We start from the raw sequence: 72,089 nt of genomic DNA on the forward strand, positions 1-72,089 counted from the left end.
GAGATTGTGGCACTGGACGTATACAATGAGAGTCTGGCCTCTGGTTTGCTCCCACTGTCATGCCGCAGAGCGGTCGTTGCCCTTCTCTCGAAGAAGGGCAACTTACAAGATATAAAGAACTGGCGTCCTGTGTCCCTCCTCTGCACAAATTATAAGATCCTCTCCAAAGCCCTGGCAAACAGAATGAGAGGTGTGATGGAGCTGCTCATACATAGGGATCAGACCTATTGCATACGCAGTAGGTCCATGGTAGATAATATCTACCTAATTCGGGATGTTTTGGAAGTCTCCAGTTCATTGGGTATAAAAACAACCTTGGTTGCATTAGATCAAGAAAAGGCATTTAACCACATCGAGCACAACTTCCTTTGGAAACCATGGAGAGATTCGGAATCGGCGCTGGTTTTATTGCCAAGATCCAGGTATTGTACAGTAACATTGAGAGTGTGTTGAAGATCAATGGTAGTCTGTGTGCTCCTTTTAGAGTGTGTAGAGGCATCTGGCAGGGTTTTGCGGTCTCGGGGATGCTCTACGCGCTCTCCCTAGAACCCCTCCTCCAGAAAATTAATTTGTGTGTTCATGGTTTGGTTTTACCTGGTTTTAACAGTAATGTAGTTTTATCTGCATATGCCGATGATGTTGTCATTTTTATAAATGATCAAAAAGATGTAACTACATTGTATGAAGTTGTTGATAAGTTCTCTGTTTTATCGGCAGCCAGAGTGAACTGGAAAAAAAGTGAAGCCCTTGCTGTAGGTGGGGAACCTGAAGGGCTTCCAGTTCTCCCCCAAAACCTCCAATGGAGAATAGATGGTTTCAAGTATCTTGGTATTTATTTAGGGGACAAAGCCACTGTGGATAAAAACTGGGAAAATGTTGAACAGATTGAAGAGCAAGCTAGAAAAGTGGATACGGCTTCACTCCCAGATGTCCTATAGAGGCAGAGTCCTGGTTTCGAATAACTTGGTTGCATCATAGTTGTGGCATAAACTGTCTGTTTTAGATCCACCACCAGACCTGTTGGTAAAAATCCACTCTGCGATGGTGGACTTCTTTTGGAGCGGTCTACATTGGGTGCCACAGTCTGTTTTGTTTTTACCAAGAGAGGAGGGGGGACAGGGTCTTGTCCACCTGGCCAGTAAGACAGCCTCCTTCTGTATTCGTTTTTTACAGAAGTATCCACTAGGGTCTCCAGATACTTTGTGGAGGGACACGGCCAGCTGCATTTTCAGACTTGTTATTGGTCTGGGGCTGGATGCTGCTCTGTTTTTGACCGATTTTAGGTCTTTACAGTTAAAAAAAACATACGATTTAAAAACACTGATGAAAAACGAGGCAGCCCTTTTAAGCTGCGCAGGTCAAAAACGCCTAATTCTCTGCATTTGCTTTTAGCAGAACTGATAATCCATGGAGCAAGACTGGACGTCAGTGGGAGTACGGTCCCTGGCCTGTCAGAGGTGCTGAAGAGGTCCAAGACAGTGACCATGGGAAAGCTGGTGGCGGTGGCGGGACCAGACTTCGCTGACACCGAGCAAGTGAGTTCCCTGCTAAAGATCCGGTCCGCCAGGATGGTTTGGCATTTCCTGGATCTGCTAAAAGACAAGATGACGGCCAGGGAAAGGCGCATTCTGAAGCTGCGCTTCGAGGGCAACGTCTGCCTGACCCGTTCGACCGATTCCCGAAGGTCTTTTTGGACCTGGACTTTGAGGAAGGCAGCGGTCCCCCGCTGCGCAAGATGGATCCAGAGATGGATTTGTGCAAGGCGGGTCAAAATGCGGTGTACAAATGCTGTGTTAAAATCTTGAATAAAAGAACTCTTTGCACGAGAGCAGTCAGCGTGTGGACAGGAAAATTCAAGGGACAAAAACCGCAGTGGGGGACGCTTTATAAACCTCCGATAAGAAAACGAACTGTTGATTTACATTGGCGGATTCTTCACGGCGCCATTGTGACAAATTTGTTTTTATCAGTCATAAATCCTGGAATTTTAAATGAGTGTCCTTTTTGCAGTATGTCTGAGAGCGTGTTTCATGTTTTTATTGAGTGTGCGAGACTGAGAGAGTTTTTAAAATTTTTAGCAAGAGTTTTCAGCCTTTACGGGGTGTGTTTTACCAATTCGGTTTTTATTTATGGTGTTTATTATTTATGGTGTTTATTATAGTAAGGCCACCAGTTTTCAGTCTTGGTTTTTAGAGTTTTTATTGGCAGAAGCGAAAATGGCTATTTATCCCGGAGAGACAATTTGCAGGCAGGACCTCAACTTGGTGTTGTGGCTCTGTGGAAGTGGAAGTTATATAACTCTTGATTATATAATTTTAACTTTGTTTCCTCTCTTATTTTTATCTGTGAAAATACAATAACTTTTGTTTTATCAATTGAGAATTTGAATCCCCATTGAGATGCCCATTCCTCTATCCTACTTATCTCAATGTGTATTTTCTTTCCAATTATCTTTATATTTCTCCCCCTTTTCCATATGGCTTCATCATCAGCAAAAAGTGAACAACCTATTTATTTTCCTATGTCTGCAAACACATCGTTTATCATTGTGGTAAACATTAATGGACTAATAATACTACCTTGAGGTCTTCCATTATCTACGACATATTTTATTGATATTTCTTGACCAATTCTAACTTGTAGAGTTTTATTTGTTAAAAAATCGGAATCCAGTTAAACATTTTTTCACAAATTCTCATTTTATTTTATTTAATCATAATCCTTCAACCCACACCATGTCATAGGCTTTCTCTATATCAAAGAATACAGCTACTACACTTTCTTTATTTACTAGCGCTCTTCTGATTTCATGTTCTAAACATATCATTGGGTCATTAGTATTTCTCCCTTTTCTAAAACCACTTTGCCCCTTAGTAATCTATCTATCGATACTCAAACAATATGTTAATCTATTGTTAATAAATTTTTCCATTATTTTGTATATATTTGATGTTAATTCAATGGGTCTATAATTTTCTGGTTTTGAGTTATCTTTTCCTGGTTTAGCTATTGGTACGATGATTGACTCCTTCCAGCTCTGAGGCAGCTCCGCCTCCTCCCAGACTTTATTATAAAGCTCTAATATGATGTCTTTGGATGTTTCATTAAGTTGTTGTATCATTGTGGACCAGATCTGATCTTCACCAGGCGCTGTATTCTTTATTTTCCTGAGTACAGAGTTCAGTTCTGCTTTTGTAAACAGTTCATTCATTAAGTTATTTATTTCTTCAGTGTTCTGTAGTAAATATTTGTATTTCAGTTTTGTGGCTTCCCTCCCTTTCCTTCCCTCATCACTAATGTTACTTTAACAATGAATTTTACCAAATGTTTAAGCTAGTATTTTAGCTTTTTCTTTATCTTTTATTATAGTTACGTTAGCTACTTTTAATATTGGTTACACATATTCTTTCTTAACAACATGTATTCCTTTAATTATTTTCCATATTTTATCAATATTTGTTTCTCTCCCTATCGTCCAACAAAGGTTCCTCCAATAATCTCTTTTTGCATTCTTAATGGTTTTCCTCACCATTGCTTGTTTTCTTTTATATTTGATTAAATTCTGAAACACTGGTTTTCTTTTAAGTGCTCTAAATGTGTTATTTCTTAATTTGATTACTTTTCTACATTCACTGGTCCACCATGGTATCATTCTCTCATTGCACTGTCTTCCTCCTTTCTTTGTTGAATTTTCTGCAGCTTCTATAATTGTTTTACAAACACATACATTCATATTACTAACATCCGTTGTCATATTTGTTTTTAGATTCTTTTGACTCAAATATTGAAATTTCATTCAGTCTTCTTTATTAAAATTCAATTTATTTATTTTTATAATCTTCCTATTTAGTGTTAATCTTGTTCTGATCTTAATGGGATAATGATCACTACCTATAGTTGTATTTTTATCCACATCCCACTCACATAAACCAGCTAATGAATTTGAAACCAAAGTTAAATCAGTTGTTGACTCTGCTCCTGTTCTGACATTAATTCTTGTACCCCTTCCATCATTAGGACATACAAAATGTTTTGTTTCTATAAATTCTTCTATAATTTGTCTGTTTTTATCATTACATGTTCCCCATATTGTGCTACTAGCAATAAGTCCCCACACCATATTACTTTCTCCAGCAGATATCCCAAAAACTCCTCCATCAACTCCATTGTTAATGTTTTACATGGATTATAAAAATCTATCATCTTATATTTTCCCACTTTTTCCCAAATTTCAACAACTATATACTCCAAATCTTTACCTTTTCCTAATATTTGATATTGAACTCCTTTCTTTATACTCCTTCTTTATACTCCTTCTGGTAGATCTCTTCTTATACTATCATATCCTTTAATAACAAAATCTAATGTTGGCTTTAACCATGTCTCCTGTACACAAATCACCTCTGGTTTCTCTTCAAGTTCATCAATATAACCTTTCAGTTCCTGTCCATTAGCTATCAGACTTCTTCCATTGTAGTATTCTCATATGTTATCAGCTGGGGTTCCTGGTCTCCCCTCCGTTTCCAACCTTTTATTAATGTTCTCCCAAGATCGCTCTTTGAAACCCAGACATTTTTCTGCTCCTCTCACAATTATTTTAATTTTTTCAGTTTTATGTTTGGCATGGTCAGTGCAATTGATAACATTAGTAATGAATAGCATTAGTTTCTCTACCGATTTTGTGACATTCTCCTCTGTTTGCTTTTTGTTTTGTTGAGGTATTTGTCTCTATTTTGTTCCGTCTCTCTTATCTTTTGTCCTTTCACAGTTTTGACTGCTTCTGCATAACTTGTGTTTTTGCTCATCTTTTCATGTGAATTTCCTTTCCTGTTTTTCTCACCTCACATCCTCCATATGTAACCCTATGTTGACCTCCACAGTTACATTTTTCTTGCTCTTCTTTACAGTCTTCTATCTTGTGGTCTTCTCCACACTTTGCACACCTCTGCTTTCCTTTACAAACTGCTGCTTGGTGTCCATATCTCTGGCATTTGTAACATCTAAGTGGTGGAGGGACGTATGGTCTTACTTGAAAGGTCAAGAATCTTATTTTTATGTTTTCTGGGAAGATTGTTTCTGAAAATTAAATCAGAACTGACAGACTTCTTACTCTTTCTCCATTGACAGTTTTTGATAGTCTCTTCAGCGAGTTCACATTTGCACCAGTAATGCTTTTTAAAATTTTGTTTAAATCTTCATCCAGTGGGATACCATAAATCATCCCACGGGCTGATTTATTTTCTCTCAAAGTCTTTCTTTCTACATCCATTTTTTTGCTAATGCTCTCAACGTGTAAAGCCTTCATTTGTTGTTCTTCATTTTTACACGTCACTAACAAGTTTCCGTCTCTTAACACTTTCACCATTTCTACATCTCCGAGTTTATTTTTTATTTCTCCTGAAATCACTATCGGGCTTAGGTTATTGTGATCCTCCTCATTCCTTAATTTTATTATTATTTTAAATTCCTCTCAGTATTTTCCTTCTGACTGTTCTTTCTTCATCCGAACTGCTTTCTTCCAACTCTCGCTTGCTACCCTGAATTTCAAACATCCCTCTTTCATCCATTTTACTTTTTCTTCATCTACCTCTTCCTCTCTCCCTACCGGTGTCCATCCCTCGAAATCCACATCTTCTCCGTCTCCTAGCTGTACTTCCATCCGAACCATTCAGATACCAGTTTATGCCGTACACGTTTACGCCTTTTCCAATATCAAAATAATGTTTCTTCAATAATTAAACAAGAAGCCAGTTGGGTAGATAAACAATGCGTCAATCGACCCAAAACCCAAATTGTTATTTTCGACCGGAGCACTCCAACAACGCAACCTCCAGGCACTGAATTGCAGGCAGCCTGAGCATCCTATGCTCCTCCAGATGCTTCCCGTTGACAAATACGCTTCCTTATAAACACAGTTTGGTGCGTCTGAGTCAGTTCATGACAGTTCCTGTATCGGTCAGGTGACTTTCTTCTGGTGATACACGCATCGATACGGGGTTTTAAAACTACTCAGCAGCATCGTTATTGGTTGAAATGGGAGAAATCCCACTTAAAATTAGAAGAGAGCAATTAACATTTAATTATTGGGCCAATTTAAGAGGTCATAGAGAGGATCATCCAACCCAAAAAGCAATAAATCCTTCCTGGGAAAAAGAGATAAAGGATGTTAGAAGTTTGGGCTGGATTGTGAATAAGAAAATAAGAGAATTCAAAATAGATCAGGTTAATATAAGTCAAACAGTTTTATTATCAGTGATACAGCCTTGAATAATTCCAGATGCCATGGTAGATTTTACTTTGTTGAAAAAGAGAAATGAAGATAAGGAATTTATTTTAAATTCACATATAGTACAGGATTATATCAATAAATATTATGGTTATGTTCCAATTTATACAAATGAGGAAATAAAATCATTAAGATCAGCAATTTGTTCAAATTCTAGTTCATCATTAGTTAGTTTACAGTATAATCATTCAGAAAGCAGACCAGATATCTTAATAGAAATTCAACACACATTATTTAGAATAAATATGAAAGGTTCAATGATACATTTTCTATGGATACCAGCACATTATGGTGTTAAAGGAAATGAATTGGTAGATAGGTCAGCAAAGGAAGCTGTTAGAAATGTATTAGTAGATTTGGTTATTAATGCTAGTAAAACAGAAGTAAAAATGTTAATTGAACAGAAAATGAAGGATAAATAGCAAAAGCAAGAGAGACAACAATTAATTCAAAATTTAAATAGAATGAAAGTTAAATTAGATTTTCTTGATTTATTTAGAATGAATTCAAAAAGTAACATTTATCAGATGATATTTCGTTATCTAAAAATAACAGCTGTACAATAGAATGTAATTCCTGAGAGATATTCTGGTCCACACTCCGTACCAGTAGGTGGCGGTAATGCACCAACTTTGTTGTTTGCCAACCCCCGTTATAAATTAAGAAGAAGAAGACGACGTGGTTTTGCTCTACAAGCTCGAAGCATCGGTGTTGCCGGAGTTTGGATCGAAGCCGAGTTATAACTACTCAGTAACTGTTAAAGGATCTTTTGAAGAGAAGCTAACAAAAAAGATGTGGAGACAGCAGCTCAAACGGTGGCAGAGTGCAGCAGTGGGAGAGATTTCCCAAACAGCTAAAGAGGACAAAGAAGATCAGCAGCGTCTCAACATCCTGGAGGCTGATTTCAACCCTAAAGTTCTGCTGCACAGATTAGGTTTGTATGTTTTCATGTCAGTTACAGTTTAGGAACATTTTAGGTGACTAATGGATTAGCTTCTTAAAGACCAAATGTTCATCATAGACTTAAAACGTAAACGCTACGTCACTCGGTGGGAACGACCCACGTCCGCCATTTTGATTGGTTTGTTGTCCTTCGACACCGATACAAGTTTGTTTAGAAACTAATTAATCTAAATTGTTTTAATGAAGGAGGTTGTCAAAATAAGTTTTCGCTCGTTTTCATAAGAGAATTAAGGTTTTAAACATATTGGGTCTTCTTTGACTGTTCAATAGCAATGTCTTTTAGAAGTAAGGACTGTGCATTGGTGCTGGTTCTGATGTTGATATCCGCCCCGGGTTCTGATCGGGTAAGACCGGGCGAGGAGGAGGAGGAGGAGGTTTCCGCAGGAGTTCATCCAGCCTGTCAGCTGAGTGTTTTGTTTAGAGAGTGGGCAAATTTATTTTTAGGTGGAAATTTCTTTGAAAGCTCTGTGGGCTTCAGTCACTGTGGTACCAACACCAGTCATAGTTTCTTTGTGTACCTTAAGTTCAACACTCATCAAAACTACCAGCCAATCTTTTTATGATTTTCTCCTATAACCATTTTGAACAAAACCTTTAATACAGCATAAAGGCATCTATTGGCAAATTGCCATGCAACACAGGCCTTTGTACCATTCATCCACTCTCTTTATACTCCATCCTTGACACTACTTAGTGTTTCCTAGATCTCTCCCTTTACCTGCTGTACCGTTTACCTCAATTCCTTATTCTTGATAAATTTTTTAAGCTTTGAACAGTCTAAGTCTTTGTGTATGTTTTGTTTAAAAAACATTTACTTGAAGAAATTTGAAATGCCTTTCAATAAAATTCTGTAATGTCCGAGCTACCGCACCCTGCTGGCGGTCAGATGCCTTGGAGCTCCTCCGGTACTTGGTCCCCATGAAGCGATCACACACTATCTAAAGACTCTTAAAGGAACGACTCTCAACCAGTTTCTTACTTTTAGCTCTTTTTAATCTAAGATAAGGCAGAGGAATGATTACTGAGATCAGCGCTGAGGTTCCCGTCTCGGACCGTCGCCGTCTGTTAGAGGATGACGAAGAGCCTCGATAGAAGGTCACATGTAGTTTTATATCTGGCACTCCAATGCAATGGATGTTTCCTCCCTCAGTGATTATCAGTAGACTATGTGTCACCATTGTGGTGTCTATCTGTTAGATTGTGTAGTAGCGGGTGTCCATCCTTAATCTAAGTGTGCTGTGGCTTTCTAATCAACCCAGTTATACCAGCTGCTCCACTATCTACCCCAGTGCGACAAAACGTATAGGTTTTATTACACGAACAATTACAATGTATGTAACCATCACCAATATAAATTTCTATTTATAAAACAATGAACTTCCTGATTTTTCTTTTCTTTTTTTTTTGGCTCCAAACTGTAGTAAACAAAATATATCTGAACTAACCCACTCCTAAATATTAGGATATAAAATATGATTTAATTATACAGTAAATTATTGAAAACCTAATCGTCAAAAATTTGAAATATTACACCCCAAATCTAAAATCAGTAGGAAGTATATTATTACCTTTTGTTGATACTAAATCAGATTAAAACAAGATTTTGAGTTCTGAAGTCAACTTGACATCACAAATAACATTCCTATCAGGAATTTTCCGTATGGGATTTTCATTCTGGACTCTAAGCTACCACAGGTCACCAAAATTGGACATTCAAAGCTATTTTATTCGTATGTCATTATTCTGTTGCATGTGGTTATATGACTTTAAAATAAACACAAATAAATTCTAAAACAGGTTTTTTAATTCTAGTTTCTGATGTTTATGACTTTATGACTAATGTTTAGTCTGATAACAAACAAAAACACATCACTTTATTTTCTAAATGACTGGTAATCACAACCCACGCTAATCCTCGTTCATCCCATTTATAATTCAATTACAAATTTTTGTAAAAAAAGACCTTCATCCCAACAACAAATAATTACGGTAGTAAAATACAGCATTGAGTGTAACTATTAACCCACTTCACACAATGAAGCTTGTTACTTTTCTCTGAAAATTTGACTGCTGGGTAGATGAAAAGTTTCATTGATCTTAGAATTGAAAATGTCTGATCCATGTCTCAAAACTGTCATAAAACTCGAATGCAAATCTCTACTATTGCACTTTAAAAGGACTTGTAATTAGCAGGTAAGTGTTTAGACCAAGAACAAGCAAGCGATGCTAATCAGTATTTCACAATAAAACAAAGCAAAGTAATACTAAAATAGCACATTTATTAAAAGTTCAAATATTCTTAAGGAGGAAATAAATTTAAAATGTAGTGGTACCTGGGATTAATAAAATGACATTTGATGCAATTTAACAATAGACTTACATGAATATATTACAATGTAGTGTATTTTATTTTGACAAACAAAAGCAATAAGCCGTTATCAAGCTAATCTGCTTATTAGCAGAATGAAATGTTATTTTAAGGCCATTTATTCCATTTTCTTTAAGTGTGTGACCGACAACCTTCATCAAGATCTGTAAAATGCAATTTTAGGCGGAAATGGAATTTAGTTGGGTAGAAAATAAGCCACAATCAAATTTTGGCAGAGAAAACCCGATTTTGGGTCAATTTTCTGTGTGGGAAGCGTTGTGTTCAGTAAGATCGGGAAAAATATAATCTCTTAAAGCTGTACAGAGCCATTTTATGCAGAAATCTTATTCCATGGCTCATGAAATAAGCCAAGATAAATTTTTGGCAAGTGAAACACCCCTATATTGTCAATTTGGGGATCTTTTTCAGCGTGGGAAGTTCTGTGCTCAGCAAGATCTATTAAAAATGATCTCCCTGAATGAAATAAAGCAATTCTATGCAGAAATTACATTTCATGGGTCATGGAATAAGCCATGATCAATTTTTGGCAATAGAAATAGCCCTACTTTTTTAATTAGGGAACTTTTTCAGTGTAGAAGGGGTTGTGTTCAGTGAGATCAGTAAAATATAATTCTTCAGACTGAAACAGAGTCATATCAGGTAGAAATTGCATGTCAGTGGTCAGGAAATAGGCCATGATCAATTTTAGCAGAGAATAACATGAATTTATGGCCAGTTGGGAATTAATGGCTTCAGTGAGATCGGTAAAATATTATTTCTCTGAGTACAACACAGTAGGTAATCTCGTAATTTGGCAACGTTTTCATTGTGCACAGTACTACCTGTTCTATTTTTTTTTTTTTCCCAAAATAAATAAATAATAACCCTTTACTGTAACTTCGACCATAGAAATATACCTGTTTTATAGGTGTTAATATTGCTTGACTTTAAGAACTAAACCACCGAGAAAGAACTCTCTAAACAAAACACTCGACAAGCTTGATGCACTCCTGCAGCCAGCTCCTCCTCCTCTCGCTGCTCGCTCCTCTGCAGGATGCGCCCGGTCTTACCCGATCAGTTTTTGGCAGATCATCACTTTATGGCACAACACCGGTAAGGAGCACAGACAGGATGCTTGAATAATGTTAGGGTCCTTTAATCATTGAACAGATGACATACAGCAGCCCTAATATTTACATACATTAGAATATGTATGTGTGGTCTAGAAAAGAAATAAAACAAAATCAGAAATATACTCTATGCAATACTAATAAAACTACCTGGCATAAATAAATGCAACATTTACATTCTACATAGGATGACTACCTTAATATAACCTATGCTTAGAGAATCATGACTCCTATGCTTAACCTAGCCGACACGGCAAACACAGCACTGGAGGTTATTAGCTTTAGCATGTAGCTTCTACTGCTAAACAGTCTCGAATATAACAGAAATAACATCAAATGCTATCAAAACTAAACTATATGTAGTGGAAAATGCATGATAATTTTCCATACAGCTCTTAACATGTTAAACTTAATTTTCGTCAGCTAAGCACACATCTTGAGCTGCTGATACTGATTACATGCCCTGGCTTGACATTATTAAAATGTTGCGCTTTTCAAAACTAAAGAGCACACTTACCAGTGTTCACCATTAGAGGTCTCACTAGACCTTACTGTAAACTAAACATTTCTCAGAGCTACAAACTCACTGCCTTTTCAACATTGACAAATATGTGTTTCCCGTCAGTTTCGACTGTGGTCAAGTGACCCAACAGTCAGAAATTCGCGTTCATCCAAGTTTTCCTGTCTACAAGACATGCTTGTAGTCTATCAACTGCTCATCAGGAGTTATGGATAAGTAAAGCTGAGTATCATCAGCATAACAGTGTAAATTTATCCCATGCTGCCTGATAATTGCAAAAATAATAATTGGTAATTGGTAAAAATTTGTTTTTACCAAGACAGAGATCGATGATTGTCACTCAGAATCAGCTTTATTATAATCTTGCAAGGGAGAAGGATTTTTGAGCATTGGAGATGCACTCAGTAGTACTCACTCCAGGCTGAAGTAAAAAAAAACGTTCTAATATGCATGACGTGTTTCATTGTTTCCTGCAGATTTTAAGCAGATGCTGATGGTTGAAGAAGAAGCTCCTGTAAACCACAGACCTTGTGCTGGCCTACATGATCCAAAGCTCCACCGCATAAAGGAGGAACAGGAGGAGGTCTACACCAGTCTGGGGGGAGAGCAGCTCAATGGGAAGGAGGAGATCGATGCCATCAGGTTTCCAGTCACTGCTACTCCCATAAAGAGTGAGGATGATAAACAGTCCCCTCTGCTCTCACAGCTTTGTCAAGACCAAATTAAAGGCAGAGCGCTTCCAGAAGACATCAATGGAGGAGAAGAATCCACCAGGATACAAGATCATGGAGATGGTTCCATTTCCTCAGAAACTGAAGACACTGAGAAGGATGAAAAGGCCGATGATGTAAAGCACCCCGTCTCTGAGCTCAAACACTTGTCAGACTCTGGACTGAAATCTAAGGACATGGACAATGACTGGAAGGACAGCAGAGCTTCTGAGTCAGATGGAAACATTAACAAACCTTTTAGCTCGCCTGAGTTTGCTGAACAACTTGTTCACCGTGGCTTTCTTCAGAAAGACATGATAAATTCAGAAATAGGATCTTTAAGCTCGCTGGATGCGAATAAATGTTTCACAGAGAAGAAAAATGTGGACTCGCCAAAGAAAGTCCAGACATGCGTGAAGTTTAGCTGTGATGACTGTGGTAAAACCTTTATTGGAAAATGCACTTTAAACATACATAAGAGAATCCACACTGGAGAGAAACCTTTCTGTTGTGATATATGTGGACAACGATTTAACCAAAAATCTAATTTAAACACACACATGAGAATCCACACTGGACAGAAACCTTTCTGTTGTGATCTATGTGGACATAGATTTACTGAAAAAGGAAGTTTAAACAAACACATGATAATCCACACTGGACAGAAACCTTTCTGTTGTGATCTATGTGGACAAAGATTTACTGAAAAAGGAAGTTTAAACACACACATGAGAATCCACACTGGACAGAAACCTTTCTGTTGTGATCTTTGTGGACACAGATTTAACCAAAAAACAAATTTAAACAGACACATGAGAATCCACACTGGACAGAAACCTTTCTGTTGTGATCTATGTGGACAAAGATTTACTGAAAAAGGAAGTTTAAACACACACAGTAGAATCCACGCTGGACAGAAACCTTTCTGTTGTGATCTATGTGGACAAAGATTTACGGAAAAAGGAAGTTTAAACAAACACATCATAATACACACTGGAGAGAAACCTTTCTGTTGTGATCTATGTGGACAAAGATTTACTGAAAAAGGAAGTTTAAACACACACATGAGAATCCACACTGGACAGAAACCTTTCTGTTGTGATCTATGTGGACAAAGATTTACTGAAAAAGGAAATTTAAACACACACATGAGAATCCACACTGGACAGAAACCTTTCTGTTGTGATCTATGTGGACAAAGATTTAGGCAAAAAGGAAGTTTAAACAAACACTTGAGAATCCACACTGGACAGAAGCCTTTCTGTTGTGATCTATGTGGACAAAGATTTAGGCAAAAAGGAAATTTAAACATACACATGAGAATCCACACTGGACAGAAGCCTTTCTGTTGTGATCTATGTGGACAAAGATTTACTGAAAAAGGACATTTAAACAGACACATGGAAATCCACACTAGAGGGTAAAAGGTTTGAATTCTCAAACAGATTATAGTCGCTGTAAAATTTGTGATGTGAAGTGCAAGGCCAGAGACAGGAATACTTCTAATCTGAGGACGCACCTAGTTAAGCATCAGATTTTCATCAGCCTCAGATATATGGCTACAACTCCTGCATTCAGCACCGTTGACACTCCTGCTCATGGATACAATTTGTGCATTAAGTTTGTGCCATATTAAGAAAACAAAACTGCATATTTAAGGGTTTTCATGTTGAAGAAATGTTTGAAACTTCTGAGATGTTAAAATACAAACAGCTGGATGTTGTTTAGATATATTCATTAAAGTTTATATATAGAATAATACATACACTACCGGTCAAATGTTTGAGATACACTTTCTCACTTGATTCGTCTCTTTATTTTCATGACGATTTAAATTGTAGATTCTCACCAAAGTCAACAAAACTTTGAAGGAATACACATGGAGTTATGTAGTAAACAAAAAATGTGAAATAACTAAACTTTTTTATATTTTAGATTACAGCTTTATTGGAGATTTACAGCTTCTATGTAAGCTATAACTTTTATAATTGTTATGCTTTAGATTCTTCCAAATAGCCTCCCTTTGCTGTAATTACTGCTTTGCTCTCGTAACATTCTCTCCATGAGCTTCATGAGGTGGTCACCTGAAATAGTTTTCCAAAGAGTCTTGAAAGAACTTACCAGAGGTTCATTGAGAGACGGCCAAAGGTTAATAATTCATTCATCACAGCAGAGAGCTGTGAGAAAGAGAAAGTGGTTCTAAAATATTTGACCAGTAGTGAATGTTAAATGGAAATTTTTTGAGATTTTATTTTATACCATTTAATACCACATAACACACACAAAAGTACCGAAAACTGGTAACAGCGAGTGCCGGTATCGATTTCCAGGTACCAAGTATTGGTACCGTATTGGTTGTAAATGTACCCATTCCTAGTCAGGAGAGGGTGATCAGACTGCATTTACAGGTCTTGTCATTTTTTTTCAGCTTTTTGTATAATATAGGTGATGCAGAAAATCCTTCAATGGCAACTGTATGTTGTGCTGTCAGGAATGTTACTGTTGCTCTTAAACTTACTGTACAGCAGAGGTGTCCATGGTGTCAATTGCAAACATTCATTGAAGTCAGGTTGTCCTCCTTAGCAGAGTGTTGCGTGTCCCTACCTGCCACACAGGACACCAGAGTTTAATTCTGTGTAATAAGTGTAATTGTGGTTTATGTCATCAGACATACATAGCTTAGGTTTAGTTAAAAGTTTATCTGTGATTCTAGATGGGAGCCTCCACCACTCCCTAACACACAGACACACAGGAATAATGAAAGAAGAATTTCACAAAACTGCAGGAATCAGTGAAAGCAGTAATTTAGTTGGTATCAGATTTGGAGACTTCAAGCATTATCTATTCATATATTTCTGGGTTTCAAGGCATCATTCGCTGCATACATGGCAGTTACATTCACTGCTCCTTCACTGAATGAAGGAGATTGTTTTATTTGTTTTATATGATATTGCACAGTTTATCATCTGCTCACCAAGTGTTAACATTGATTCTGTCACCTGACTATGCTGCACCTCTCATTTCATTCATCTGAGTATGCTTTGTTGATAACCACACAGATTGTTCAAATGTAAATTTATTGTTTCCTGGGTTTTATTCTCCTTTACTATACAGCCTCTTCAAACTTTTTGTGACTCCTGTTTTTACCGATTGGTTCTTATAGCGTCTATTCTGGTAACTTTTTCTATGGTTCTGGTGATGTATGAACCTGGGTGCTTTCATTGTTTCTGACAATAAAATTTCCCCCATTGTGGGATAATAAAGGATTTTCTACCCTATTCTGTATTAAATACTTTTTTAAGGGGGGCGCTGTCGAGTGATGAGCAAGTAGGATGCACTCGCTAGTGGCTTCTACCCTATTCTGTATTAAGTACTTATTTAATATAAATGTTGTTGACATAGCATCTGTCAAGATCATGTATGATGCAGCCCAGCAATGTCTGGGTCTGTAAATGACTCCACACTGAGTTCTAGGCTTGCCCGTAGTGAGTTTATATATAATCATAGTTATAATAATTTTTGATTTACCAATCACTTGTCTTAAGTAAAGACAGTTGTCCTTTTATTTCATCAAGTGTTCTTTATTCCCTGCAAGTGAAAATACATTAGTTTTTGGTCAAATAAATAAAATCATCCAGCTGTAGGGGTACCTCATCCACTTCTAACTGATGCTCCAGCTGTTGTATTTTACGGAGCCCGGCAAGTGTCGGGAGGTACAAAAAAAAACAAAGCTGGTGGAAATCCGTTTTCACACTTTATTAAACTCTGCTGTCGGTTTTGCAATCTCTGCAAGCAGATTACTCAATGACATCTGTCAAGAGTTTGAACGCATGGCCCACAGCTGCGAGGTAAGTTCAGTGGATCTGTTGTCATATGTACTGCCATGTTTTCATCAGAACACTTCACAGCTTCCACTGAACTACACACCTTACATTCACTGAACCCACTGAACTTACCTTGCAGGTGTGGGCCATGCATCCAAACTCTCGACAGATGTCACTGAGCAAAACCGAGAGCTCATATTAAGTCATGAGCCAACCTTTACCTCCTTACACATTAATTGCATATGTTGAATATACCCAGTGAATGCTGTGTAATTCAGTTGGTAAAGGTTAAACGGAACAATTGTCCTGCATCTTTTAGATGCATCCTTTCTCACACTTGGTCTGCACAGCTGCCCTAAGTTGTATGCTGTTATAAAAACTAGATACAAACTTTAATTTTCACACACCTAAAAGTTGCAGGATGAGACTTCTTGAGGACTGGAGCTGTGTATCCGTGCTTAGATACTTTGCCAAAACTGATTCTGTATCATGAGTGCTCACAAATAAAAACATAAGATGCCGCTTAAATGTAAATGCCAAAACATGCTGGAATTATGGATGTATTTATGTGTTAACAATAGGAGAAAATGGTAAATGGATTGGGTCAGAATGGGCCATAAGAGACACTGCAAACAACAGGGTTTTAAACTAGCAGCAAAAGGGTAGGAAAGTGGACCTCCTGAGTAGAACCGAACCTGTGGATGAAGAAGGTAATTTCAACATGTTTAATAGTCTGACTAATAATAATTGAGTTCTAATATAATGTGATGAGATGACAGTGGACCTCTGAAGAACACCATCCACACTCCCTGCTCCCACCATCCTCAACAACACCGTGTCTACTATGGATCACTTCCAGCTCCTAGGAACCACCCTTTCTCTGGACCAGACGTTGTCCTGTGGAAGATGGTGTTAATATGTCATGAAAAGTGGACACAAATAGGAATCCGTACTCTGGAATCTGATTGTGGACACATCAAGGATGCCATTATACAGTGATGAATAGGGATGGGTACCTTTCACATTTGAACCGATACGATACCAATGTGAGGACCATCTCAGGTTTTGAGAAATGGTGGTTCCTAGGAACCAGAGTGGTCCACAGTAGATACTGTTGTTGAGGATGGTGAGGGGGGTTTTGTCCGAATGTCCACCATCATCTCCACAGTGTTGAATGGTTTCAGATCCAGGTGGGTCTGACCACACCAGTGTACCAGCCGATCTACCTCCTGTCTGTATGCAGAGCCATTACTGTTCTGGTTCAGATCAGTAATGGTGACATCTACTAACTTCAGTAGTTTCACAGATCCGCTGAGGTGCACTCATTTGTGTAGAGGGAGAAGAGGAGTGAGGAGAGAACACACCCCTCATCTGCTGCTGTCTGTCCTTCAAGAAGCTGGTGATGACAGGTGGAGGCTGTGTTGTGATTATTAATCTGAGAATATTATTTAATATTAGTATTTAATAACATTTCGGTCTGTTAAGGGTTAACCTTTGAATACTATCCCAGTAAGGCGATGGTATTAGGACAAAATAGAAAGGTGTGAGACGAGCTCTGACATTATTGAACAGCATAAACTCTGCACATATATGGAATGAATTCACACAATTTCTTAAAATGCAAGAATTTATTAACAAAAATAAGTCTACTCAAAGTCAAACATATTTCAATCAACAAACTCTTTACTATGCTAAAACAATCCAACTAAACTACCAAGCAGAATTAAAGAATAGCGAAGACTAATGGACTATGTACAATATAAACAAGTTGACTAAAGATGATTGAAAACCATGACCATGCAATGTTTATGTTTGAGAACCAAGGATTATCTTGAAGAATCTGGAAATGAAGTTAAGTTAGTCTTGGAACTAACTTAGACAATAATTGGCATACCTTTAGACAACCATTCACAATGCAAAATCAGGTAACATATTATTTTAATAAAATAATGTTTTAAATAATGATTTGCTGAATAAAACCAACCTTCTGGATAACCATTTCTCAACAGTGTCTAATTGGCTGCCTTTATTTCTTAAAATAATAATTAAAGAAATATTATTAAGGGAGTATTTTTGGAAAAAAGCCAAATCTTTCTGGAGAAATGCGGCTTAATGGTATTTACTTAGTTATCAAATTTAGTAAAATGATGTTAGGGACTATTATTCACTAGCTTGAAAACTAACAACCTTTCTGTTAAATACTCTTTAGTAGCAACCACGTGTTCTTACCGGTTAGCATTGAGCTAACAAAAGAAGCGGATAGCTTAGCACCAGAAACAAACACATACCTTTAAAATACCTCGGTTAATATAAGGGTTAAAATGTATAAGTGCGGACAGCACGTTATGAGCAATCTTCTGTGTTTAAAATCACCCTTGAAGTAAAGTTTGACTTTACTTTAAAAACACAAACACAGAACACAAACAGGGCACGTTTGCTGCAGATATCCTGCTAGCACTAAGTTAGCCAAGTTTCACACAAACAAAACCAAACTTCATAAAAAATTAAAAAAGTTTAGATCATTTCAATCTAAATCTTTCTATTATTTTTCTGCCCAAACCTATCCTCTGACCATGCTGAGGAAACGTTGTCAAAGGGGCGAAGTTTGAAGAAATGTCCACAGTCAACAAGCGGTTAGCTTTCAGCTAACTTGACCTCCGGAGCTGTGGCTTGAAAGACGGCTCGTTCTGTCGGCTGACCACATGGGTTAACACGGTGATGCGGTCTCTGCTGTCTTTCTTCCAGACTGGGAGACCACATCTTTGCAGGGGCTTCTCTCGAACACCGTTTGCTTCTGCAGGGCTCGGAGAGAAAGTCAAGCAATGCTTGTACCGTAATTACCACCGTTCATGAATGAATACCGGATACACAAACAGCAATTCATTCCTACTTAACTTTTGCATATGATCGCGTGATCTTATGACACTCTTGGATCCAGTTTGAAGAGTTTGTCTTTTTGCCAGCGAAAAGATCTGAGCGCACTTGGCCTGCTCCTGTCCCGATGGTCAACCGGCTTGAACAGAAAGACTTGTGGGAAGGTGGGCAGTTTTATGTGGGCAGTGGCATCATGGGAAGTCCTCTGTTACCCCCCTCCCCCTTCTGAAATTGTGCTGAAAGTCTGTTGAATGCAATTTATTTTGAAAGTTCCAGAAAAGTATGTACCAGAGTTTAATGTTGAAATCCATGGCTGTGGGTCCCAACAGCTGGGACTATGAGCTGGGTGAGCTTCTGATGGAGGATATCTGGGTTGATGGTGTTGAAGACCGAGCTGAAGTCCTGGCATACATCCCTGGGTGGTCGAGATGTTGCAGGATGAAGTGTAGTCCCAAGTTAACTGCATCGTCTGCCGACCTGTTTGCTTGGTAGGCAAACTGCAGGGGGCTCCAGCAGGAGGGCCGTGTTGTCCTTCGGGTGCTTCAGCACCAGTCGCTCAAAGGATTTCATGACCACAGATGTAAGGGCAACTGGCCTGTAGTCATTTAATCCTGTGGTGGTGGGTTTCTTGGGTACCGGGATGATGGTGGAACGTTTAAAGCAGGAGGGAACTTCACACAGCTCCAGTGACTTGTTAAAGATCTGAGTGAAAATGGGTGCTAGTTGGTCAGCGCAGACTGTCAGACATGATGGTGAGACATTATCAGGTCCTGAGGCATTCCTTGTTTTCAGGCATTAAAGAGCCTATTTACATCTTCCTCTGAGATCCACAGAGGGTTAAGGGCAGGCAGGGTGTCTGAAGGTACGGGGGTGGTTGGTGTATGGCAAGAATTTGTGTCTGAATTGGGTGTATTTTGCCCCTTTTCCACTGGCTCGATTTTGCCCGCCCGGAACAGCTCCGCTCAGCTCTGCACGTTGTGTGTTGCATTTCCTTAGACCAGCTTTCGCCCTGCGGAAGGGAAGACCTCCTGGAGGTGCGTCTTTAAAGCATCATGTGTCGTCCTGCATAACCAGGACCGAAACATGTGGCGGTGGTAATGCACCAATATGTTGTTTACCAACCAACATTATAACTACAATCAAGATAAGAAGAAGGCTGAAACATGAGACAAGAAGAAGAAGACAGAGCTCTTCCTTTTTTAATGTGCCTAGTCCTGGTTTTCATTCAGTTTAAATAGTTACATACTATTTATTTGTTGTGGACTGTCAATATAGGCTGCAAGACTGTGGGTGGACACAGAGGCTTTACACAAGGGCAAGAGGGGGCAATGCTCCCTGAAAGAATGCCTTGCCCCCTCAAATCAATTCTCAATCACACAAGCACAAGCCCCCACCTTGCCTCTCCCTCCTACTCCTACACTTAAGGGCAAAACATATGCACACGTATGTACACAGTGTCCCACAATAAACTGCTCGGCAGGGAAAAATCTCAATATCGAACTGTTTTATATGTGACACACTGCTCCAAGCAGCCGGTTACAAGTACACATAGCATCACTGCCACTCTCTGCTGCGCCGCACTGGCAGGTGTATTTCCCTTCTTCATCCCTAGTGTGGTATATTGGCCTTTAACACCACCTTCTATTCTTTTTGGTTTTTCAAAGCTACACGGCAAATTAGCTGTGCCTCACATCTGATGATGACATGGCAGAAACTGTGGGAAATATAAGAGTTTGTCATCACAAATGTAGGAAATTGGTATGTTTGACTATAAATCCTGAAAAAGTCTGCGGATGAATGCCCAACTATGTTCTGCCCTTTAGCCTTCATGTAGTGTTAGACTGGAGGGGAAACTGCAGCCGCCACCACACTATTAGAAGGGTAATGTCAGAAGATATTTGGTGCAAAATGAACCACAATGGTTAACATCATAACAGTAACATTGTAGCGCTATTGAAAACATTACGCGGCTTCTGGCCTGACGTTTCTTTAAAAAGAGAGCTGGAGAGGGGGGCATTTTGGCGGCGCACCTGCTGGAAAACTCTTGCATTTTCTTCCAATCAGAAGTGCCCCCCTTTCCTCTCAAAACAAAACCAAACAAACCAAATGAGTTTCAATACTCATCTATTCAGCAGTTTATTAGTACAGAATTTTAGCACTTTAACAGCATTACTCAAATTCTGTAAACAAAACATCTACTTCAAGTGATTATCCAACAACATTTAGTTAGTAACATGTTTCACAAGGGTCAGCTACTATAAACCCAAGTACAGAACTCAAATAATTATTTCCTGAGAACAAATCTAGCCGTCTATATGTAAAGTTCAACCAGCCAGTATAAAAATACTGTGACTAAAAAAATAAATAAATCAGTAACTAAGCCAGACCAAAAATTCACACATAAACTTGGTGAATTGTCTGTGTCATGGATGGGAAGTTTCACATTTACAAGACAGGTGGTAGCTTCAGGGTACTTAAGCCCTGCCTCGTGAATGAAGTTCAGCGTCGGTTGAGGGGAGCAACCAAGAGGAGGTACTTTGTCGGCTCTGGAGGCAAACACTAAAATTTGCTCAATTGTGATCTCAAACACACCATCTGTGAAACAGCGAGGCAATACAATAGTTAACATCTAATGATCTGCAGGTTCATGTCAGCAAGTCAATCACTCACAAAATTCTCATACGCTTCTTTCTGTAAAGAGAGAATCATATTCACCTTCAACATCGAGAAGGAAGTCTCTCCAGTACATTTCCACTCTCTTTTCTAGTCACCACGGGTTGCTTTCAGGAGGGGACTATGTTGCTTGAAAGAGGGAAATTAAGTCTGTGGCCTTTAGAGGTCTCTCAGAAGAAGAAAACACCTCCTTGAAGATGCTGGTGTGAATTTTCATCAGTTCCAGGAAACCAAATGTGTTCAGTCCTTCAGAAAGTCTAAAAACCCAAAGTGAGCCAATCAATGTCAAGTATAGAGAAACGCCGCACACAGATGATGACGACAGGATGAGGTGTGTCATGTAAAGGTCTTTAGGTCTTCAGGGATCCCAAAGAGGACAGGCTCTCTGCAGCTTCCTCAATGGCATCTCTAGCCTCAGTTATATCACCAGCCTCCCTGATCTTTATATCATATACACAATTCATTAGTAGAATCAGGCGTTTAAGATACTTTTAATGTTTAGAGAAAGAAAATACAGCAAGTAAGAACAAATTTTAAATTCCTTTTTGAGTTTACACTGCAGATCCAGATCCGTTACGTCTTTGAGAGTGGGCGGTGATGTTGGTGTAGAGCAGAGGTTTCTGTAAAGCCTCTCAGAAAAAAAAGAAGGCAACACTCCTCCATGCACCAGTGTCACAGCAATCATAACTCTATAGGTTCTGTAGAGACCTGTGTGTAATGCTGCATAAATGGAAATGTAGAACATAAAGACATTTTTGCAGTGGCAAGTTGCTCCAGAATAAAGGACTTCAAAGTAAAATCTAAATTTTTAATGCAGTAGGAATACAATTCATCTTTTGGAATATGACTAAGATTAAGTGCCATGTGAGGGTACTAACCATGGCTGTCCAGGGACAGGTTCTTACTGTTCTGGGGCCCTGTAAATAGGGTGCCATCTTTGAGAGCCATCATAAGCAATCAAAAAAACTCTCGCATAGGACCAACCTCATCCACTGAACCTTCTGCTTGCATGAAGTCATCCATGAATATGACACTTATATTGCCCTGGATTGAAACTCCTCCTTGTAAAGGCTCACATTGCACCATCCATTATGTTTTCTCTGCATACATTGATCATATTACTGCTGGGCGTCTCTTCAGTCCAGATTTTTGATGCAAGAGTTGTCAGTAAGGTCTTTAGAACTGGTCTAGAACAATAACAAACAACCAGTTATGGCCATGAGCAGAGACAGTTGATTAAACATTTGTTAGAATTATGATTATTGATTAATTAATATTTATCAAGAAATATAATTAACAATCATAATTTGACAAAATAAATTTCTTAACAAAAATCCTCATTTATGAATCGAGACCAGAGATGTCTTCTAGTGTTGTAACTGTGGCTCAACGCCTTTGATAATTACAACCGTTAAATACTCGTACTCGTCGTCTTCCGTTTTATCCGGGACCGGGTTGCGGGGACAGAAGACTCAGCAGAGACGCCCAGATGTCCCTCTCCCCAGACACCTCCTCCAGCTCCTCTGGGGGGAGCCCAAGGCGTTCCCAGGCCAGCCGAGAGACATAGTCCCTCCAGCGTGTCCTGGGCCGTCCCCTGGGCATCCTCCCGGTGGGACGTACTTGGAACACCTCCCGAGGAAGGCGTCCAGTAGGCATCCGGTATAGATGCCCGAGCCACCTCAACTGGCTCCTCTTGATGTGGAGGAGCAGCGGCTCTACTGCGAGCCCCTCCCGGATGGTCGAGCTCCTCACCCTATCTCTAAGGGAGTGCCCGGCCACCCTACGGAGGAAGCTCATTTCAGCTGCTTGTATCCGGGATCTCGTTCTTTCGGTCATGACCCAAAGTTCATGGCCATAGGTGAGGGTAGGAACATAGACCGATCGGTAAATCGAGAGCTTCACTTTTCGGCTCAGCTTTCTCTTCACCACAACGGACCGGCACAGCGCCCCCATTACTGTGGCAGCCGCACCGATCCGTCTGTCGATCTCCCACTCCATTCTTCCCTCACTTGTGAACAAGACCCCGAGATACTTAAACTCCTCCACTTGAGGCAGGAACTCCCCTCCAACCTGAAGAGGACAAGCCACCCTTTTCTGGTCGAGAACCATGGCCTCGGACGTGGAGGAGCTGATTTTCATCCCTGCCGCTTCACACTCGGCTGCAAACCGCCCCAGTGCATGCTGTAGGTCTTGGTGTCAGGTTCAAATAACCTAAAATACTTATAATCATCACAAAAAGAAGAGAAAGACAAAGAATTTGTTATTTTACTCGCTGCGAGGAGAACGGACAGAGATGTGCTTTCAATTACAAATCTCCTACCGCTCTGAAAAACATCTGTCCGCACCTCTCTTTTTATTATCTTTAGGGGTTCCCTAGTTACAATAAATGTTGCTCTCTAAAGGATGGGAAAAACAGTTGCAATGTAAACAGGTCATATATATCCTTATCTTGTAACAACACACTTCCACAATCTCCCCCATCTTAAGATCAGTGTGTCTTCTGTTCAGCACCATCTTTATGACATCCTCAACTGTGACTGCTTCCTTCCCAGCTCCACCTTTGATCCTTGCCTGCAGACAAACTCATCACATCCTTACTCACACATACATCTTGAAAGGTTATAAAGATCAAATAGTAAAGTTAAAGACAAGGAAAAATATAAGATGAAAGGAAAAATATAAGGTAAAACTATATACAATTATTCCAACACTTGGCTAGAGGGGGCCAGCAGGACCACGCCATCTGCAAAAAGAAGAGACGAAATCCTCTGGTCCCCAAACCTGACCCCCTCTGGCCCTTGGCTGCGCCTAGAAATCCTGTCCATAAAAGTTATGAACAGGACCAGTGACAAAGGGCAGCCCTGCCAGAGTCCAACATGCACCGGGAACAGGTCCAACTTGGTGCCGGCAATGCGAACCAAACTCCTGCTCCGCTTGTACAGAGACCGGATGGCCCCTAGTAAAGGGCCCCCGATTCCATACTCCTGGAGCACCCATCACAGGGCATCACGAGGGACACAGTCAAATGCTTTCTCCAGGTCCACAAAACACATGTGGACCGGTTGGGTAAACTCCCATGAACCCTCGAGTACCCTGTAGAGGGTATAGAGCTGGTCCAGTGTTCCACGGCCGGGACGAAAACCACACTGCTCCTCCTGTAGCCGGGGTTCGACTATCGGCCGGACTCTCCTCTCCAATACCCTGGCGTAGGCCTTACCAGGGAGGGTGAGGAGTGTGATCCCCGTGTAGTTGGAACACACCCTCCGGTCACCCTTCTTATGTAGGGGGACCAGCACCCAAGTCTGCCAAATCCAGAGGCACTGTCCCCATCCGCCACGCAATGTTGAAGATGCGTGTCAACCATGACAGCCCCACAACATCCAAAGACTTGAGGTACTCAGGGCGGATCTCATCCAACCCCGAAGCCCTGCCACCACAGAGCTTTTTAACCACCTCGGTGACTTCAGCCTGGGTGATGAAAGAGTCCAACCCTGAGTCCCCAGCCTCTGTGTCCACCAGGGAATGCGTGATGGCAAGATTGAGGAGATCCTTGAAGTACTCCTTCCACCGCCCGATAATGTCCCCAGTCGAGGTCAGCAGCTCCCCACTCCCACTGTAAACAGTGTTGGTGAAGCAATGCTTTCCCCTCCTGAGGCGCCGGACGGTTTGTCAGAATCGCTTCGGGGCCAACCGGTAGTCCTTCTCCATGGCCTCACCGAACTCCTCCAAGGTCCGAGTTTTTGCCTTTGCCACAGCCCGGGCCGTGGCACGCTTGGCCCCATGGTACCCGTCAGCCGCCTCAGGAGTCCAATAAGCCAACCACAGCCGATAGAACTCCTTCTTCAGCTTGACAGCGTCCCTTACTGCCGGTGTCCACCACCGGGTTCGGGGATTGCTGTCGCGACAGGCACCGCAGACCTTACGGCCGCAGGTACGGGCGGCAGCATCGACAATACATGCGGAGAACATGTTCCACTCGGACTCTATGTCTCCAACATCCCTCGGAATCTGGTCAAAGCTCTCCCGGAGGTGAGAGCTGAATACCTCGCTGGCCAAGGGGTCCACCAGACGTTCCCAGCAGACCCTCACTATGCGCTTGGGCCTGCCAAGTCTGTCCGGCTTTCCCCTCCCCCAGCGGATCCAACTCACCACCAGGTGGTGGACAGCTCAGCCCCTCTCTTCACCCGAGTGTCCAAAACATGCGGCCGAAGGTCTGATGATACGACAACAAAGTCGATCATTGACCTCCTGCCTAGGGTGTCCTGGTGCCAAGTGCACTGAGGGACACCCTTATGTTTCATTATGGACAATCCGTGACTAGCACAGAAGTCCAATAACAAAACACTGCTCGGATTCAGATTGAGGAGGCCATTCCTCCAGATCACGCCTCTCCAGGTGTCACTGTCGTTTCTCATGTGGGCGTTGAAGTCCCCGAGCAGAATAATGGAGTCCCTGGGAGTGGCACTATCCAGCACCCCCGACAGGGACGCCAAGAAGGCCGGGTACTCCGCACTACCACTTGGCCCGTAGGCCGAAGTGATAGTCAGAGACCTCTCCCCAACCCGACGGCGACCCTCTCATCCACTGGGGTAAACCCCAACACTAGACAGCTGAGCTGGGGGGCGACAAGCAAACCCACCCCAGCCCGCCGCCTCTCCCCGTGGGCCACTCCAGAGTAGAAGAGAGTCCCCTCTCGAGGAGATGGGTTCCAGGGCCCACGCTGTGCGTGGAGGCGAGCCCGACTATTTCTAGTCGATATCTCTCGAACTCCCGCACAAGCTCAGGCTCCTTCCCCCCCAGCGAGGTGACATTCCACGTCCCTAGAGCCAGCCTAAGCATCCGGGGATCGGGCCGCCGAGGTCTCCACCTTCGTCCTTCACCCAATCCTCTTTGCACCGGTCCCTCACGGTTCCCCCTGCAGGTGGTGGGCCCACTGGGGGATGGTCTCGTGTGCCTTGTTTGGGCTCGGCCCGGCCGGGTCCCGCGAGGAGCTCTAGGGTGGGACCCCGGCTCCGCCGTACCGGGCGACGTCACGTGCCTTGATTTCGTAGTCGTCATGAGGGGTTCTTGAACCACTCTTTGTCTGACCCGTCACCTACCGTTAAATACTCAGTAATAATTGATAACTATTACCAGAGATGTCACTGTTTAATTGACAGTTTCTGTCAAAACGTGTGGAACTTTGACCTTATTTTGACTGATGAATTACTCTTGCACAAAATAAACACCCACGACTGCTCTTTATCTAGTGTAGAATATAAACTATTTATGTGTGTAATATAAACCATCTATGTGTGTAACTGGCATGTGTACATAGAGCAGAGGGGGTCAAGCTTAGGGAGTGAAGCATAGAGTCCAAAGTCATAAATTAGTGAAGGACAAGGAATCACCGATGGGGGAGAAGAAGACAGGGGAGAACAGGGCACAGAGAGGGCAAGGTCATAAATTGGGGAAGGAGACAAGGCTGGAGCCAGACAGGATAAGTTTGTTATAAGAGAAGAACCAGAAGTACTCCTTATTTGGACATAAGGATATGGTTGCTGGGGAGATATCTACAGACAGGATGATTGTATATGTGTACTGCATAGGAGCGAAGGGTATATAAAGGTATTGTGGCCCCTCCAAAACGGACAACACGCAGACATTTCCAGGTAGCAGTGTAAGTGTGCTGTCTCCCTCTCTGAATTCAAATTGATTTTAATAAACTTGTGGAAACGTACAACTAATCTCTGACCGACTATTGTCCTTTGGGGTACCAAATAGAAAGAGTCAATGAGAGGTGAGGAGTAATGTAAGAGTTAATTCATGGCCAGTGAAGTTTTCCTACCTCAACACATGGCAGTAGTGCAGTCTTACAATAAAGTGCGGAGGGGGTCCATCATTGCCAGGTCGTTTCCTCAGGGCTCTATGAGCTCGATCTATAACTGGTGCATCTGTGAGATTTAACACTTCTTCTAACAGCTGGGCCATAAACTCTCATGGCTTTAGGCCATCATCCTTCCCTTCTTTAATTCCGGCCACTCTCATATTCTGTTGTTTCAAACAGCCTTCAAGGTCAAGGCATTTCTTTGATAGTGCTTCAACTTGCCCAGAGAGATCCTTAACTTTGTCTTCCAGCACTTGTATTGTGTCTGAAGTGTCGCTAGCAGCGTCGGTTAATTCTTTCAAAGCTTGGTTTTTTTGCGCTCATTCGGGATTTAAGTGCCGATAATGCTGTGTCACTTTCGGTTCTCAGCGTAGCTATCTTCCCACTCAAGGTATACTTTACCTCTAAGATCTCTGCCTCGATCTTGTTGCAAATGTCCGACTTAATAGTTAGCTCTGCATGGAGTGATGATATAGCCTTTAGCACATCGTTGTTATCCGTCTGTTGGGCGGTCTCACTGGCTCTCGTCTCCGTAGTCAAGTAAAGTCAAGTTTATTTATATAGCGATTTTCAGCAACAGGTTACACAAGGCGCTGTACACAAGGAAAAACATTACAATGATACAGAAAATCAAACAACAGAAGTAATAAAAAAAAAAATTTAAATAAAGAGAATGATGGATAAGAAAATGAAAGGAAAATTGGACCGAAAACGCAACCAACAATGTTTAGATGGCACAGTCAAAGGTCACTCCAAACAAATAAGTTTTTCATCTTGATTTAAAGCAACTTAGGGTTTTGGCGCTTTTACAGTTTTCTGGGTGTTTATTCCAGATTAGTGGAGCATAAGAACTAAAACCTGCTTCTCCATGTTTGGTTGTGGTTCCGGGTATGCAGAACAGATTTGAGTCAGAAGACCTGAGAGGTCTGGGTGGTTGATACACTGACAACAAGTCTGTGATGTATTTTGGTGCCAAGCCATTCAGTGATTTATAGATTAACAGAAGTATTTTGAAGTCTATTCTCTGAGCTACAGGGAGCCAGTGTAGGGACTTTAGAACCGGGTTGATGTGCTCCACTTTCTTAGTTCTAGTGAGGACGCGGGCAGCAGCATTCTGGGTCAACTGCAGCTGCCTGATCGACTTTTTAGGCAGACCTGTGAAGACACCGTTGCAGTAATCAATTCTACTAAAGATGAACGCATGAATTAGTTTTTCAAGGTCCTGCTGAGACATTAGTCCTTTAATCCTGGAGATGTTCTTTAGGTGATAGAAGGCCGACCTAGTTAGTACCTTTATGTGCCTCTGAACGTTCAGGTCTGAGTCCATCACTACACCCAGGTTTTGAGCCTGACTGGTGGTTTCTAGCTGTTTTAACTGAGGCTGTGTGCTAACTTTTAAACGCTCTTCCTTTGATCCAAAGATTATTACTTCAGTTTTGTTTAGATTCAGCTGAAAAAATTTTTGGCTCATCCATGCATTGATTTCTTCTAAGCATTTACCCAGTGCTTGAATGGGTTCATAGTCACCTGGCGACATCGTAAAGTATAGCTGTGTGTCGTCTGCATAGTTATGACAACATACGTTGTTGTTTTTTAATATCTGAGTTAGGGGGAGCATGTAGATATTGAATAGAAGGGGCCCTAAGATGGACCCTTGGGGAAAGTCACATGTGATTTTTGTGGTCTCTGATGTAAAGTTACCTACTGAAACAAAAAAGTCCCTGTCCTTCAAGTAGGATTTAAACCAATTGAGTGCTGTACCAGAAAGGCCGACCCAGTTTCCAGGCGCTCTAATAAAATGGAGTGATCGACAGTGTCGAATGCTGCACTAAGATCCAATAATACCAGCACTGTGGTTCTTCCACATTCTGCATTATACGGATGTCATTGAACACCTTGACAAGAACAGTCTCTGTACTGTGGTGAGCACGGAAGCCTGACTGGAAGACATTGAAGCGGTTGGTCATTGTTAGGAAGTTGTTTAACTGCTGAAACACAGCTTTTTCAATAATCTTACTGATGAAGGGGAGGTTTGATATAAGCCTGTAGTTCTGTAGTAGCAGCTTGTCCAAGTTGCTCTTTTTCAATAGATGTTTGATAATTGCTATTTTCAGGGCCTTGGGAAAAACACCTGAAAAAAGGGACGTATTTATTATTTGTGTTAAATCAGATGTTATGAAAGGCAAAGCTTTCTTAAGGAAAGCTGTGAGTAAAACATCGAGACAGCAGGAAGAAGAGCTTAGTTGGTGTACGATTTCTTCTAAGTTTCTGTAGTTTTTTTGGTGAAATTGGGAAATTTTGTCAAAATCAGTTCTAGTTGGAGGCAACTTTGGTACTGGAGTTGATGTGGATGTGCTGACTGCCCCTCTGATCTTTTGGGTTTTTTCAGTAAAGAAGTTAGCAAATTCATTGCAGGCCCTGGTAGAGTGGAGATCAGATGCTACAGTTACAAGAGGATTCGTTAGCCTGTCGACACCGTGGCAAATAATGCACAAGCATTGTTAATTGTTTTGCTGATGATCTCAGAAAAGAAAGATTCCCTTGCATTTTTCAGTTGTAGGGTATATCTGTATAGTTTCTCTTTATAGATAATATAGTAAACTGGAGTCCAGTCTTTCGCCACCTACGTTCAGCTTTTCGACACTCCTTTTGTTCACTTCTGACTGGTGGAGCACTTCTCCATGGAGACATTTTCTTCCCAGAAACGACTTTCACTTTAATTGGAGCAATTGAATCAATGATGTCCAAGATTTTAGAATGAAAGTTATCTACCAGCTCATCTACAGTGTTACAGGGCAAAGTGGAGGTAGAAGAGTAAATCTGGTTAAAGGTTTCAGCAGCACCGTCCTTAAAGATGCGTTTTCTTACCATGTCTCTTTGGCCAACTGAGTCATTGCAGATGATGCTTTCAAAAATAACAGAAAAGTGGTCAGATAGGGCAACATCAGTTACAGACACCTTGGAAATGTTTAGACCCTTAGTGATGATCTAGTCCAAAATATGTCCCTGTTTGTGCGTTTGCTGTTTAACATGTTGAGTAAACCAAAATTTCAAAGAGTGTCACATAGATCTATTGCACTTCTGTCTTCAGGATTGTCCATGTTAATGTTGAAGTCTCCCACAATAATTAAACAGTCATAATCAACACATATCAAAGATAAAAGCTCATCAAAATCACTGAAAAAGTTTGTTTTGGACTTAGGAGGCCTGTAAATATTCAAGAACATGGTTCGGACCGGGCTCTTTACCTGGAGAGCCAAATGTTCAAAAGAGTCAAATTTGCCCAGAAATACTTTTTTACACTCTAATAAATCTTTAAACAAAGTGGCCACCACTCCACCTTTCCTTTGCTGTCTGCTCTCAAAAAGAAAATTGTAGTTCGGAGGCGTCACCTCTATCAGAATGGGAGCTTCATTAAATTCATGTAACCATGTTTCTGTTAAAAACATAACATCAAGATTGTGGTCAGTAATGAAGTCATTGATTAAAAATGATTTTCCTGACAGAGATCTAATGTTCAATAATGCCAGTTTATATGACATTGTGGCTGATATTAACTCTGTGTCTGGTTGTACTTGACATTTTATGGCTTTTTAAAAATTGTTTATTACCGTCTCTTATCCTTTTGGTTTTGTTCTTTCTGTCACGTATAAGCACAGAGATTTTACAACTATCTCCTATTAGGGGCCCACGTTTTTCCTGGACATGCTCATTTCTGATAGAGTTACCACTGGGACCCAGACTGTATCACAGAGAAGTGATTTAAAGGTCCTGATTAAGAGGAGATAGATTAGGAGGTGGTGGGGCTCTGCGACATTTGGAAGATGTTGGTTTAGTAGCAGGGCCTCGGCCACGGGGGTGTTGAACGGAGAAGATGTCAGAGCCATTTAGGTCCTGATTTTAAGAGCTCGTTTCATGTTATCAGAATCCAGTAAAGCAAAAAGTGAGCTCAATGGGGAGATGGGAGAGTTCTGTGCGGTCTGGGGTGTGGGGGGTTTACCGGGGGTGTCGGTCTGGGTTTTGGGGGAGGGGGGTCCACCTCTCCTGTGGATTTCGATGGGGAGACCTTTTGTGATGACCTCTTTCTCAGCCAGCTGGCCGGTTGTCTCTGCTGGAGCTGTTGGAGGCAGTGTTATCATTGTTGTTGATACTCCATGTTCTCTGCTGAAAGTCGAAGCTGCTGGCGGATTATTTAGTGAATAGAAGAGATTAGATGTGAGACATCTGGCTCCTGGCTTGTTCAAACAGAAACCATCTTGCTTGAAGAGTTGTCTTTTTTCCCAAAAAATATTAAAGTTGTCGATGAAGTTCACAGATGTTGTAGCACATGTTTTTTTCAACCATTTATTAATCATCAGAAGTCTCGGAAAAATTTAATCTCCACAGAAAATCGGTGCAAAGGGTCCGCTGAGAAACACCTTGATACTGAGACTTCCAACAATATTCAGAAGACGAGTGAAATCCTCCTTCAGTCCTTCTGATTTTTTTCTTAGCCACGTCATCCATGGCTCCACAGTGTATAATAAGGTTTTCTACAGACGGGCGCTTTTCTGTGATTGCAAGAATATTCTCTGAGATATCAGAGACCACGTTACTGGTACCAATCATAACTTCTATGTTTTTCTTGTTGCAGAAGTTTTTAATCCCATCCACAGCTGTGTTGCCCACCATTTCTCTGTAATTCTGGCCATTCTAATTTATTTAATTGCTGAGATCTTCCAGTAAGTCGTCCACTTTGATTTTTTGGGCATGCGCCTAAAACATGCCAGGGGGTTCTGCCAGTAGGTTTATTCTCAGAGTTGTTGAGCTGCCTGTCAATGTTTGGGATCACAGGCAGAGTTGAATCATTGCTGTACCCCATATTCTCCTCCACATTCTAGTCGGTGGATTTTTATCTCCAAAACAGCCAATTTCTGTAAAGGTTTGTCAAAGTCCTCTGTGGTGAAGGGAGGCATTTTCTGCTGATTAGCTGGCGTCAACTTGTCCTTCTTTTGAGCTCGATTATAAAAACATCAAAATTCTTTAGCAAAAAAAAATAAAAATAATAATAATCCTTGGGAGTCGCTGGTAAGAAGTGGTTTTAATCCAATATTTCCATAATTTTGGCTAAGAGATAAAAAGTTAGGAGTAAAAGACTGCAAGCAAGCAGGGAGCTTAGGGGAAAAGTGTCTGAGATGGCAGAGAGGCGGAAGCAGAAAAAGTCCTGAACCAAGCCCGAGGCTTAAATAAGTATTTAATACAGAATAGGGTAGAAAATCCTTTATTGTCCCACAATGGGGGAAATTTAATTGTGTCAGAAACAAAGCAAAAGACAATGAAAGCATCCAGGTTTATACATCACTAGAAACCATAGAAAAAGTTACCAAAATAGACGCTATAAGAACCAATTGGGAAAAACAGGAGTCACAAAAAGAGGCTGTACAATAAAGGAGAATAAAACCCAGGAAACATTAAATTTACATTTGAACAATCTGTGTGGTTATCAACAAAGCATACTCAGATTAATTAAATGAGAGGTGCAGCATAGTCAGATGACAGAATCAATGTTAACACTCGTTGAGTAGATCATAAACTGTGCAATATAATAGAAAACAAATAAAACAATCTCCTTCATTCAGTGAAGGAGCAGTGAATGTAACTGCCATGTATGCAGCGAATGATGCCTGGAAACCCAGAAATATATGAATAGATAATGCTTGAAGTCTCAAAATGTGATACCAACTAAATTACTGCTTTCACTAATTCCTGCAGTTCTGTAAAATTTTTCTTTCATTATTCTTGTGTCTGTGTGTTAGGGAGTGGTGGAGGCTCCCATCTAGAATCACAGTTAAATTTTAACTAAACCTAAGCTATGTAGGTCTGATGACATAAACCACAATTACACTTTTTACACAAAATTAAACCCTGGTGTCCTGTTTGGCAGGTAGGGACACGCAACACTCTGCTAAGGAGGACAACCTGACTTCACTGAATGTTTGCAATTGACACCATGGACACCTCAGCTGTACAGTAACAGTTTAAGAGCAACAGCAACATCCCTGACAGCACGACACACAGTTGCCTTTGACGGATTTTCTGCATCACTTATACAAAAAGCTGCTGTTGGCATAAAAACGACGTGCAGTCGTTGTGTCATAGGAGCAATGTGTGGGCTGAGAATATTATTCAGATACATTGACTGTGGCAAAAAAACAGTAACGCTCCAAAATATATTCATTTGAAAATGACAAGACATCTAAATGCAGTCTGATCACCCTCTCCTGACTAGGAATGGGTACATTTCACATCTGAATCGATACGGTACCAATACATGGTACCTGGGAATCGATACCGGCACTCGCTGGTATCAGTTTTCGGTACTTTTATGAGTGTTATGTGGTATTAAATGTTATAAAATAAAATCTCAAAGATTTTCCATTTAACATTCACTACCGGTCAAATATTAGAACCACTTTCTCTTTCAATGTTTTTATATTTATGACAATTTCCATTGTATGTAGATTCTCACTAAAGGCATCAAAACTGTGAATAAACACATATGGATTCATGTAGCAAACGAAAAATTGTAAAATAACTTTAAATATGTTTTATATTTTAGATTCCTAAAAGTAGCCACCCTTTGGTGTGATGAATGAATTATTAACCTTTAGCCATCTCTGAATGAACCTCTGGTAAGTTCTTTCAAGAGTCTTTGGAAAACCATTTCAGGTGACCACCTCAAGAAGCTCATGGAGAGAATGTTACGAGAGCAAAGCAGTAATCACAGCAAAGGGAGGCTATTTGGAAGAATCTAAAATAGAAAAATTATAGCTTTTATAGAAGCTAAAATAAAGCTGTAATCTAAAATATAATAATGTTTAGTTATTTCACATTTTTCTTTTACTACATAACTTTACATGTGTTCATTCAAAGTTTGGTTGCCTTTGGTGAGAATCTACAATGTAAATAGTTATGAAAATAAAGAGACCCATTAAGTGTGAAAGTGTATCTAAAACTTTTGACCGGTAGTGTATGTATTATTCTATATATAAACTTTATTGAATATATCAAAACAACATCCAGCTGTTTGTATTGCAACATCTCAGTTGTTTCACACATTTCTTCAATATGAAAACCCTTAACTACGCAGTTTATATCTTAAGGCAAAAATTTAATGCACAAATTGTATCCACTAGCAGGCGTGTTAACGGTGCTGAATGCAGGAGTTGTAGCCATATATCTGAGGCTGATGAAAATTGTGGATTCTTCAGCCTTGACAAAAATCTGGTGCTTAACTAGGTGCTTCCTCTGATTAGAAGTATTCCTGCCACTGGCCTTGCACTTCACATAACATATTTTACAGCGACCGTAATCTGTTTGAGCATTCAAACCTTAGCCATTGTCCTCTTTAGTGTGGATTCTCGTGTGTTTGTTTAAACTTCTTTTTTCAGTGAATCTTTGTCCACATAGATCACAACAGAAAGGTTTCTGTCCAGTGTGGATTCTCATGTGTTTGTTTAAACTTCCTATTTCAGTGAATCTTTGTCCGCATAGATCACAACAGAAAGGTTTCTGTCCAGTGTGAATTCTCATATGTCCGTTTAAATGTCCTTTTCAGTAAATCTTTGTCCACATAGATCACAACAGAAAAGGTTTCTGTCCAGTGTGAATTCTCATATGTCCGTTTAAATGTCCTTTTTCAGTAAATCTTTGTCCACATTGATCACAACAGAAAGGTTTCTGTCCAGTGTGGACTCTCATGTGTCTGTTTAAATGTCCTTTTTCAGTAAATCTATGTCCACATAGATCACAACAGAAAGGTTTCTGTCCAGTGTGGATTCTCATGTGTGTGTTTAAATGTCCTTTTTGGTTAAATCTTTGTCCACATAGATCACAACAGAAAGGTCTCTCTCCAGTGTGGATTCTCATGTGTTTGTTTAAACTTCCTTTTTCAGTAAATCTTTGTCCACATAGATCACAACAGAAAGGTTTCTGTCCAGTGTGGATTCTCATGTGTTTGTTTAAACTTCCTTTTTCAGTAAATCTTTGTCCACATAGATCACAACAGAAAGGTTTCTGTCCAGTGTGGATTCTCATGTGTGTGTTTAAATTTCCTTTTTCAGTAAATCTTTGTCCACATAGATCACAACAGAAAGGTTTCTGTCCAGTGTGGATTTTCATATGTTTGTTTAATGTTGATTTATGGCTAAATCTTTGTCCACACAAATCACAACAGAAACGTTTCTGTCCAGTGTGGATTCTCATGTGTCTGTTTAAATTAGTTTTTTGGTTAAATCTTTGTCCACATAGATCACAACAGAAAGGTTTCTCTCCAGTGTGGATTCTCTCATGTATGTTTAAAGCACATTTTCCAATAAAGGTTTTACCACAGTCTTCACAGCTAACCTTAACTCCTGTCTGGACTTTCTTTGGCAATTCCACATTTTTCTTCTCTGTGAAACATTTCTTCTCGTCCAGCGAGCTTAAAGATCCTATTTCTGAATTTATCATGTCTTTCTGAAGAAAGCCACGGTGAACAAATTGTTCAACAAACTCAGGGGAGCTAAAAGGTTTGTTAATGTTTCCATCACACTCAGGAGCTCTGCTGTCCTTCCAGTCATTGTCCATGTCCTTAGATTTCAGTCCAGAGTCTGACAAGTGTTTGAGATCAGAGACGGGGTGCTTTACATCATCTGCCTTTTCATCCTTCTCAGTGTCTTCAGTTTCTGAGGAAATGGAACCATCTCCATGATCTTGTATCCTGATGGATTCTTCTCCTCCATCGATGTCTTCAGGAAGCGCTCTGCCTTTAATTTGGTCTTGATAAAGCTGTGAGAGTAGAGGGGACTGTTTATCATCCTCAGTCTTTATGAGAGTAGCAGTGACTGGAAACCTGATGGCATCAATCTCCTCCTTCCCATTGAGCTGCTCTCCCCCTAGACTGGTGTAGACCTCCTCCTGTTCCTCCTTTATGTGGTGGAGCTTTGGGCCATGTAGGTCAGCACAAGGTCTGTGGTTTACAGGAGCTTCTTCTTTAACCATCAACATCTGCTTAACATCTGCAGGAAACACATCATGCATATTAGAAAGTTTTTTGACTTCAGCCTGGACTGAGTCTCTTTTTATTAAAGATATATTTAGGTGCTTTGGTTACATTAAATTCTTTGATTTAATCACCATATATTCTTATCCTTTTATTTTGCATTGTTGCTTCTTGTTTCTGTTGATTTATATCATGATCTAACAACCATATACTGAAACCATTTTAGTCGTTCCATCTGACATCTTTTTTGTCTCCATCTCACTTCTCTACGATTCCAATGTGCCGCATAATTACTACTTTTAACTAGTTTCTATGTGGAATAGGGATGGGACGCTTAATGAAACCGAAATGAACAGTTTGATTCGGTTGTCCCGAATCAAACTGTGTGTGTGCGTACCGTTCGGACCATACTCACACGCAATTTTGGGTGTGTCGTGGGAAATCAGTCGTAGAGGAGGGGCGAACATGGCAAGCAAAGAGGACTCGGAGGTGGAGCATGCACCAGCAACGTTATATAAGTCTGATGTGTCGGTGCATTTTGCATTCAGTGCATTGACACATTAACAGTGTCTCACCCGTCACTTCTCACGGACTGGGTAGACGACATGAAGTTATGGCCCAAAGTTACCTACATTGACATTATTAATTATCTTGTTTTTTCCGAAGGCAATGACGGCAAGGAATTACGTAATTATAAGAGCACCGAGGCATGTAATTACCCTCACAGCAACAAAATTGATAAAGTAATGCTTAAGAAACAAGACAACTTTGTTTTACATAAAGCAGCTGTAGAGAGGGTCAGGTTCAGGGGAAGTAGAGTGGTGGAGACAGTCAACTGTTCCTGTATCGCCAGATTAGGTAACTAATGTAGTGATGCAGCAGCTATTCTGTGGAAGTTATATCACTAATCTGGATATCAGAATATTTAGATCACTGAAACAGAAACACTGGACTAGCCAGAAGCTATGATCGGGGAGACGTGCAGCTGTCATCTTGCTGCCTGATCCGTGTTTACATGTGGAAGTCATGCATTGTTAAAGCTTCGTGAAGCATGTCTGATCTAGTGTCATACAAAAAAATTAAATGACATAAAAAATATAAGAGGCTGTACATTAAAGGAAATTTTAAAACATAAGAAAAAATAAAGTAATATGATGTGCAACTGGGTAGTATAATTTTTGGGGATTTGAACAAATATACAGAATATATTCATTTGAAAAAAGTACAGACTGGATGCAAGACAACTGACCATTTACATAAAAGGAAAATAAATAAGAAAACAGCAGAGATGTAAATAACTTAAGTTTCATTTTGTGGGGAGCAGTGATAGTTGTAAAGTATGAGCTGGAAGTAATTAGCTGGCATCTTAAAGATTAAAAATATTTCAATAAAAAATATGATGTTAGGTTTAAATTAAACATATAATCGGCTATAAGCGTTTAATCCATGTTTAGGCTAAAGTGCTCTCAGAGTATCAGGAGGAGCATCCACAGAAGAGCAGCTGCCTAAATTGATCAATTCTTGTTAGCAATAGCTCTCACTGTAGGTGGCCTTGCCCGTGTTTTTATTTCAGTGATTTAGATCTATATACAAAGACATGGTAGTGCTTTTGTGAGCATAACCTTCCTCATTATGTTAAATTTTGAGTAATGACAGTGAGAAAATACTCCCTAATGTTTGTTGCAGGTCCAGAATGCTGTGATCAGTGGATAAACAGGGGTTGCATGTACAGATGAGCAGCACAGGTGGAACGCAGGGACGATAAAGAATCTGAAACCCTAACGTCCAACTTCAGACACCACAAGGCAGAGCAGCAGTATAACATGAACTCACGGACTGCAGTGACACAAACACTCCCAAACACGCCACGTCATCATACTCACCAATACTTCATAGACAGTGTTAGCAAAGCACCAATGAAGCCACTTTTCCTCCTCAAGAATGCATTAATTAGAAAGTGTTACAAAGCCTCACCATCAGCAGAACCTCACTCCAACAGCACAATTGATGAGCAATTTCTTCAGCCACACCAAGCACACAGTTCTGATCTTAGCTGTAATCCATGCAGGGCATTCTATCAGGCATATATTCATGTTTCTGAAGATCAAGCATCACAATTACAAGAAGAAACAAAAGAACAAAGTGCATCAGATTTGTGGTACAACTGTAGAAAAATCAGACTTACAGCAAGAACTGCAAAAAAAGTTCCAGTTCGTGCCAACACAAAAAATGACACATTTTTATCTGAGCACATGTACACCTCCTTTTGTGGTAATTATGAAACAAACTATGGTAAAGAAAATGAAGTTAGAGCTTGTAATCAACTGAAAGAACGGGGCATGAACATCATTCACATGGGTACTGTTATCAGCATCCAGGAACCATGGCTCTCTGCTAGTCCTGATGGGGTCATTGACTCAGATGTGCTGTTAGAAATAATGTGTCCCGTACCAACCCATCCTTCACTCACTGAGCAGCTTACCCAGAAATGCAGCGATATCAAATTGGTAGATGGAGAGCTGCTGCTGAAGAAAACTGGAAGCAAAGGCTATTACATGCAAGTGCAGCTTACAATGTTTTGCTCAGGTCTAAAGACTGTCACACTTGTGATCTGGACACCTAGTGAGCATGTTGCCTTTACAGTGCATATGATGAAGCATTTGTAAAGGAAAAAGTAAAGTGCTTGAGAAGGTTTTACTTCTTTTTACTTCTCATGTTTCTTCACATTGTGGTTGAATAAAAAAAAGAAATCACTGTTCAGTTGATTGCACTATATGTGCATATATCACAAGTTTTTCGACAAAAACATTCAGTGTGTAGAAAAGAAGATAAAAAAGGGAGACCTGGAAATTATTTACTATAAATATCTGTACATCAAAATTATTCTGTATCAGGATGAGATCCTCTCTTAAATTGACTAGAGCAGCACATATCCTCAAAATCGTGTCTATTTTAGGAGCCATGCTTATAGGACCAGTTTAAGATAGTATTTTGATAACTTTCAAACATCTGATTGCTCTTTCAACATGAAATCTTACATTTGCAATCCGACGCATGTATGTTACCTGTTCCTCAGTTATCTGTCTATGTTCTTTTGTGAAAGAAGGAATTACTAATCTAACTTTTCACTCAAAGAGCAATCCTTTTATTGTAATACCTCCATTTGCCATGACTTCGTCACCAGGTTTCAGGCACGTTAATATTCCAGAGTCCATTGTGATAAATTTGTCATATGCCGCCGACACAAACATTAGTCCACATGATGCAACAGCTACCAAATATCTGACTGTGTTGTGTGAATAATAGTGGCCGTATGATTCCCCTCGAGCCCAGATTTTTGGGTTTCTGTAAAAGGCTCTCACTGCAGTCTATAATGCATGTTGTATTCAAAAAGTTCTTCTTGAAGGCTGCAGGCATATTTGCTTGAATAGGTTCTCTTGGCAGCCATGGAATTAATGGTTGGAAACGTTCCTCCAGTCTGTCTAACCAGTATGAAATGATCTTGCTAGCCATGCTCTGTGATATATCAAACTAGCGGCTTAGCTCACCTATTACACGATCACTTTTTAATTTCATAAGTGTCATAAGGACTTGATCTCGTACAGGCATTGTAAAATCATTGTTGTCATATCCTTCCAGGGTTGACACAAGTGTTAAATGTGTTATGGAAATTTTTAGTGCCCTGCTTGATTTTCTCTTTGATACAGGAACTGACAAAAGTATTAGAACTCTCTGGGTCTCATGAGAGTTACCTTGAAAACTGTTGTAGCTTATAAGGAGAACCTTTGCTTCGTCTAGGCAGAACGATTTGGCAGCACTACTGAGCACATCTCCAATGCTGTAAAAAAAATCCTTCTCTCTTGCAAGATTATAATAAAGCTGATTCTGAATGACAATCATATGTCTCTGTCTTGTTAAAAACTAATTGTTCTACAACAAATGGAGACGAGGATGGGATTCCTTAACTGGGTTCTTCCGAGGACATAGGCAGGAGTGTCTGATCAACCTGGAAGAGCTTCCCTGCCTCAAACTTTTAGTGTTAAGGGGTGGAGGACTGCTGACTCGGTGTTCTTGGAGACTCAGCACTGGAATCCAAAAGAACCAATTTTTTTTCCTTCTAGAGACGGTGAGAAACAATGAATCGGCATAATTTTATTAATTATCATCAATATCAATTTGCTTAATAGTTTGAAAATTATAACCAAAGGTCTATAAATTAAATTGCAAAAATAAAAAGCAGAAACAGAGAAAATAATAAAAGGGTTAATAATGATAAGGACTTGTTCAATTTTAACTAAAAGGTTAAAACTAACAGTTTTCTACTGGGGTCAAAGGGGATATGGGATTTTTCCTGCCTTGGAACAGGAGCGAGGTGCACGGACCTCGCTGACGCGGTTTACGCCACGCTGCTGAACAGTAATTCACCAGTAGAGACCCCTCCCTGTACGGTTGAGTGAGGCTCCCCTAACCAGTAAGTTAGGGGGAAGGCGATTTTGATAACCCTGATTTAAAGAAAATGATGTCCAATTATGTCTTTTAAAGTGCTATAATTAAATAAAATCTAGTTTGGATTAAACTTAATTGTTAATTTTTCTGTTTAAGTTTAAACACTGCAGTGTTTGTGTTTGTTTAGTGTCTGGGTAGAACCATAAAATGTTAATGCCGGCTTAAAAATAATTGTCTGCATTTAACCTGAGCAGAGAAATTCTGAAATAAAGCTGTGATCAAATTAAACTTAACAAAAAGAGAAATTTAACAGCAACTCTGCTGTCATTATATTGTATAAAGTATGAAGAATTAGCAAAGAGTTTCAGCAGCAAAACATTTGGATTCATATCAGAGAAGACTACTGCTGTGCTTCTAAATTATTTGAGATCTCTTTGGATTGTGTGCACTTATCTTTAAACAGGATCCTGATGATTATCAATCAAAGCATCTGGAGATATGCTAAGAAAAACATTTTTGAAAAGAGATTGTTGAAAATGTCTTTAAATTACTGAAACTTCATTAATACACTGAGTAGATTTGACGTCATTAAAACATTTATTATATTTGATATTTACAAGTTGATCGGGAAAAAAATCAACTACATTTTGGCCAACTGTGTCTCTGTCTGTGATGTTTGTCTTTGTTTCATAGGAATGAATGTTTGTTCATATGTTGCATGCTTTAATAATTCATGTTTAGAATAATGTTTTCTAACCCCAGGCTGATTAAAACCTTCAGTTTTCAGGAAAGCTTCTTATCTCCTAAGAAGCAGCATGTTTTTGATGTGAGTTGATGTTAACAGTTCTGCAGTCTAAGGTCCACTAAGATGGGTTGGAAGGACAGAACCGTGGGGACCACCCACAGCCCACCTATAGACAGCCTATCCGCCCACCTACCAGGTTTGAACACACCTTAACTTCCATGGAAAAGTTCACCCCGCCCTTCCTGAGTTCAACACAGTTTGAAAGAAAAGTGAGAATAATAAAGGGGCTTGTTGTGATAAATGCATTAAAATGCATGTTTATAAAATGATTGAGTAAGGATAAAGCATGAAATTTAGATTTATGTGTTTTATAATTAAATGTTAATAAAATAGTTTAAACTTCTTCAAATAATTAGTTTTTCTTTCAGAATCATTGGGGATTTAATGGACTGAAAACTTTATCCTGGTGCCAATAAATTAAACCAACTGAAAGCTCAAGATATGCCACAAATAATTCAGTTTCAATTCACTTCAGTTTTATTTATATAGCGCCAATTCACAACACAAATAAGGAATATACACTGCTCAAAAAAATAAAAAGGAACACTTAAACAAAACGATATAGTAATATAGTATATAGTTATAAAGTAAATCAAATTTCTGTGAAATCAAACTGTCCCCTTAGGAAGCAACACTGATTGACGATCAATTTCACAGCTGTTGTACAAATGGAATAGACAACAGGGGGAAATCTTTGGCAATTAGCAAGACACACTCAATAAAGGAGTGGTTCTGCAGGTGGGGACCACAGACCACTTCTCAGTATCGATGCTTTCTGGCTGATGTTTTGGTCACTTTTCAATGTTGGTGGTGCTTTCACACTCGTGGTAGCATGAGACGGACTCTACAACCCACACAAGTGGCTCAGGTAGTGCAGCTCATCCAGGATGGCACATCAATGCGAGCTGTGGCAAGGTTTGCTGTGTCTGTCAGCATAGTGTCCATGGCCTGGAGGCGCTACCAGGAGACAGGCCAGTACACCAGGAGACGTGGAGGAGGCCGTAGGAGGGCAACAACCCAGCAGCAGGACCGCTATCTCAGCCTTTGAGCAAGGAGGAACAGGAGAAGCACTGCCAGAGCCCAGCAAAATGACCTCCAGCAGGCTAAAAATTTGCATGTGTCTGCACAAACGGTTAGAAACCGACTCCATGAGGATGGTATGAGGGCCCGACGTCCACAAATGGGGGTTGTGCTCACAGCCCAACACCGTGCAGGACGCTTGGCATTTGCCCGAGAACACCAGGATTGGCAAATTCGCCACTGGCGCCCTGTGGTCTTCACAGATGAAAGCAGGTTCACACTGAGCACATGTGACAGACGTGACAGAGTCTGGAGACACCGTGGAGAGCGATCTGCTGCCTGCAACATCCTTCAGCATGACCGGTTTGGCAGTAGGTCAGTAATGGTGTGGGGTGGCATTTCTTTGGAGGGCCTCGTGGCCCTCCATGTGCTCGCCAGAGGTAGCCTGACTGCCATTAGGTACCGAGATGAGATCCTCACACCCCTTGTGAGACCATATGCTGGTGCGGTTGTCCCTGGGTTCCTCCTAATGCAGGACAATGCTAGACCTCATGTGGCTGGAGTGTGTCAGCAGTTCCTGCAAGATGAAGACATTGAAGCTATGGACTGGCCCGCCCGTTCCCCAGACCTGAATCCAATTGAGCACATCTGGGACATCATGTCTCGCTCCATCCACCAACGTCACGTTGCACCACAGACTGTCCAGGAGTTGGCGGATGCTTTAGTCCAGGTCTGGGAGGAGACCCCTCAGGAGACCATCCACCGTCTCATCAGGAGCATGCCCAGGCGTTGTAGGGAGGTCATACAGGAACATGGAGGCCACACACAATACTGAGCCTCATTTTGAGTTGTTTTAAGGACATTACATCAAAGTTGGATCAGCCTGTAGTGTGTTTTTCCACTTTAATTTTGTGAGTGACTCCAAATTCAGGCCTCCATTGGTTAATACATTTGATTTCCATTGATGATTCTTGTGTGATTTTTTGTCAGCACATTCAACTTTGTACAGAACAAAGTATTCAATGAGAATATTTCATTCATTCAGATCTAGGATGAGTTATTTGAGTGTTCCCTTTATTTTGTTGAGCAGTGCATTTTGATAACAAACCTGAGTCATGATCCTACACTATAATTAATGAGTAGGTTCCTGCACAAAACAAAAGGTTCAATTGGTATGATTTATGCATTAAACCTGCATGATTTAAATTTACTCATCTTAAACCAAGACAAATCAAGATGATGTGACTCATTTAGAATTGAAACATTAAAATGAACTTCATAACATTTAATGTTTTATTGTTAAAACTGAGGTGACTGCAAATAGAAACAACCAGGTTGTTTTTTCCAAAATTTATTTAGGTAAATTCACAGCGGTGAACTCTGAGACCAATTTAATTAATACTAATTCATTTGAAATACATGATGATAAATTAATTCATTCTTAATGAATAATTCTAATGACATAAATGAGAAGCTAAATGGCTAAAACATAGAGCTAGCTAAAGCTATAAATATTTTAAATACATCAATCCTATGCGGTTCTATCTAGGTTAAAATTATATGCATGACTTCAAATGAAATTTAAAGGAAAATGCCACATTACCTACACAAACTGAAGCTAACGCAATTATAAAATAAACTGTCTAATAGGGAAAATAGACCTTTATATTAATGTACAAAATGAACCTTTTGAGGAGCAATCTATTAGCAAGAAGGAAATAGATTCTTAATTTCTTTAAATTATATTTAATGTGGTCTTGGTTGCTAAAACATTTTTTCAGTCATTTTGCTAAATTGACTGAGTTGAACCATGCGTACAAAGAGGGGATGTCACCCTTAATAAAAAAAATTTAAAAACTGGGTTACAAAAGTTTTAGCACGTATGGGAGCAGTACTGTAGCTATGGGGAAGGTTGCTCATATCTACAGTGAGGACTTAGTCACATTGTGAGAGAAGATTACATTTTGTGTTTTGTCTATAAAACTGGTGCCCAGCTCCCCAAGGCCTCATCCTGAGAACCTGTTTGAATGTACGGGGTTAATTCCTCTAAATTAGTCAAAAGATTAATTCTCCTTTGCTGGATATTTTGATGAAGATCCATGTAATTATTAAAGTAGTTTCTGCTTAATGGAAAAGGTAAAAATACAAACATAATTATTTTAACCTTCAGTAACTGAACCAACTGTTAGAAATAAAGGAGTTCAGACTGCAGCAGATCTAAAGTTTTACATCGCCAAGTGATAGAGTGGATAAAATGCAGACTCAGAATGGACCAGGCTTACTTATCAAAGTAAATATCCCTATTTGAAGATTTTTGAGCTTTAATATGATGCAAACTGAGTTAAGCACCTGGGGTAATAATGAACCACTGCATTTGAATTTCATGCAAAATAAGGGTAGACATAAGTTGTTTTGGTGCAAAGAAAACACAATAGTTTGTTTATTCTAGAACTGTTGAAGACCACTGAAAACAGCTATTACTGTAGAAGTTTGTCTGCAACCGGATATCGAGCCTTCTCTCCAAGTGGAGCTGTCTGCCATTAGCAGGATGCAGTCAGATTACACCAACTGCAGCAAGGGTTATTGGACCAGCCAAGGAAGGTCCAAACGCAAACAGAGTCCATTCCAAGGTGCTGCTGGTGGCTCGAACAGTGGCTGCTTACCGCAGACGGCTTCCTAATCCACCAGACAACTCCACTCCTGAGGGATGTCGGCCCAAGCCAACGAGCTAGAGCTCTAGGCCTGCTCCAACCATCACAGGATGTAAAGAAAGGAGATCACCTCATGAAGGACAACGGCCCACTACAAACCAAAGAACTGTAAGCTAATCACTGGAGAGTGATTGAAGAGGTGGGTGAAGAACACTGTTTTTACAATGGGCATAATAATCCCCTGGGCAGTGCAATGTTAGCTTTAAATAAGATCACGGATGAGAAGATGTCTTTTATCTACCTCAAGTCTCCTAAATTGAAGATGTAGAGAAGATGGGACTTTTTGCATGTTTGTTCTCTGTCTTCCATCATTGTTGTGTTATGTTGGTTTATTCTTTCCATGTTTTTTTTTATTTATCAAAGCTTATCAGGTCTGACAGAGCTGTCTCCACATCAGAACAACTGAGACAAGTAACCGTAAAGGTAACCCTAAGAATACGACAGTGGCAGCAAGGATTGACCTCTGTGACGTGGTACCCCGCAGAGGTTATGACAGTTGGTTTCAGAATGCAGATGTGTGCATTTGTGTCCGCACACCTCGGAGGCTAGCAATTGGAAAATGGTGTCCGGACTGGACTTATGTGTACTGGAATTCAAATCCAAAAGGTTCTGTCAACCTGAACTCTAACTATATTCCACAAGGCCTGCGGCAACACATCAGTTTGATTAGAGACAAGTCCACCCAATGGCTAATCTCCCCCCGTGTTTCAATCATATTGATGTTCCTGCACAAAACAAAATTGTTTTGATTGTATTTGGAAAGTGGATTGTTGAATTTTACCAAGTTGCTAAATGAAAAGCTATTCTGGGACTGTTAAATGAAGCCATATACACTTCTGCCAGCATGCGACTGGAGTTAATTACCAACCATTTTCTCTTTAAAAATTATACTTGGCTGCTAATTAAATATTTAATTTCCCTTTTGGGATAGCTCTCTTCGCGGGGTATTTGAGGTTTAAAGCCACGTTCGTTTCCGATCCTCCTTCCTCAGCAAAGTTGTTGATGTTCAAGACAAAATGTTTCTAACTCGTTTTTAAGTTTCCTTGAGTTGTTGTGACAGCCGACAACAGAACAAGTTAAACCTGAACTCATATTTGAACTGTTTAAGTCGCCCGTTATAGCACAAATTAACAGAATTTGTCATTAATTTTAGTGGTTCTCGTTTTGGGTTACCCGGAAGTATAAAACCGTACAGCGGAAGTAGCGGTCTGTCATGGCAGCCTACGTACGCTCTTACAGAAACTTGTTGATACACAGTCCTTACTTCTAAAAGACATTGCTATCGACAAGTCAAAGAAGACCCAATATGTTTAAAACCTTCATTCTCATATGAAAACGAGCGACAACTTATTTTGGCAACCTTCTTCATTAAAACAATTTAGTTTAATTAGTTTCTAAGAAAACTTGTATCGGTGTCGAAGGACAACAAACCAATCAAAATGGCGGACGTGGGTCGTTCCCACCGAGTAACGAAGCGTTTACGTTTTAAGTCTATGGTGAACATTTGGTCTTTAAGAAGCTAATCCATTAGTCACCTAAAATGTTCCTAAACTGTAACTGACATGAAAACATACAAACCTAATCTGTGCAGCAGAACTTTAGGGTTGAAATCAGCCTCCAGGATGTTGAGACGCTGCTGATCTTCTTTGTCCTCTTTAGCTGTTTGGGAAATCTCTCCCACTGGTGCACTCTGCCACCGTTTGAGCTGCTGTCTCCACATCTTTGTTGTTAGCTTCTCTTCAAAATATCATTTAACAGTTACTGAGTAGTTATAACTCGGCTTCTTATTCTTTCTTTGTTGAGGCGGTTGGCAAACAACAAAATTGGTGCATTACCTCCACCTGCTCGTATAACGTGCGGACCAGAGTTTCGTCTTCTTCTTCTTCTTTATTACATTGACGGTTGGCAAACAACTGAAGGAAGCATTACCGCCACCAACTGGTACGGAGTGTGAACCACATGACATCTATACATACTTATACATACCCCTACATACACTAAAAGCTATTATACAACTTACACAGTTTAAAAAAAATAAAATATAACCTGATATCCTGTCTTTCCTGAATCTTTTTGCAATAAATCAACGTCTAATTTCATTTTTATATTACTAAGATTCCTAACCAACTTATTCCTCTGGACGTGATATTTCCTACAATGTGTCCGAGCTACCGCACCCTGTTGGTGGTCAGACGCCTCGGTGCTCCAACGGTACTTGGACCCTGGAAACAGTCACCACTCTATCTAAAGACTCTTAAAGGAACGACTCTCAACCAGTTTCTTACTTTTAGCTCTTTTTAATCTAAGTTAAGGCAGAGGATTGATTACCGAGATCAGCGCTGAGGCACCCGTCTTGAATCGTTGCCGTCTGTGTAAGGATGACGAAGAGCCTCGATGGAAGGTCACATGTAGTTTTATATCTGGCACTCCAATCCAATGGATGTGCCCTCCCTCAGTGATTATCAGTAGACTATGTGTCACCATTGTGGTGTCTATCTGTTAGATTGTGTAGTATGTGAATCATTGAATCAGTTAATGTAAACACTAAGTGTTGATTGTCTTCGTCCTTCTTCTCTGCCCCCTGAGCGACATCCCTAAGCGTCCTTTGGCAGGTTCAGCTACCTGAAATGGTTAGTCTTAAAATGGAATATAGAATCATATGTTATACCGGGCAGATTACGCCCAATTGTAGGTAATTAGGAACTACTACCATTATCATTAAAGCAGGCCACATAGTGGCTTAATCATATGGATCTCAGTAAAAAATATTTCATTATTATCAAAAACAATGTACCTGTTTAGTACAATTGGAAACCTTTTTACATTAAAGCAGCCTCCATTTATTACTTAACACATGTCCAAAAAATCAACCTATGGAGATGTGAACACATAACTAAAAATAACCTGCGGGATCATATTAATACTTTCATTCATGACATGTGCTTAACTAATTTCATTTAATCAATCTGTCATTAACTTATCTGATTATCTGTACATCATTCATACCATTAAATCAAATATTCTGATTCCTATAATATCAACATTATTCATTAAGTCACAGAAATCACTGTAAAGGATATCGGGTCAGACGGCGGGCCCCCTTTTCACTTATGGGTTATCCTCTGTCAATCCAGCGAGCCTGATCACAGCCCCCTCTTTCTTACATCCTTGATTTGAGGGGCCCGACCCCTTAACTATTGGCATCTGACAGGCGGTTGGCAATCCCGGACCCCCTGAGTCCATGAAGTCCATGGTTGTAGTTATTCCCCTATAAGGATGAGAGCCTGAAGGGTGTCATCCTCTTGTATCAGTTTATCTTTGACTATGTGTTGCATCTTATGTGAAATCAACAGTTATGTTGTGTAAGCTGTAGCAGTGAGCGGTGCGGCAGATTAGCAACAAGGGCAGCAAAGAGATGATTAGAAAAGGCCACATAATTATACATCCATAACACTCCCCCTGTTGAGGTGGGAAAACCCACCTCACATCAATCAATGTGTCTAGTGCATATGGACCTAAGCTAAAATATGGGAGGCAGTTCGTTCCGCCCGTCGCGTAACTCCGGCCCCCCAAACGGAGTGCCATCTCCCTGGTAACTGCCTGCGGCCCTCAGTGTGTGCATGCCCTGTTTCCCATAGAACAGACCTATGCTGATGTGTGTCTGAAATTTAAATGATTAAAACATCGCAAATAGAAAATAATGCCGTGTTGAAAAATTTAAAACAACAAAAATAATAAATAGCTAGAAGCACAGCGGAAATGAGCAGCACATTGTGTATCAGTATATTGTAGGCCCTGAATTGTAAACCCTGTTCAATTATCTATTGCAGTCGTCTGGTCCTCCTCCTCTTAGCACAGTATCAAAATTTCTCCGGCACATTGGTTTGGTTCTATGAGATCCACATCATCACTTGTGCTTAAATATTCAGTGGACAACATCAGTGTGTGCTCTGGCACCACATCCATTTGATATTCTGGTAATCTCAAACCTCTGTTATCACTGGAACCAATCGCACAATCAATACACCTGAGGATGAGAGCTGGAATACACGTTGCACAACAGCATACACAACCTGCGATCACCACAACAGTCAATGAAGTGAATATACTCACCAGTAGGTTTCCCCATTTTCCAAACCACGTCTAAAACATTTTTGTGAATTGTTCATCGATTGCTGAGTGCGATTTTAATTCAATGGACAGTGATTACAATCCTTTTAGGGCCTTTGTTAGAGATCCATTAGGTGCTGTAATTTTTTATTGGGAATAAAAGAACAACAAGCCTCTCCAAAAACACCACACAACCTTCTTCTTTTGCTAGAATCATATCCAAAGCTATTCTATTTTAACAAGAAATAATTTCAACATCCTCTTTACACAGCCTTCAGCTGTCTCTCCTGTTTTGCCTTGGTGTCATTTATAAGATTAGAATCGGTTCCAACAGAAAGCAGTTTTTATTGTAGCAGACATGTCAAATTCAAAAACACATTTTCTGAAAGGTTCGCCCTGACGAAGTAGGCCAATTGGTGTCAGGGCATCCTAGATGGAGAGGGAAACCAGGGTACATCTTTCCTGTCCAGTCAATAACAATTATTATTAATCATTAAAGCAATTATTCCCCATAAATCAGTTCTGTTCAACAGCAAGTAAAAGTTCAAGGCCTTGTATCAAGTTAATTTACAATCTAAGTTGCAAACAACATCATCCATAAATAAATAACCCAGAAGCACGTGGGAAGTTATAATTTTTATTTATGAAGTTATTCGAATTGATCAAATAGTTAAACACTCCTTTAACCCTTCATGCAGATTATTCCACAATTTCCCACATTCACAGAAGTAAAAAAATTGTTTTGTTTTTTTTCATTATTCACACAGTTTTACCTTAGAAATCCTTCTCACCTGTGATTTTTTAATTTTGTGACCTTATTTCAAAATTACCAGGACATACTCCTTCAAGCTTTAACCCAACAAATAGAACTTTTATTGTTTGTTTCTTTATCACATTCCCTCTCTTGAAGTAACCCAGCCCACTCGAAATTTATGAAACAGGTTCCACATAATTGTATTTTGTTAGTTGAAAGCAAAGAGATGAGTTAATCTTACCGTTTGACGTTATGGTTACTGGAATAAATTAATTTAGTTTCACAAGCGCATTTTTGATGTGTTAGCTGGAAATGAAATGTTAAGTCAAAAGATATCCAATCGAACCTATTCGTATGTTCTTCCTCAGGTGCTTTCTGATTTCTCTGAGGTTTCCTTCGGAGGACGTCTCTCCCTTCCTATATGATCTGCTGACCTTAGTTTTGCTCTCATCCAGAGTTTGTTTCTCCTGTTGGTTCTTTGGTTAGAGCCTCCTGTGTGTTATGAGACAAAAACTTCAGAGCAGATTAAAATCTTTGAACATGTTAGTTGCTCTCTCTGTGAATCCAGACAGGTTCACAGCCTGACTGAAGAGAGGAGGTGAAAGGTCAGGGCATGGTTCTTCCTGTCAGCAGTTGATGGGGAGTTAAACCCATGAGCTCAGTGGGTGATGATCTGATGTAAAACATCACCAAGGGCAGTGCATCCAGCCACTTCATTTTTGTATCAGCACAAACTTTAGCCAATCGTTTTTTGATTGTGTGATTATCTCTCTCAGCCGACCTGGTGAAAGTGTCAAGCACATGTCTACATCCTTGCACTCTGTTGACAGAACCCATAAAATCAAGAACAATTTCCTTTAGGGCTTGTTGGGAACAGGAAATGCTCCAATACCTGTTTTCATGAGAATCTTATATGTAGATAATATAACAGAGTCATCTTCTCACCTTCAACCAAAAATCATATTTATATTGTAACCCAGTTAGTTGCTAATTTATTGTTGTTAACTAATGGCCAATGTTAGATATGTTCAAACCGTTATTTTCCAAAATAATTTTTTTAAATCATCCCCAGAACAAAGTATTTGCATCATTTACCGTGAAGGTGTCCAGTGTTTTGGACAACCTACTTTTCAAGCGCGTTGATAATTTGATTATATCTACCTAAATTAGACCTTTAGGGTCCTTCCCCATAACCTCTACCCCCAATACTAGATAAAAGTAATTTGCATATTCTGTACAACCTTAATCATACCATTATTTAGTTATTCATTCCTGTTAAACATTTGATCACAATAAACAGTCCTTTTTTCCGCAATATATCCATTTCCATTTTTCCATCCTATGATTATTATTATTTCTTTTTGTTTTCTCTGAAGTCTAAAGGTTAGTCTGACAAACATTTGAGACAAACATTGAAACAGAAATTTAGACAAACACTTAAGACACACAACACATGCCGGCTTCAGACTCCCCTCTTAAGGAAGTTTGGGCGGCCAAATCTTTTACCATCAGAGTTTTCAACCAGAACCCTATGGCAGAATGACAGGTTCTATTTGGTTCTGTTCACATCCCAAAGAGAATTTAGGTCAAATTTCACCTCTAGAAAATTCATGAGAAATTTAAGTTTTCACCCTGTGAAACTAAAACCCAGAAAATTCTTCCAAATTGCGAGCATCTGAACACATATAGGGAACACCGACATTAGAGAAAAACAAACGAAAAACGAAACCTGATGCACTCTAAAACGTTCATTAGTTGTCTGAACACAACTATGAATCAAAACCCAAAATAAAAATGAGCTCACAGAAACTAAAACATACCATTTGATCCATGAACCTTTCACTCATGTGGCCCACATCATTCATCATTCATACCTTGGGCCTTCATTCATTCCTGTCACACCTTCTCAACCACACCTTTTCAATCCTCAAACACAATCTTTGGATTCCTATTGTTCCTGAACCCGAGATCTCATGTTCTAAGTAATAATGTGTAAATGGACCCATCTGTCAGGCTGCTCCCAGCCACCTTTTCAGGCCTTCTTCACCTACAGGTCCTTCTCAAAATATTAGCATATTGTGATAAAGTTCATTATTTTCCATAATGTCATGATGAAAATTTAACATTCATATATTTTAGATTCATTGCACACTAACTGAAATATTTCAGGTCTTTTATTGTCTTAATACAGATGATTTTGGCATACAGCTCATGAAAACCCAAAATTCCTATCTCACAAAATTAGCATATCATTAAAAGGGTCTCTAAACGAGCTATGAACCTAATCATCTGAATCAACGAGTTAACTCTAAACACCTGCAAAAGATTCCTGAGGCCTTTAAATCTCCCAGCCTGGTTCATCACTCAAAACCCCAATCATGGGTAAGACTGCCGACCTGACTGCTGTCCAGAAGGCCACTATTGACACCCTCAAGCAAGAGGGTAAGACACAGAAAGAAATTTCTGTACGAATAGGCTGTTTCCAGAGTGCTGTATCAAGGCACCTCAGTGGGAAGTCTGTGGGAAGGAAAAAGTGTGGCAGAAAACGCTGCACAACGAGAAGAGGTGACCGGACCCTGAGGAAGATTTTGGAGAAGGGCCGATTCCAGACCTTGGGGGACCTGCGGAAGCAGTGGACTGAGTCTGGAGTAGAAACATCCAGAGCCACCGTGCACAGGCGTGTGCAGGAAATGGGCTACAGGTGCCGCATTCCCCAGACCTGGGCTACAGAGAAGCAGCACTGGACTGTTGCTCAGTGGTCCAAAGTACTTTTTTCGGATGAAAGCAAATTCTGCATGTCATTCAGAAATCAAGGTGCCAGAGTCTGGAGGAAGACTGGGGAGAAGGAAATGCCAAAATGCCAGAAGTCCAGTGTCAAGTACCCACAGTCAGTGATGGTCTGGGGTGCCGTGTCAGCTGCTGGTGTTGGTCCACTGTGTTTTATCAAGGGCAGGGTCAATGCAGCTAGCTATCAGGAGATTTTGGAGCACTTCATGCTTCCATCTGCTGAAAAGCTTTATGGAGATGAAGATTTCATTTTTCAGCACGACCTGGTACCTGCTCACAGTGCCAAAACCACTGGTAAATGGTTTACTGACCATGGTATCACTGTGCTCAATTGGCCTGCCAACTCTCCTGACCTGAACCCCATAGAGAATCTGTGGGATATTGTGAAGAGAACGTTGAGAGACTCAAGACCCAACACTCTGGATGAGCTAAAGGCCGCTATCGAAGCATCCTGGGCCTCCATTAGACCTCAGCAGTGCCACAGGCTGATTGCCTCCATGCCACGCCGCATTGAAGCAGTCATTTCTGCCAAAGGATTCCCGACCAAGTATTGAGTGCATAACTGTACACGATTATTTGAAGATTGACGTTTTTTGTATTAAAAACACTTTTCTTTTATTGGTCGGATGAAATATGCTAATTTTGTGAGATAGGAATTTTGGGTTTTCATGAGCTGTATGCCAAAATCATCTGTATTAAGACAATAAAAGACCTGAAATATTTCAGTTAGTGTGCAATGAATCTAAAATATATGAATGTTAAATTTTTATCATGACATTATGGAAAATAATGAACTTTATCACAATATGCTAATATTTTGAGAAGCACCTGTAAATGTTTAGGGTTATTGCTCACATTATCAGGCAATATTGTGGGACGACTCTTCATCAACCTTTCCAGAGAAATCATGAGTATTGTGACCGGCAATGCCTGAAAATAAAAAGTTTGATCATACAGTCATCCCAGTACAACAAATTAACACGAACAGGAAATCACAAACTTGGGTAGGGAAATCAGCATTTTTCTTTCTTTCACCATCTTCTTTTCACAACACATAATCATATTTGAACATTGTTATTTCCATTATTATTATATACAAAAAAGACAAAAATAAACAACATTGCAGTCTTGTTGTGTACCAGCTTATTAAGGAGTAAAAGAAGATAAAAAGCAAATAGATTAGTTATAAACAGAATCATTTCGTCCAGAAAAAGGAAAGGATAGCCTACCTTTGTAGCACCTTGTGGTCTGACACAAAAACTATGGATACTTGGCCTCTTGTCACCCTTTTTGTAGCATCAAGTAGTGAAAGTTGAAAAAGTAATTTGTACTTTTGCCTACCACAATAAACCCATTTATGCATAAATAATGACTGTGACATCTAAAATATTATTAGTTAAGTTTTCAGTCCAACTTTCCTTTCATTTTCTTATCCATCCTTCTATTCTTACTTGTGTTGTTTGGTTTTGCTCCTCCTTATGCGCAGCGTCCTGAGTGCCTTGTTGCTGAAAAGTGCTATATAAATAAATTTGACTTGACATAAATCGGTATGTACATTTCACCTGGCATTTTATTGTTTTTAATTCCAACAATTAAATCAACTCTATCATTTAATGCAACTACCACTTTTGGTGAAAACCAAGTTTTAATATATATGACATTAATTTTAATCTTGTCAGAAGGCGATGGTAGATTTATTCTTTTCAAATTATGTAAAGTTAACAGCATTTTCCTCCTGCTGTAAGTATTAAATGAGTTAAAGTTTTTCCAAGTTTAATCACTGCAGTTAATTGTTGTAAAGTTTTCGACAAATTATCTTTTGGAGTCAGATAAAATCTGAGTCTAATTGGTCGTTTTAAAATCCTAAATGTAATATTGTTTGAAAGCCTGTTGCCTTAAAATTGTCACATTATCGTTCTGAGAATGTTTTTCCCTTCCAGCTCGTTTTAGATATCATTTTAGATATGATTAATTTATCCTTAGTAAATGGATATATACCACAAGCTTTTAATGTAGCTGTAATTAAACCTTTGCTTAAGAAACCTTTGCTTGATCGAGATGACTTGAAAAATTACAGACCTATATCCAATCATCCATTCTTATCTAAAATTCTTGAGAAAATAGTTGCTAATCAAATGTGTGAGCATTTACACAGCAATGACCTGTTTGAAGAGTTTCAGTCAGGCTTCCGAGCTCATCATAGCACTGAAACAGCTCTGCTGAAAGTCACTAATGATATTCTTATGGCCTCAGATAATGGACTTGTGTATATACTTGTCCTCTTAGATCTCAGTGCTGCATTTGATACAGTGGACCAATACACCAATACACACAGCAAGACTGGTGAAAGATTAGTTTGATGAACATGAAAGTGAAGTTGAACATCTCCCATGGCCTGCACAGTCACCAGATCTAAATATTATTGAGCCACTTTGGGGTGTTTTGGAGGAGCGAGTCAGGAAACGTTTTCCTCCACCAGTATCACGTAGTGACCTGGCCACTATCCTGCAAGAAGAATGGCTTAAAATCCCTCTGACCAATGTGCAAGACTTGTATATGTCATTCCCAAGATGAATTGACACTGTATTGGCCGCAAAAGGAGGCCCTACACCATTCTAATAAATTATTGTTGTCTAAAACCAGGTGTTTCAGTTTCATTGTCCAACCCCTGTATTTGCTTCCAATAGGTAAAATTATCATGCAGCATAGAATACATGTTCACTGTTACGCTGATGATACTCAGCTTTACTTATCCATGAATCCTGATGAGCACAACCAGTTAGATAGACTACAAGCATGTCTTGAAAACATAAAAACTTGGATGACTTTAAATTTTCTGCTTCTAAATTCAGACAAGACAGAAGTTGCCGTCTTTGGACCAGAGTCTTTAAAAAATAAACTGCTTAGTCAATCACTTAACCTGGATGGCATTAAATTGACCTCCGATAATAAAGTAAAAAACCTTGGTGTTATTTTTGACCAGGACATGTCATTTAAATCCCATATTAAACAGGTTTCTAGGATTTCCTTCTTTCATCTCCAGAACATTGTCAAAATTAGAAATATCCTATCCAGGAGTGACGCTGAAAAACTAGTCCATGCATTTGTTACTTCAAGGCTGGACTATTGTAATTCATTATTATCAGGATGTCCACAAAATGCAGTTAAAAGCCTTCAGCTGATTCAAAATGCTGCAGCAACAGTTCTGAAGAAAAGTAAATGAGAGATCATATTTCTCCTATTTTAGCTTCCCTTCATTGGCTCCCTGTTAAATCCAGAACAGAATTTAAAATTCTCCTCCTCACACATAAAGCCCTTAATGATTTAGCTCCATCATACATCAGAGATCTGATTGTTCCATATGTTCCTAACAGAGCACTTTGTTCTCAGGCTGCAGGTTTACTGGTGGTTCCTAGAGTCTCTAGAAGTAGAATGGGAGGCAGATCCTTTAGTTTATCAGGCTCCTCTCCTATGGAACCAGCTCCCAGCTTTAGTCCGTGAGGCAGACACCCTGTCTACTTTTAAGGCTAGGCTTAAAACTTTCCTTTTTGATAAAGCTTATATTTAGAGTGGCTTAGGTTATCCTGAGCTATCTTCCTTTATTTTTACCTCCGTCTTCTTCCCTCCCTGTTGGATGGAGTGAGGGTGAGTCAGGTTTACCCTAAACCGGCTCAGTTATGGTTGAGGTGCAAACACACCCTCCATTTCTGCTACCTGTATGACCCCTTCTCTTTTCCAATGGTTATAATCAGTCTGACAGAGAGAGGTATCCCAATCCTTGTGGTTTTTAGTATAACAATGACCATCAGTGGGCTCTAGATGGACAAACTGTCTACTTTTAAGGCTCGGATTAAAACTTTCCTTTTTGATAAAGCTTATAGTTAGAGTGACTTAGGTTATCCTGAGCTATCTCCATAGTTATGCATCTATAGGCTTAGGCTGCTGGAGGACATAATGACCACTTTCACCCTCTTTGCTACATTCTCACACTACTCTCCAATTTTGCATTATTTGCTGTTATTTCAGCTTTTAACTCTTTTCTCTTCCTAGAAGCTACAACTGGCCTGACTCTGTCTACTTGTGACACCTTTCTGGAGAGGGGCATCGTCCAAGCTTCTGCTGGCAACAACTTAATGCTCAACCTCTACCAATGATCCTCTTGGCTCTGTCTTTCAGTGTTTAACCCTTTATCTCTCCTAGACATGGCAATTGACTGAGCTTTTACTGTGACTAACTCTATGTGCTCTCTTTCAGACTCTAACCTTGAAAACTGGCTCACAGTTTATCTTTTCTTTCTTTTTAGGTGAAACGACTAAAGGAGCTACATCCATTAACACTTACTTTTCCTTCCCATAGAAAGTACTCCTGGATCAGTGCTTCTTTGTTCTCTTTGTGTCTCTGCTCTGTTCTCTCAAACCTCCAGTTGGTCGTGGCCGATGACCGCTCACACTGAGCCTGGTTCTGCTGGAGGTTTCTTCCTGTTAAAAGGGAGTTTTTCCTCTCCACTGTCGCTAGATGCATGCTCAGTATGAGGGATTGCTGCAAAGTCAACGCCAGTGACTGTCCACTGTCTCTACATGCTCATCCAGGAGGAGGGAATGCTGCAAGTCACTGACTGGATGCAATCTGTTGGGTTTCCTTAGATAGAAAAACTTTTTATCCAATTTGAATAAATAATTGAATCTGACTGCACTGTTCAATGATCAGGATTAACTGGAATGTATGTACCTGACTTTTGTGAAGTGCCTTGAGACGACATGCGTTGTGAATTGGCTATATAAATAAACTGAATTGAATTGAATTACTGTTTAATTACATAAATCATAGTAATAGAGAGGCAGCACTACTGCATTCTGTGTGCCTCAGTTCTGTGTTCTTGCTGTGACCATTTATTATGGTGGCTGAGCCGGAGCTTTGGCTCATGAGCATTTGCAAATTTGCACCATGATCAAAAACATGTGTTTCTCCAGTGGCTCTTTCTTTTTTGGTTTCTGTTTAACTTTGTTCAGCACAATCAGCCACCATTTTTATGACATCCTCAACTGTGATTGCTTCCTTCCCAGCTCCACCTTTGATCCTTGCCTGCAAACAACTAATCACATCCTTACTCACACATACATGAAAGGTTATAAAGATCAAATAGTAAAGTTAATAAAAAGGAAAAAATATAAGATAAAACTATATACAATTATTCCAACAGAAACCTTCTGTATCCTTTCTTGCATGCTCCACAGGGACATGGCTTGAACTCAACTAGATGGTGAATATTTATATAATAATCAGAGCGGGATTATAATGGATCACCTTAGGCTGTAGACAGTATACTATCAATGTGTCATAACAGGGCTGTTTTTGTTTTGAGGTAAATTACTATGTGACTAACTTATCAAGGCTTTATTTTAACAGCAAACAGGAGGATTCAACTACTAGGTTAAGAGAAGCATCAATATCATGCTTAGTTTCTTGCTAAACCTTGACTGACGCAAAATACTCAGCAACTTATGAGTCTCTGCTAGGACTATTTAATGTTATAGTACTTTAAAAAGTGAAAGTAATGTTGCATTTAGCCATTGTGGATTTTATCTCATCCACACATGGTCTAAATCAGGTGTGCCCAAATCCAGTCTTAAGAGCTCCTATCCTGCAACTTTGATGCATCCCTACAGGTTAAAATACATACAAACTCTCCTACTAATATTTGCAAAAATGTCCCTTAGTAAGTTGCAGAAAAAACACAAACTTTCTGTTGCTATCAATAAAGCTTCTGTTATAATTCCGACTTAATGTTTGTCCAGTTTTCTTTGCAGATTTGTTTTAATTCAAACACATTGTAAGATTTTTGAGCATTACCCACCTGTTCAACATCATGCCACAGCATCTCAATTGTATTTAAGTCCTAATTTTGACTAGGCCAAACCAAAAACTAAATTTTGTTATCTGAGCTATTTAGAGGTGGACTTCATTGAGTGTTACCTCCTGAATTTACCTGAATCAGCCATTGATGAGTTCTTGGAGTAATTTTGGTAGGCGGCCCTATCCTGGGAAGGTTTACCACTGTACCTTGTTTTCTCTGTTGAGTAGAAAACAAGGTACTCTCACTGTGGGTCACTGGAGTCCCAAAGTCTGAGACAAGGCTAGTGATTTGTTCCAGACTGATAGATTTCAGTGACTTTATTTTCCATGTTCTCCTGAATTTCTTTAGATCACGGTTTTTTGCGATTCTTTTGTCTCTGTCCTGTTACCACACAGGTACACAGGTTATCCTTATTCTCACATTTGATAGCAACTTTTTGTTGGGGCAAAACATTTTTCACACCACTGTACATGCTTCAGCCTGCCTGCATGTGTCACTTTGAGTCATTTCAGATTAGAGAAAACCCACCGAAAAGTGAAATTATTCCACCCATTTCCTATATTTAAAACTCACTGAAGTTGGTCCTTCTATAATTATACCACCCATCACAAATAATGGTTTAACTGTATAATTATAAGCTTCATTCTTTTTTGGTAATGAGTCTTTGTAAAGTGTATGTTCTACAGTGTGAACACCAGCCATCTATTGTCCATCACAATCAATAAGAAAAACCTTCCTGAACACTGACTACAGTGAGACATACTGAAATGATCTGTCTATTTTAACTTCTGTGCAAAGTAAATAGCTTGCCTCAGTATTAGATCCAGCATTCTTTATTGTATCACGTAGTAAGTGCTTTGCTTGGTTTTCTCCATGAGAAAACATAGAATGAATGGTTTTCCTTTAGTCTTGGGGAACCATAAAATAAGTGCTACATAAATTTGGGGAACAATGCCCTGTAGTAGTCTACACGATGAGTTGTATGGTTTTTATTGAAGCGTTTTCATCTGCTGCCGGTTAGCAAAAGTGAATGTATGACACATTTCCTCTTGGAATTCCCACTCAAGCTCTCCTGTTTACTGGATTCCCTGCACTGACAGGTCTGGGTACACTTAACCCTTACATCCAACTTGACTCAGTTGTTTTTCTCAATGCACTTCACAGATTTCAGGTTGATTCTGATAGCCCTCCACATCAAATTAAAACAAAGTATTGAATGGGTGTAACTATGCATATGCATATTTTTCCATGGAGCCTAGTAGTAATGTTGCTTTAGCAACTCTATTACATACAGAAATCTCTTGATGGAATCTATATGTGATGACTGATATCTTTGGCACGGGTTTGGCCTGATGTGCTTGATTAATGACAAAGCTGAGCTTGCCAACGGGCCCAAACGACTGCATGTTATCCCTGTGACACCTCAGAAACACTTGCAGCATCTAATAAGTGCAATCCATCTGAGGTCAATGAGTCAATCCATGTTATCTTCTCAAATCACCATGAGTCAGACATCCACTTACTGTAATATCTTGTGAAATGATGATGGGGTGCAGATCCATCCCAGCACGTTAACTGCTGCGCTGGAATTGCTTTTGCAGTCTGGTGCCTTTTTAATCTGGCTCTCTGCAACAGTTTGGCCCGGGCCACAGGTGCGGATTAGAGAGTGCAAAGAATCCTGTTCTGACTGTTGAAAACTTGCCATCTTTCATTTGCTGAGTGATTTATAGAAAATGCGAGGTGTTTTTAAAGTCCTGCGTGCCTCACATAATCCCTGCAAGGCTCAAATAATTTTATTTGTCTTCACTTTGGATTCTCATCTAACAGAATGAGGACTTGTTGGTCCACAGTAAAACAGGGCTTTCTGAAAAAAAAAAAAAAACGTTAGGTGCAGCTTATTCTCAGAAGTGTTTACATCCACAGGCCAGTCATACCAGAGGGACTAGAAATTACACCAGCCTTTAAAGAGAGATTCTTTTGTTAGAGCCCTTTCTAATTCACAGTTATCCCTTAACTATGTTGTCTCTCAGCAAGACGATCCAGTCTGGAGCCTTTCTATCTGGAGATTGAATCTTCTTCCCGTGCATGCTTAGATTTCACACATTTTCCGTTACTTTGAGATTCTAAATTGCCCTTAAGACTGTGTGTGTTGTTTTTGTATGTCTCTGTTTGATGAACTGGTAACCCGTTCGTGGCGTATCCCACTTCCTACCCCAACAATCTTGCACAGGATCGACTTTATACAGAAAGTAGATGGATGGATTATAAAGAAATGTGTAAGTTAATGTTTTTTGATAAATACCATTAAAGCTTTAATTCACTCTTCTTTTTTTACATATACTCTTCAAGACCGAATGTCTGTGGAGGTCAGCAGTGCTGCTCTGGTTGGGCAGTGGCTCCAGGAACCAACCACTGCATAAAACGTAAGTATTTGTAATACTGTTGCATGCGACATGCAAACTTAAAAGGCTTTAACCTTTATTATAGTGTAAATGTTGGTTTTCATCGATGTCTTTCAAAATGATTTTACAAATAACAATTTAAAAAGTTTTCTGTGCATTTTTATTCACCCCTCTGAATTAATACTGTGCAGAACCACGTTATAATAACTAAAACTGAGTCCGATTGGATGGAAACGCCTGTGATAAGCAGTTTAGCTCAGCCTGTATGTTAACCTGCTGGAAGGTAAACTTGCGCATGAGTCTAAAGTCTTTACTAACAGCTTCTCTTTCAGGATTGCCCTATTTTTAGCTCCATCTAACATCTCATCAACACTGTACTGGAAAAGAAAAGCATCCCTACAGCATTGTGCTGCCACCACCATGTTTTACTGTGGAAATGGTGTGTTCAGGGCAATGTGCAATTTTGTTTTTTGCTTCACACGGTGTTTTGCATGTAGGCAACAATTTATTTTGTCTTTCTTCTTTTCCATAAAGCCCTGATTTGTGGGAGCATGACTAATAGTTCTCCTGTGAATAGGTTCTCCCACCTGAGCTATGGATCTCTGCAGCTCTTGCAGAGTTACCATAGATCTCTTGGCTTCTTCCTTGACATATCCTCTCCTTGCTCGGCTTGTTGGTTTTTGTAGGGTTGCATTTAAGGATGGATCAGGTTTTCTTTCAGATTCACAATTTTGCACTACTTTGTGGTCTATCACAAAATCATCATAAAATGCAGTGCATTGAACTTTGGTTCAGTGAATCAGTTTCTTCTTCAACACCTACAAGCATTGAGGATCCTGCCTTCTGGACTCATGTAAAAAACAGAGTACACTAGGGTTAGTCTTTATGTTATGTTTTAATTTTATGTTTATTGCCATCGTAGTTTTCAGTAGACAGTAATAACAGGTTGGCACAAGGGTTTTTTTCTCAGTAAAATTTATCTTTGAATTTTACAGGTGAAAAAACAACCTACACTCCAAGGGACATCTCTGTGGAGCAGCAAGGTAATGTGTTTACTCTTTCTCTGTTCCTTCTCAGATAATTATTTCCTCCTCACACATGCAAACACTTTTCACACACACTTTCTCACTCACTGGTCAATTACACAACAGGCTTGAGTAGCACTGCACTATTCCTATTAGGCCTGCTTTCCTCCTGCCCAGTCCACATATTGCCCAACCCCACAAGATAGACATGCTGTACAAACTGTGTAAAACATACACATACTGAAAGAGTAAATTTAATCTACCAGAAAAGGTTCTACCTAACGTGCCTGTGTTAAGCAAGAAAGTGCACTTTGGCAGACCGGCGGTCTGTCCAACCATCTGCGCACCCTTAGAGCTTGGCCCCCTTACCGAAGTCTGACTTGAGGCTATGTTATCTGCTTCTGAAAGAAGGTCCATTGCCGGCAAGGTGCCAACACGAAGGCCACAAACTATAATAGTGACTGAAACACCCCACTTTGAAGTATTTAGTGGAAGACAGATTTATTCGGACCCAGTCTGAGTGTCAGGATGCTTTTTAAGGAGATGGCATTATGGGAGAAAATTTTCACAGTGGGGGAAAGCAAAGGAACAAACCTGTCACATGTGAGAATAAATAAAAACATAAATTTGCGGAGATGTATTTAGGAACTTCCTGCTGAAGCGGGTGATGTAATGTCTAATGTCCAAAGTGTCAGCTGCTAGCCTCATAACAATATTTTCTATTCATCTGGGTTTGGCTCAAAGCAAATATATGAGAGGAACTTGAGTGCTATTTTCCAACCAGGACCCCAACCCGGTGTTTCTATTGAAACACATTTAGCAAAAGAAATACATCTGTCTGCGTGGGTTGATGCTGAGAATGTTGCTGAAAACTTGCTGCTGTCCGTGTCCTGACAAAAACACTGAGAGTTGAAAAAACACACTGAACCCTGAAAATACCATCAGAACATTAAAATTTTGCAGTAGCAGCATCATGCTGTTGACATTTGTTAGAGTTGTGAGGAAGACAGATGGAGCTAAATTCAGGGCAGTTCTTCATGAAACCCTCTAAGAGGCTGCAAAATACTGAAAATTAAGACGAGGTTCACCTTCCAGCAGAACAACAATCATTAACATATAGCCAGAGCTACAATGAAACAAATGAGATCAAAGCATATTGATGTGTTCACTGTAAAATCTAATTAGTTATCATTACTTAAAAAAAGCATGCAAACCGATTGCACTTAAAAAAACAAGTAAAGAGAACTAGTTATATTGAGTTGTAATAACTAGTGCTTCCTTTGTAGAGTACACTTAAACATGAGTTTAAGCAACCAAAACAAATTACTGCATGTGAAAATTTACTCTGTGTAGTCTGTGTAGTCCATGCAACATATTTATTGAAGTTAGCCTGACTTAGGAGTTTGTAAGTTATATTTACTTGAACAGCATTCTGACTTACTTGCTAAAACCATGCAAACTGACTGCACTTAAAAGAAGTGTTACATCCCTCTAATATCTATACACAAATAAAGCAATTTCCAATCTTCTAAATTATTCTGAATTACAAGTAAACATAATAAATTAAGGTCATATCACAGTTCAATCAATTGTTTATTTGTTTTCCTTTTATATCAGCTTTAAATATTTATTTAATAACATCCACAGCAGCTTTAATACTGTAAGATCTATAATACAGTAAACTCTTTAAAACTGTAACAACAGTACCAACTTTGGTAAAGAATAAACAGGTTGACAAGTGCACTTGTATATCCCTGAATGAAAAGTATATATGGAGAAAAAAAATAAAATAGGCATAAGACTGCAAAGTGGCTTCATTCAATGAACACAGAAACCTGAGAAGGTAAGAACTGTAAACATATCTTACTTATGTGTGTACGGCCTAACTTGCTGATGAACCCATGGGCTGACAGTTTCAGTGGCGAGTCTTAATGTAGCAAATAAGAACTAAACAATTATTTCCATTTATGAAAAAGTAAGATTTGCCAAATGTCATAACTTGAACATTTGCATTCCATCTCAACAAGAGATTTTTAAGACTTTGTAGTTTTGGAGGGAGTTTGTTCTCTCCCAAGTCAAGCATCACTCTTTGAATGAACCTAAACATGTTTTTCATAGCTTCAGGGTAGTCCAAATGTAAAGCATATGACAGTCCAAACAAGAGGCAAAATGCCTCAGGTAGGTTCTGGATATCGTTTAGCACAATACCTCCCTCAACAATGATGGCAGTAGACACTGGGTGAAGGTGGAGCTGATTTGGAGAGAGTCGCACATCTTCATGGGTAACAGTCAGTACTCTGACAGATACAGTGCCTTGTGAAAGTATTCGGCCCCCTTGAACTTTTCAACCTCTTGCCACATTTCAGGCTTCAAACATAAAGATATAAAATTCAAATTTTTTGTGAAGAATCAACAACAAGTGGGACACAATCATGAAGTGGAATGAAATTTATTGGATGTGTCAAACTTGTTTAACAAATTAAAAACTGAAAAGTGGGGCGTGCGATATTATTCGGCCCCCTTGTGTTAATACTTTGTAGCGCCACCCTTTGCTGCAATTACAGCTGCAAGTCGCTTGGGGTTTGTCTCTATCAGTTTTGCACATCGAGAGACTGAAATTCTTGCCCATTCTTCCTTGGAAAACAGCTCGAGCTCAGTGAGGTTGGATGGAGAGCGTTCGTGAACAGCAGTCTTCAGCTCTTTCCACAGATTCTCGATTGGATCCAGGTCTGGACTTTGACTTGGCCATTCCAACACCTGGATACGTTTATTTGTGAACCATTCCATTGTAGATTTGGCTTTATGTTTTGGATGTTTATGTCTTGTTGGAAAATAAATCTTCGTCCCAGTCTCAGGTCTCTTGCCAACTCCAACAAGTTTTCTTCCAGAATAGTCCTGTATTTGGCCCCACCCATCTTCCCATCAATTTTGACCATCTTCCCTGTCCCTGCTGACGAAAAGCAGGCCCAAACCATGATGCAGCCACCACCATGTTTGACAGTGGGGATGGTGTGTTCAGGGTGATGAGCTGTGTTGCTTTTACGCCAAACATATCGTTTTGCATTGTGGTCAAACAGTTGGATTTTGTTTTCATCTGACCAGAGCACCTTCTTCCACATGTTTGGTGTGTCTTCCAGGTGGCTTGTGGCAAACTTTAAATGAGACTTTTTATGGATATCTTTGAGAAATGGCTTTCTTCTTGCCACTCTTCCATAAAGACCAGATTTGTGCAGTGTACGACTGATTGTTGTCCTATGGACAGACTCTCCCACCTCAGCTGTAGATCTCTGCAGTTCATCCAGAGTGATCATGGGCCTCCTGGCTGCATCTCTGATCAGTCTTCTCCTTGTTCGAGATGAAAGTTTAGAGGGACAGCCGGGTCTTGGTAGATTTGCAGTGGTCTGATACTCCTTCCATTTCAATATGATTGCTTGCACAGTGCTCCTTGGGATGTTTAAAGCTTGGGAAATCTTTTTGTATCCAAATCCGGCTTTAAACTTCTCCACAACAGTATCTCGGACCTGCCTGGTGTGTTCCATGGTCTTCATGATGCTCTCTGCGCTTTGAACAGAACCCTGAGACTATCACAGAGGAGGTGCATTTATATGGAGACTTGATTACACACAGGTGGATTATATTTATCATCGTCAGTCATTTGGGACAACATTGGATCATTCAGAAATCCTCACTGAACTTCTGGAGTGAGTTTGCTGCACTGAAAGTAAAGTGGCCGAATAATATTGCACACCCCACTTTTCAATTTTTCATTTCTTAAAAAAGTTTGATACATCCAATAAATTACATTCCACTTCACGATTGTGTCCCACTTGTTGATTCTTCACAAAAAATTAGAATTTTATATCTTTATGTGTGAAGCCTGAAATGTGGCAAGAGGTTGACCAGTTCAAGGGGGGCGAATACTTTTGCAAGGCACTGTACTTGTACCCAGGTCTCATCATTGTCACAATCCTGTGATGAAACCAAACAAAGACATAACATGTTGTTATACGTTTTAAATTATCAGTTTGAAACTGACCCCATTTCATCTATCTTGCTGACTACCTTCTAGCCTTGTGCATTAAAGAAATACTCAGCCGATTTGGGAGCATAATCAGTATCGTTTTGGTCTCTGTACATCCAGTAGCATAAATTCTCTCTCAACAGCATCATCCAAAATAAAACAAACCACAAAAAAGAACATACACAAGGTGTTTAACTCAAATAAATTAGTTTTGGAGATTAATGATGTTTTCTTGTCACTTCACAGGAGTTAGGCTGGTGACTTGTCTACGGTGGCCGGGGGGTGCAAAACACTTTTACAAGTACTGAAACAAATTTACATTTCAGAAAACACTTTTACATTTCAGAAAACACTTTTACATTTCAGAAAATCAACCGGAAAGGGAATGTACCAAAGCCGAGGCTGACCCGGAAGTCAGCCTCAGGGGCTGCATCCTTCGAAGGAAGTATTTGTAGGCCGATTACGTTACAGAGCGGCGACAAAGGCGGTCCCAATTCATGAATCATGACTCCCTCAAATGCGGCCGACAAATGTGTCCTTATTTTGCCCGATTTGAAGGATGGGACATGAGTATCCTTCGCGGCCCATCATTTCCCATCATTCATTGCGGGTCGAAGCGGATTGGTCAAGCAGGGGAAGCCATGGCGGACCATAGCAGCAAAAGCTGTGAGTAAATTGTGGAAAATTACACTTTCTGTGACACAAATTAACTTCTACAATGTTTTTAGTGCGGGAATATAACTATGTAGACGTTAAATATCTGCTTGATTTATCTAGACATCGCTTAATTTCAAACGTGCTCCGACGTGTTCGGAGTTTTCTGTTCCCGGCGTAGTAACTGGCTCGCCTCGCCAGCCCTACCGGCGGTGAGGCGAGCTAGCCCGGTAGAGATCTCACCGGACTATCGGTACTAAGCTCCCGCTGGCAGTCATCACAGTGAACGTTTAATACAAGTGATTTCTAACAGTTTATGTTATTATTTTAATTGTTACTGAAAATCAATTTAACATTTCAGGTGATATTAAGGTTAACCAGAATAAATGGACAGTTTTATGTAATCCAACTGTATCGCTGGAGAGTGTGATTGAGAATAAATAAGCTTTTCAATATTAAATTTTAATGAAGAAATGTGCTATATGTTTTAAAAGTTTATTTATAATTCAGTTAGCATTATAATTTCTGATTCCAGGTACAATCCAGAGACAATCATGTTCAGGTAAAAAAGATGTTTGATTTAACTAGCCAATAAACAAAGAGATAGCAACTTTATGGCTAATGTATGTCGACATATTTTATATATTTATATATATATATATATATATATTATATATAAACAACAACTTTCAATTTTAAGATAGATGGGAATTATAAAGTATTTGATCCCCTCTGGCTGTTCTTAGATAATTATATAATAATGCAGTGTTTCGGTGTATTAGTATCTACTTGCTTTGATCACTTAAAATATCCAGAAGCATGCCTTAAAAATAATGTGTTTTTCCATCTCCATTCTTCCCTTTTCTAGACCAGACCCCTTTACTGCAGGATCAACCTGAGTGTCCCAGTCCTGATCGCTTCTTCAACCAGGAGGACACCAGGCCTGATTTTCGGCTGAGCAGGGTGTCTCTGGCAGTGCTGCTTAATCTTTTGCACCAGGATAGGCAACATGGATGGGGTGCTACTATTGAGTTTTTCTTTTCTGGCTGGCAAGTGGACATCCTACAGAGTGGTGTGCAGAGTGTTTGGGATGCCTCGATCTACTGTCCATCGTATCGTCCACAGAGTTACAGAGGAGATCGTGGCTATTCGTCACCAGGTCATCTACCTTCTAAAGACCCCTGAGGACTTAAGGCAGTGTCCCGTGAGTTTGCAGGGCTGGCACACCACAGAGCTTTTCTTAAAGCTGTGGGTGCAATTGACGGCTGCCATATCCGCTTCAGGTGTCCAAGCAGCCCTGATGATCAGTGCTACAGGAACAGGAAACTCTTCCCTTCCATAATCCTGCAAGCAGTATCTGAGAGCCATTTTATTGACACGTATGTGGGCTGGCCTGGGTCAGTGCATGACTCCAGGGTGCTCCGCCACAGCCCACTGTACAGTTTATCCTCCTCCAGGGCATTTTATCCTTGCTGATGGAGGGTACCCATGCCTCCAATATCCACTCCCCTTCATCACTCCTTACAAGAGGACAAGACAAGGTGTGGGAGCCCAGCGCTTTAACAGCCATCATTCCAAAAACACGCTCTATAATAGAGCGTGTTTTTGGAATGATGAAGACCAGATCCAGGGCCATCTTCCTGCAAGCGCTGGAGGTGCATGACACCTTTGTACCTCACGTAAGTTTTGACCTAGATCCATTTTATATATACATTGTACATAATATATACACATACACACATATGCACCCTCTTTTAAATTGTTTTCAGGTCATAACAGCATGCGCCATCCTCCACAACATCTGCCTTGGTGCTGGGGATGTCATGGCCCCAGAGGATGACCCAGAGGAGGCTGTAGAAGAGGATGAGGGTGAGGTCGGGACTGAGACAGTCATCATTGCTCTCTGGCAGGACCAGCTTTCAGCTGAGGTGTCTGCCCTGGAGGAGGTACTACCAGAACATGACTACTGTGTCAGCCAAGTATAATATTATAGAAGTGATTAATTTTTGAGGGATAGTCCAGTAAATGCATCCACACACACCCACAGATATCTGAACCCATTCACTCTCTCAGTCATGTCTGTATAATCAATGATAACTTCTTTTCCTGCTATTGGGTCAACTGGGAATTTTCCAGGCGCTGGTTTTAGGGTCAGTCTAATATTAAACTGTCTACACACCTCACCGGAGTTAATCCAATGCACTGCCATTGGTTTCAAAAAAGGGTGCCACCAGTGTTCGAGATTTTTCAACATTTACGTTGTTCCCACATGTCCTACTCCGTGTGCTTCTTCTAGGGCTACTTTGGTAAGACCTGGTGGCAAGATGGGACGTCCGTCTGGGCTTCTCCAAAGACCACTCTGGTCCTCTGAGCCCCCTCGGGCCTTCCAAACTGATTTTTCCTCAGGAGAGGCCCCCTTTTGTAATTTCATCACTTCTTGCAGGGTGGGTTCTGGTGTCCACCCTGCTTCTGAACACAGCATTATGTGCCTGGGCTGGTATCCTGCACACTGTTTAGCTGCCTGGTCAGCTGCCTGGTTCCGCTGTGCTACTGTGGTGTTACCAATGTCATGTCCTTTGCATTTAATGACAGCTACTTCTTGAGGGAGCAACAAAGCTTCAGCCAACCTCCTCATTTCCTGTTCATGTTTAATGGGTTTCTGTCCTGCAATTCTGAATCCTGTCCTCAACCACTGTTTGACTTCTACATGTACCACTCCTGTAGCATATGTGGAATCTGTGTAGATGTTAACCTTCTGTCCTGCTCCTAGTTTCAGAGCAGCTATTACTCCCAAAACTTCTGCTCTCTGCGCTGATTGTGTGTCTGTCAGTTCCTCTGCCTGTACTGTGACAAAATCTATCCCTGTGTCTTCCACCACCGCGTATGCTGCCTTAAGTCCTGTGTCATGTCTGAAGCAGCACCCGTGTACAGATTTCGGGCGTCTGTTAGGGATGTACTTTGTAGGTCTGATCTAATTTTTTCATTGAACTCCACTTTTTCTGCACAGACATGTGGTGTACCGGTGGTTATTCTATCTGCCATGTTTATTCCTTCATGTGTATATGTGATGTTTGGGGCTTCCAGCACCTTACTCAGCCTCTGTTGTCTCAATGGTGAGAGTGTGAAGGCCTGAGAGTTCACAAAGGCCACCACACCATGTGACGTCAATATGTTAAGAGGATGTCCCATCACTACATGAGCTGTTTTTTGGATTATTTTGGCCATCCCTGCTGCATGTCGGGTGCATTCATGATGTCTTTGTTCCATATTATCCAACATTACACTTCTATACATTAGTACTGTTCTTACTACCCCTTTTTTCTGGAACAGCACACCATTTGCTGTGTGTGCTGTGACAGAAACATCCAACTGGAAAGGCAACGTGTAATCTGGGTGTGCCAAATGTGCTGCTTGTGAGAGGCTTGTTTTTAGGTTAATGAATGCTTCTTCAGCTTCTGTGGTCCACTCCAGCGGGGCAGTGAGGTGTCTCATGCCCTGCTTTTTGACTAGGTCTCTAAGAGGCGCAGTGAGGTCGGTATAGCCAGGCACAAAGGATCTGCTATACCCTGTGAGTCCTAGAAAAGACAACATGTCCTTAACCAGGAGTGGTTTTGGGTGGGATAAGACTGCGGATTGGTGCGCTGGGGACATTCTCGTGCCAGGTTGTGATACAACCCTGCCCAGGAAGTCAACTTGTCTTCTACAGATTTGGAGCTTCGCTTTGCTAACCTTATAGCCTGTTTTTGCCAAATGAGACAGGACAACACCTGTTGCCTCAAGGCATTCATCCACAGTGGGGGTTGCGAGGAGAATGTCATCCACGTACTGAATCAGAGTGGTGTTTGGTGGTAATGAGCAGTCTTAGAGAGATTCTTTCAGAACCTGATTGAAAATTCCAGGAGAAAGTGCGAATCCCTGTGGCAAACGGGTGTATCTGTACCTGTGGGATTTGTAGGTAAAAGTGAAGATGTCCCTGCATCCCTCAGCTAAAGGAAGGCAGAAGAATGCATTTGCCAGGTCAATGCATGTAAACCAACAATGGTCAGGGTTCAAATTTGTGAGAGCAACATATGGGTTTGGTACTGGAACCGTAGGAGTGGCCAAGACTGCATTCATGGCACGTAAACCGGTCCCTTTTTTCTCCACAGGCAAAATGGGTGTAATCCATGAAGAGGAATATGCGGACTCTAGAACTCCTGAGTTCCAGAGGCCTTCCACTGTATCTTTTATGCCCAGTTCTGCTGCTGGTTTGTGAGGGTACTGGGGCTTCCATATTGGTTGGTTGGTGGTCAACTGAAAGGTAATAGGGGAACACTGAATGAGGCCTACATCCATTGGTCCCTCTGCCCAGAGGGTGGAGGGCATCCTTTCCACAATAGCAGATGCCAGTGGATGGTCTGTTTTTTCTCTACCACGGTATCTGTCTAACTGAACATGTTCCAGTGTACCAACATCCGTGGAGTGGTTGAATATACGATAAGTGTTACCTGAGGGCAAGTAAAAAAGGTTGGGGGTTGCCAAAGGCTGCCAGTCTTCTAAGGTCAGGGAGCGTTTTAACACAACCCCTAGTTCACGAGCTTCATACCCTGGATGCAGAGCCAAAGAGACATGAGGGACCCCATCCGACCACATCTTGAACCATGCCTGTTGCTCTTCAGTCAGTCGTGCATGGGCTACTACTCCTTCTGGGGTTACATAAATATCCGTGGTGACAATGTCCCAGTGTTTACCCTCTAACTCGTCAGCAAAGCTTTCCTGATAGCATTCACAGTTGTTTCTATCATAAAAACATGCGGAGGGTCAGGAGGAGGTACGTAGGGCGCCAGGGTGGAGATCCAGGATTTCCACCGATGGAAAGCCGAGAGAATGCCTCTGCGTGCCGTGGTTTCAGGTTGCAGCAGAACCCAGTATATGTCACCCATTGAGTCCTGCAGTGGCTGGAGGAGGTATTGTCCATGTGAAAAAGAAGTGTTATTGCCACAAAGTAACTGGGTGCCATTGGGCAGGTGAATCTGCAGTCCATCACTCCCGCATAAAATGGTTGCTCCCATTTTTATCAACATGTTTCTACCCAGTAAATTTACTGATGGGTCAGTGGAGACTAGGTAACTGTGATTCAGTATCTGTCCACCAATTTCAGTCTTTAAGGGCTTGGTATATGGCAGGACCTGTTTTGCCCCCGAGAACCCCATGACAGTTGTAGTCCTGGTGGAGAGTGTGTTTGGAGGAGCCTGTTTGATGGTTGAACATGTGGCCCCAGTGTC

At 40.3% G+C, this 72,089-nt stretch overlaps 1 pseudogene; it reads right to left on the reverse strand.

Moving 5' to 3' along the window:
- Nucleotides 1-21,698: 21,698 nt before the first annotated feature.
- Nucleotides 21,699-39,845, reverse strand: LOC124880958 (annotated as a pseudogene).
- Between the last annotated feature and the right edge of the window lie 32,244 nt (nucleotides 39,846-72,089).

Source organism: Girardinichthys multiradiatus, chromosome 14, assembly GCF_021462225.1.
Source record: "Girardinichthys multiradiatus isolate DD_20200921_A chromosome 14, DD_fGirMul_XY1, whole genome shotgun sequence".
NCBI lineage: Eukaryota > Metazoa > Chordata > Actinopteri > Cyprinodontiformes > Goodeidae > Girardinichthys > Girardinichthys multiradiatus.